This window comes from Candoia aspera, chromosome 4, assembly GCF_035149785.1.
Source record: "Candoia aspera isolate rCanAsp1 chromosome 4, rCanAsp1.hap2, whole genome shotgun sequence".
NCBI lineage: Eukaryota > Metazoa > Chordata > Lepidosauria > Squamata > Boidae > Candoia > Candoia aspera.
The window spans coordinates 33,675,824-33,735,954 of NC_086156.1; the positions used below are offsets into that span (position 1 = coordinate 33,675,824).

The 60,131-nt window shown below is 38.9% G+C and overlaps 3 protein-coding genes across 3 annotated transcripts; all 3 read right to left on the reverse strand.

Annotated features, from left to right (window-relative positions):
- Nucleotides 1–6,664: 6,664 nt before the first annotated feature.
- On the reverse strand, nucleotides 6,665–10,185 carry LOC134497838 (cytochrome c). Its single transcript, XM_063303782.1, has 3 exons — nucleotides 10,057–10,185; nucleotides 8,291–8,467; nucleotides 6,665–7,080 (listed from the first exon to the last, which is right to left on the reverse strand). Exons 2-3 carry the CDS (start codon nucleotides 8,457–8,459, stop codon nucleotides 6,932–6,934), a joined length of 318 nt encoding a protein of 105 aa, XP_063159852.1. The 5' UTR covers nucleotides 8,460–8,467; nucleotides 10,057–10,185; the 3' UTR covers nucleotides 6,665–6,931.
- A 3,575-nt stretch (nucleotides 10,186–13,760) lies between these two features.
- Nucleotides 13,761–26,915, reverse strand: SPMIP4 (sperm microtubule inner protein 4). Its single transcript, XM_063302029.1, has 8 exons — nucleotides 26,782–26,915; nucleotides 25,337–25,507; nucleotides 19,039–19,139; nucleotides 17,663–17,724; nucleotides 16,620–16,745; nucleotides 15,859–16,003; nucleotides 15,569–15,660; nucleotides 13,761–14,540 (listed from the first exon to the last, which is right to left on the reverse strand). Exons 1-8 carry the CDS (start codon nucleotides 26,913–26,915, stop codon nucleotides 13,761–13,763), a joined length of 1,611 nt encoding a protein of 536 aa, XP_063158099.1.
- Nucleotides 26,916–31,785: 4,870 nt separating this feature from the next.
- On the reverse strand, nucleotides 31,786–34,036 carry NPVF (neuropeptide VF precursor). The gene is made up of 2 exons (XM_063302030.1): nucleotides 33,893–34,036; nucleotides 31,786–32,133 (listed from the first exon to the last, which is right to left on the reverse strand). The coding sequence occupies exons 1-2, from the start codon at nucleotides 34,034–34,036 to the stop codon at nucleotides 31,786–31,788; spliced, it is 492 nt and encodes a 163-aa protein (XP_063158100.1).
- Nucleotides 34,037–60,131: the final 26,095 nt, after the last annotated feature.

The window sequence follows — 60,131 nt, forward strand, 5'->3', positions numbered from 1 at the left end:
CATCATTAAGCCATTATTTTGTGTGTCAGACTCCCAAGAGCTCAATCTTATATCTGGTTCCTTAGTGTAAGTCTCATTGAATAAAATGGGAGTTATTTCAGAGTAATGTGATTCAGAGTAATATTAAAGAAAGGATGATGTATTCTCAATAATGTATACACAGAATTGTGGGACTGATGAAAGATAGAGAAGGAGTACCTGTATTATGAAGTAGATTTTAAAAATACGTGTTTTTTTTCCTGTGGGTTCAGCATGTTAAAACCCCACATGAATAGAGTTAATCACCAACATACAGTAGGCTTAGCTGAAAACTAGCAAAAAAATGATTGCAATCGAAGTATTATTATCAGCCAAACTTTTTTTGCCTCAGTTCCTAGGATTTAGAAATATACCTGGTGGTATAGTTCCACTGAAGCTAATGGGGTGAGTTTTGAACTGTTGATGACCCTCCCAAAAAAGAGCATTACAGGATTAGACTAAAGACTTATTTACACCTTTTCAAATAATGGTCAAGCAGATGCTTTTAAGAGTCCACAAGCAGCATATGAAGGCCAGTCTTTCTCCCATTGTAGTTTCCCAATAAACCAATACTGTGGAATTAAAGCTGAATTGTAACTATTGGTAGAAATCCTCTGCATTTGTTGATTTCAAACCATCTTCTGGTGGTGACTTCCACAAGCTCTCTACAGACCCTGCCAAATACACCTTTTTGATGGATGTTTGAATCTTCCTATGCATCTGACTCTTTTGATACCCCTGGGTTCTATTAATACATCCTCATTAAGGAATAAACTGCTACCCAGGGACTAACAGAGGACATTAAACCCCATTTTGGGTGGGTGGTGGGGGGGGAGGGAAGGTTCTTAAAGACTGCCACTTTTATTTTGAAATAAAAACAACTGATTGAAATCATGAATTGAGAAACAGCAAATTATAATCTGCTCTTCTGCCTGCCCCTGCACCAGAAGCTGGAACAGAACCAGGATTTTCCAGCAAAAACCCCCAGACCTTAGTTGACCTAGAAGGGTGAAATAAACCCACATACAAGCAATCTCTTATTTTTTTTCTTTTAAAATTTATATCCTAGGTTTCCACTGTTAAAAATAATTCCCCAATGGAATATTGTCTTGATATTTTTTGTTGTACAGATATCTTACCTCAGTGAAAAATAGCTCTAAACTTTCTATCTTTGAAGGACTGAGCTTTTCAATGTCTTTGCTCCCTCTTCTGGCTTTACTGAGCAATTTCATTATTTGAACAGGAAAAACACGTAAGTGCATACTACATGTACTCAAACCACTCTAGGAGTGGGTTTTGTTCTCCTAATTTTTTTGAAATTTGCTAGAGAGTCCTATGCCTGTCTTACCAGCAGGGGTGTCTGTAGAGATGGTCAAAAATGACAAAGGGTGATCTTACTGTATGCATTTTTCAAAACCATAATCCATGATAACTGAGGGAAGGATTTTTTTAAAAAACAATTACTTTCAAAAACTTCTTTGCAGTAAGATTCAGAAATGGGAAGATTTTGATCATTGTTACTGAGAGTTTTAAGGGGCATTATTCCTATGAACTGTGGGATGCAAAAGACTTTTAATACATTAAACAATATTTATTTATTCAATCATTTCTATATTTCCCAACTTCCAAAGACTTAAGGCAGATTACACTATAAGCAAAGTAAAATAAAACCATCACTGCCCCCCTCCACCACACACACAAAGGGTAAACATTACAACAATAACCCAGGTCTGCAGTCTGCACCAAGAGCTCTTTGGAACAAGCACAAGGTGGGGGTTCCCTCTACCTTAGGAGGCAAGGTGTTGCATAGTATGCAGGCCCCTACTCCTTTCATTTTACAGGGAGTGGGAATCCTCATCAGTCCTTTTTGAGATAAATCCACAAGTTGATTCCTGTCAAGAAATATGATCCTGTAGGTACAGGACCAAAGAAGAATGTATGGCTTCATAGGTTAAAACAAGAACTGTGAATTGGGCCTGGAAACCTGCTGACACCCATGCAATGGCTGGAGGACAGGTGCTGTGCTACTAAACCTACTCCTTCCCAATAGTAGCTAAACTGCTGCATTTTGGACCAATTGTAAGCTTCTGAGTCATTTTCCAGGGGAGACCCATAGAAAACGCATTGCAGTAATCTAAGCATAGATGGTGTTAAGTCACAGTTGTAAGGGACATCCCTGTCCAAGAAGGGTTGCAACTCACCATCTGAAACTGAGCAAACCTGTCTTGGACACAGTTGAGCCTTCCTGTTGCTCTATAAGTTACTTTCCCTACTTCTAATTCATGAGATCTAATGTTCTGCAGTGGTTAGCAGGGCTATGAAAAACTAATTGATTTGGAATGGAACGTTCTGGAGAATTTCAGAATGTTCCATTTTCCTCCCAGCCTAATGTTGAACCCTCTCCATTCCATGCTATTCTGGGAGTAAGCAGAACATTTACTGAACCAGAAGCAGTCTGGTGTCCTGGGGGTCCTCCAGCCCCCAAACAGAAGTGTTTCATCAGCAGCTCCATGTCCAAGACACCTTGAGCCACTTTTGGATTAGAGCAGTGTTTCTCAACCTTGGCAACTTGAAGATGTGTGGCCTTCAACTCCCAGAATCCTCCAGCCAGCAGCCTGGCTAGGGAATTCTGGGAATTGAAGTCCACACATCTTCAAGCTGCCAAGGTTGTAAACACTGGATTAGAGGATTAACTTTCAGAAACCACCAACCACACCTGGAATAGTATGATCTGGAGGAGGCCTGACATGGTCCAGAGAGGGAACATAGTATTTTGGAATGCTTCACAAGTTCCATTCCAAATTGCTGAGTTTTGTTTACAAAACTTCAGACTAGTTCTGGCCAGTATGGCTGGGGAGTCATTTTTAAGGTCTTTGGATTAGGACCCTAATTCAGACCCTTCCTGTATTAACAAAAATAGCAGAACTGAACTGGAGACAGTTTTGGCTAGAACTGGGAATTTCACTCAATTTGTGCATTTTTTTCATGTAAACTGCTCTGAGAGTGAATTGGTTATTTCACTAAAACACAATTATATACATTGGAAAGTGATCTCCAGTTTAGGGTTACCTAGGAACACTCTCCAAACAATTAAAAAATAACAACCACTGAGCAAGGAATGGCTGGGATAGCTAAGTCAGTTTGAAGGCTAGTTGGAGGAAAATGCCAAGGTCTGTGGGTCAAGGTAGGGGGAGGCATTTTAATACCTGCCCTCTTCTTCTGAGGGACCAATGGTGTCCCAGCTGGCATTACAGGGGGTGAGGCTTAGGAAGAGTGAATGCTATGGAAGGAGCTCTTCTTCCCACCCAAGTAGAGGAGGTAATGTTGATGCTTGAGGCAGTCAGCCCCACTCCCCTCCATTAGTGGTCCACAGACCGAGGACAAGTTTAGGAGGAGGAAATTCAGCCCCATCCTGGAATGGGCATGTGGTAGTAGTGATGATTCAGAAGCAGCAGCAGCAGCAGATTGCCCACAACTATCAAAGTGGGCTTGTGGCAGGACTGAGGGCAGTATGGTCTAGGAAGTTTGTACTTGAAGATGCATGCTATGCTGTCTGCAGCTACTACAAGGCACAAGTCAATGGTGGAAGGATAATAGGCATCTTTCTATCTCAGAGATGCTTAAGCATGTTTTTTGCCAGTCTGTATGGGCCTTGAGGGCATCATCCAGTTGTACCTCAAGGTAACCAATGTTGCAGACTAGTAGCAAGGCACCCACTCTCAAGCAGAGCACCTCTATAATGGTTGAAGCAGCCATTAAATAGCAAGCATCAGGGTACAGTCTGCAGTTTGATGCAGTCTGCGGTAAAGATGATTGCTTTAGATGACCAGCCATTCAGCATGGTAGATGCTAGTTCCAGCATTTCCTCCATTTGGTTGCCCCTGACTACAACATCCCCTCACACACTACCTTCAACAGACAGGTGATGCCCTTCCTGTATCACTGATCCAGGGAGGAAAGATTGGGACTGCTGCAAAGAGCTGGTCCCAACACTCACATTTACTTCTCATCTAACTTTTGGTCCAGTCAAGATGGAATGCATGCTTCTTACCTCTTTCACTGGTGGGATGGGGTCAGAATGAGGGTGTGTTGGCCACTATAGGCCTCAGCACATCCCATGATGCAGGACCAAGGCATAGGTGGCTGTTGCTTCATGCCAAACAGCTGGGTGCGGCTCACATGACAGATGAGGTGAGTGCATGACAAAAAGCTTGGTTGAGAGTTACTTCATGACTGCAGACTATGGGCCCTGTTGGGTAGCAGATAGCTTTGTACAGTAGAAAATGTGTGTGGAGACAGAAACACTAAAGTTGGGAATATACCTTTTGTAAAAAACCATTCCTGAGGCTGTCAGTTATGTAGAAGAAAATAAAGCTAAGTTTTATTTAGGAAATAACATGGTGACAGGAAAGCCTAGGTTACTTAAGTCTGCCGACAGCTAAGAACCTGCAGCGTGCTCTCCTCCATTATTGAGAGGATGAGTCATGCAGACACCTGAATTACACCAGTTAGAGTCTAAAGAGAGTAAGAAAGCGATGACAGCCTTGAGAGTATCAGTCCAACATGTTATGTAGAGACAGGGAGAAGCTTTTAGACAAGGAAATGAGATAAAAGTGCAAAGTCCCTCTACTATCTATCTACTGCCCCTAGTGGTCAATAGTTTAATGGCTGCAGAAAGCTGGTGCATGAAAAGCTGAATTCCAACCAGCCCAACACACAACGGGCAACCCACTAGGCAGTTTGTTGGCATCAACTGCACTGTTCACAGACTGCACCTAATTGAATGGGATAGTTTTGGTTTGGAGGGGGCCAGCACCAGAATCATGCCAGTAGGCATGGAGGTTGTCATCTGTGTCTTATAGATAGTGGTAATTTTGACTGAATTGCAAAGGGAAGGGGGGTGCTAGACCAGTCTCAAGTTGAGCACCTTCTCCTGACACTTATCAGAATGTTGCCACCCTGTGGAACTTTTCTTGTCCCTGAGACAGCAACACCTAGGTGAATGTGCCAAGACCTTTAGCTATCCTTGGTTTTTATTACAAAAGTCTTTGGTTGAACTCCCAAGAGAAGCTGAGCTCTTGAGAATGAAACAATCTTGCTGGCCTGACTTCACACCGGAATCATGCAGCACTTATGCACTTGGATCCTAAGCAAGCATGTTTCTCAGTCTCTATGACCAAAGATGAAGAGGACAATTCCCCACACTGACAATTTCCTCCAGTAGAGAAAACTCCTGGTTGCAGAAGTAGCCCAGGTGAAGGAGAGACTAGGCTGTAGTTGCCTGGCAACAGCTCTTGCCCACCAACCCACTTGATCCAGGGCAGGTGATGTGGTACTATATCACTCACACCTAGATGGTGACTTGGTGGAGCTACCAGCCTTGAAGGTAACCTTCCCTTGTCAGTCTTTCCTAAACTGACAGTAAAGGAGGAATAAGGGACCTCACTTTCAAGACTTCTGTTAGCAGCCTGGCTATACCCATCCAGTGGTAAGGGATGAAGACACAAATCATCTGAATCACATTGAGCCAGTCACTCACTGGAGCAAGTCATACTCAGATGAGTCATGAGATGCACCCTGAATGAGACCCACCTGGCTCATCTGGTTGTCCTTCAGTCCCTGAGCTATCAGTGAGCACTCACAGCGGATGCAAGTCCATGTAACTCACCTGTTGGCTGTCCCTTTTGTCTCTGAATAACATGTAAAAACTCACATTAGAAGAAAACTCCAGGTGGGATTATCTAGTTCTTGCACATCTGAGTTGAAGAGGGATTTATTCACCATTCCATCCATGGCTCCCTACACTCCCTCAATCCCACTGACATAGTCCATCTACCTTTATACATGGACAGTAAGGAAGTTGCAGGCCCTAATTCCTGACCTAGCTAGGTCAAATGAGATGCACAAGTTCAAGGTCACATATATTGAAGGCACAAATACATGCAGCATGAAGGTGATAATATTCTGGCAGCAACAAACCACATAGTCAAGACAAAAGGAAAAAGAGGACTATTCTTTGTTTCCCATTCCTCATGCCATTGCCTGACTGTCTAAAAGGTAAGCTACCATTGTTTTTTGTAAAGATTCCTATAGAAAAACTGGACTTCAAGGTAGGTTGACATATGTAGTAAAATGTGTGGAGTGATATCAAAGATGTGTATTTGTGCATGAACATGCACTTCTGTTTAGGTTTACATAATTATGATTGAAATGCAAAGAGTGGTATATGCTAGTTTGATTGGTTCACTGCTTAGGGGCATATGGGTATTCTGTGGATGCTCTTGGTTTCCACAAATAATGAGATTCAGGATACTTTTTATTTATATAAGCTAAAACTATGTGAGCAATTCTGCTTTGACTTCTTGAGGTGCTTTGTTTCATGGAGGTCACCTCGCTGAGACTCAAAGATAACATGATTTACATCTCTGAACCACTTAACGCTGCTTTGAGCCTCCCCACTCCCCTCTTCCTCCATGGCCAACAGCATGCAAAGAACCTTTTAGTTACCGGACATGCCAAATCAACTTCAAGGCAATGATCTTTTTAAAGCATTATCAAAGCAAATCATTCCTTCAAAGCCATTTTTTTTTTTGCTTCCAAAACAGTAAAACTCATTTATAAAAAAAGTAATCAAAAACAAAACAAAGACATCGATAGGATTTTAATTACATGATTCAGGTAGCAATGTAGTTATCCTGACAATATTCCTTCAAGCCTGATTACACAGTTCTATAATTTATGACAAGAACAAGTACATATGTTTTGACAACCACCCATGATCAAAGTTCTCTGGTTGATGAGAAATATTTTTGAAGTGTTAGATACAATGCATGTAAAAATAGAAAGTTTAAGATCTAATCTCATCACAGAGAATGCTTCTGTTTGACAAAATAAATAAGGCAATAGACAGCCATTATTTAGAAGTGGCTTCCTTAAGGTATGCTATTAAGTCTGTCCTTTCTTTCTTACTCTTAAGGCCAGTAAAGACCATCTTAGTTCCTGGAATATACTTCTTCGGGTTTTCCAGGTATTCCATCAATGTATCTTCTCCCCAGATTATACCTATGAGAGAATATTATTACAACAACATTGTAGATCTAGATTCAAAATATTTTATACTGTATATCAGAATCTCTGTAATTCTTTTCCAAGGTGTCCACACTTTTCAACAGTATGATATATTGGTTAAGGTGCTGGACTAAAAATCAGAAGACTGTGAATGCCTTATGCCTGGAAATTGGCTGGGTGACTCTGGGCCAGTCATACTCTCTCAGCCCAACCCTCTCATAGGGCTGCTCTGAGGAAAACAGGAGGAGGAAGCATTACGTATACTGCCTTGAGATGTACAAAATTAAGGCAGGATATAAATCTAATAAAAAACAGGAATGGTATAATAAAAATTATACATAATGATTAAAATAAAGGAAAAAACAGAAAAGGAACAAAAGGATCCATATAATATTAAGCTAAAACTAGCTCAATCCTTGCCACATTATTGGGTGGGCTCTTGGCCCTGTACCCTCAAATATCTGACCTCAAAATCTGCCATAGAGGGACAGAACACCAGAGTAGTTTAAGGTTACATGCAGAGATGGGGAGGAACACAGAACTGCCTCTTTCTCATCAATTTGATTTCATGCAAAATGCACTACAGTTAGAAACAGATTTAAGAACATAAATCTTTTTGGGATCATCTTAGAAGACTGAGAGCGGATGCTAAAATATTAAACCAATCATTAGGTATTGCTACTGCAGTTCAAGTGAAGGCAGTAAGGAAGCCTAAGCATACTACTTAAGCCCTGAAGAAATATTTACTTTTCTGAACCATCTGTCAGTGCAGATATAACATGATGGTTCCCAAGCCTATCATATAATTTACATTGTGCAAAAGCAAGCCAAATCTACAAAGAAAAAATAAATTGCCCCACAGCACACAACAACTTGCTGTATGCCCAAAGTTGCAATTTAGAAGGATGAGATTATGCAACTGTCTCTAGAGAAGATTATTCAGTGGCTAAGTAAGGATGGGAAGTGGGGCACCTAAAAGGCCAGAATTAGGATCCGTTACATTCCAAAAAGTGTATTAAATCTGAAGGTGATCTCTAACATATACTAAAATGCTGTGATCCACTGGAGTGAGAATCCATTTTATTTGAACTGATTTTTTTAAATACACAATACAGTAATCCTTTGATAATACTTCCTCTCCTTCCCATTACTAGGTTCTTAGTTGCATTTGCTTTGCATGGTGAGTGTAACAATTCCATTTTACCTTTGTTTTTGTTGGCTTCTGTGTAAGAGAAACCAACGGCTTGACCAGTTTTTCGGCCAAACAGACCATGTAGATTGGGACCAGTCTTGTGTTTGCCTCCTTCTTCTACAGTGTGGCAGGTTCCGCATTTCATAGTAAAGATCTTCCTGCCCTTCTCAGCGTCTCCCATTGTAAATGCTGAAGAAAAGATATACACATGTAAGTAGTCCAAAGCCAGCTGGGTTCATAGAAAAGGCATGCAAAAATAGATAGAAATGTAAAGTAGGAAGCACTCTGAAACATTTCCATAAAAAACACGTACACGCATGCTATGTGTACAATCAAATACTAAAACTAGAAGCTAATTGCTACAACTTTCCTGATGGATGAGATGCTTCCCCTTTTAATACATTTATTATACTAAAGCATCTCATACTTCATGCTGCCAACTACATCTGGTAAGCATTTGTCCTCAAACTAAATGAAGTTAGTGTCAAAGAAATCACTATATAGTGAATTACTAGGGTTAGGGTCATTTCCCATTTGCAGCTTGGTCCTAGACCCCTGTTCTAATTACAGCCTTTAGATGTGATGACAATCAAGCAGCATACGGTCATCACGCTCAAAAGAATATAATCTGAATAGATGAAATGATCAATAACTCTAATGCTGAAATTGTGCCTCCATGATGCACTAATATGCACTTTCACTGGAAATTATTTCCAAGTAAATGCATGCACCTAGGATATCATACAGGAAGTGTGCCAAAAATATATCAATGCATACATCATTATAGAAAATATTAAGGCTGATTACTGCAAATAACCAGAATTAAGCACATTAACTCATTTGACATCACAACCAGGCCCTTACATAGCACCATCTGCCAGTAATCCTGATACTGACGACACTTCAATAAATTATTTAATGACCCTTACAATGACCTCTAAACAGCACAGAAACCATTACTTCTACTAACAGGCAGCAGCGCAGGCTAAACCTGCTTACTTCGTCCCTTCCTTGTGAAAGGATTTTATTTCCAGGTAATCAAGCTTCATACCAAGCACCCCCAAGAGAAACTTCCTCCCTAGTTCAGCTAAGTCCCAAATACGGGGCGACGGTTAAAAAGCAGCAGAGACGCTTTCTCTTCAGTGGAAGACTCCCACTGGCCTAGCTGGAATGAAGTGCACCCACTGGTGGCACGTTAAAGCGGCGCTCTTTTGAATTTTTATCAGGGTTAAAGCCACGTTGGGCCGCCGCCCTGACATCCCTCCTTCGTCCCATATAAGGTCGAAGTCTCAACAGTCAATGTGAGAGCGCCTGCTTGGCCTCTGCCGGAAGGGAGGCCTGGCTCCTCAGCAGTCCCTGCAGGGAGGGCGCTTGACGTGGACCCAGCCCCCTCCCCCCCTCCAATCGGTCACCCTCCAGACGTGTTGCACTACAACCCCCATTATTCCAGGCTGGGGTGATGGGAATTGTAGTCCAACACGTCCACGGAGTGACCGATCGGGAAAAGGGCAGCTCCTCCCGTCCAAGCTATGCTGCGAGAATCCAGGAACGTTCATTCCACAGCCACGTGGGAGCCGCAAACGGTTTCTCCCTTGCGGCTCTGCGCAGGCGTCGCCCGCAAGCCTGCCGGTCTGACCCTCGCGAGCCCTCGTTCTCTGGCCCGCCAATCCGCATCCCACTCAGAGCCGGCTCCGGCTTTTCCCACTAAGCCTCTTTTCGAGATTCGGGAGGCTCCGCTGACACGTGCAGTCTTAGGATAGAGGGGTTCTCTTTATTACCAGGCCAACTCGAGGACTACGTGCAAGAAGGTCGCTGTACCGCGCTCACGCCGCTCTTCCCTTCCAAGCTGCAGCGTCTCTACCCAAGGGCACCCTGTACGCAAGACTTTGTAGCCGGTGCCGCTACAGCCAAACTCCTCGTTCGCCTACTCTCCTTCGGCCAATCAGACGCTAAATAGAAGCAAGGCTATTGGGCAGTCTTGATGCCTATCATTATCTAGCAAAGTAGATTGAGCCTGGAGGAATGTCTGATAAGCCGGTCTCGCTTTGCGCAATGGGGAAGGACGCCGGAAGGAAGGAAGGAACGCACGCATGCGTGTTGGGGCCGTTCTAACAAGGTCAAGACCGCCTGAAGTGGCTGTGCCTTTTACGATTTTTTTTTTTTGAAGAATCATGTGAGTGAGCTCTGCTGCCAGCAGAAAGTGACGTAAATGGGGATTCCGCTCGTAAAGCGCGGAACTTGCTGTTCCTTTGGCGGTAAAGAGGCCGATAGTGCAAAGAGGGGAGCGATGATGCAATTATCGAACTGCTGAGATGGGAATGCATATTCAATTCAGAGTCAATTAAGTTCGGTTTATTGGAAGGGTAAACCTACAGCAGGTTTGTAGCACTGGATTGTGGTTAGTGTTTTTTGATCCAAATTGGTGGCAGCCCTTAGAAGACCTTGGCTGACTTCAAAAAGCTAAGCAAGGTTAAACTTGCTAGTAATGGGGTGACAGACCACCAGGGCTACAGTGGGAAGTCAGAAAAACATCCTAGAAAGCAATGATGAACATGTTGCCAAGAAAACTGTGGATGTGGTTATATACTGGGAGTCTCCAGAAGCTGAGCTTGACTCAAAGGAGACTTTTTCCTGTTACAGCTGGGACCCCACATTCCGCCATCAGAGATCACCCCTGCTGCCCAAGTCAAAAAGGCCACAAGCAAGTTCCCAATGACTTGAAGAGACGGTATATCTGCAGCAGTGAATAGGAATGGACAATCCCAGCCCCTTCTGTGTCCCCATCACAGTGGCTGCTGAACCACCACAAATTGTGTACACAGGTGGTCCTCGCTTAACGACCACTTGTTCAGCAACCATTCAAACTTACAACCATGCTGAACAAATGGCAGTTACAACCAGTCCTTGACCTTACATCAGTTGCAGTGTCCCTGCAGTCATGTGATTACAATCTAGGTGCATGGTGCCCAGCTTGTAATTATGACGACATAGAATCACATGGTCACATGATTGTCATTTGTGACCTTCTTTGCTAGCTTCCTACAAGCAAAGTCAATGGAGAAGCCAGCAGGAAGTTGCATATAGTGACCACATGATATCCTCACTTTAATGACCTGCAGTGATTTGCTTAATGATGGCTACCTGAAGTACTGGAATTTTTGTTGCTAAGTGGTGAGGTCATATGACATGCTTTATGACCACGTTGCTTAGTGACCGAAATTCCGGTCCCAATTACTGTTGTTAAGTGAGGACTACCTGTACAGCCACCAAGAGTCTTGATTGTGGCAAGACAGAAATGTGAAAATAAATATAAATAAAATATAGCAAGGCTTGTTGGGAGAAGTTGGAAAACTTTACTTTTCCATTGGATCAGATAATTACAAAGCTAGGTAGCCTCAGCTGTTTGGGAGTGGATGAGATGAAGGCTATATCATGACAATATGTCTATAAAGAATGGTTAATGAAGCATCATCCAGTTGCCATTGGTGGACATGTAGAACAGCCCTTATTTAAACATATTAATTGAAACCAACGCATCTTTGTTTCTGTTTATTACAGTTATATCCTGCCTCTTGTAGGGAAGCTCAGTACAGCAGACATAGTGCTTCCTCTTTCTTATTATTTATCCCTTTTTAAAAATATATATAATTCAAGGCAGCAAATACCTAATACTCCTGCCTCCTATTTTGCCCCACAAGAACAACCCTGTGAGGTAGGTTGGACTCAGAGCAACTGGCCCAAAGTCACCCAATGAGCTTCATGGATGAGGGCAGAGTAGAACCTGGGTCTCCCAGCTCCTAGTTCAGTACCTTAATCACTACTCCACACTCATTCTCAACTCTTTCAACACTGACGCTGTTTCCCACCCTTTTGTCTTCTTGCTTGTTAAATGGATATTTATAAGATCCTTAGTAGAATCAACTGTGTAAAATGCAGTGCATTCAATATATTTTATCCTGACCATAAAACATGCCTTGTGCTGTGCAATTCTTTCTGGAAAACTTTCATACCCAAGTAAGACAAAGCAGGCCTTTGGATCCACCCTGATATGAAACTCTGAAAGGCACTTGATCTCTGTGCTACTTGGCAGGTTTCCGTTCTAATGTGTGTCGAATACACTATTTCACAATCTTTGCAATTCCATTTTACAGCCTAAAGGATTTTTCCCTTCAAGACAGCATACAGACTCAATTGTTTCCATGCCACTAGGAAATCTATTTTCATCTGGATGGTGATCTACTTTAAAAGTATGCAGCTTGGTGTCTTTTAGAGTTTTAGATGGTATTTCTTATATGCCCAACCAGGCTGATCAGTAATCAGGATTAATTATGTTATTGTTCAAAATGCATGTGAAGGCATTAGGTTACCTATTCTGATCTGTCTCATCAGAAAAGAGAATCACAAATATCCACATCAGAATACACCGTGGATAGAAATGCTTTCTGATAAATGGGGAAGGGAGAGGAGAGACAACTTTTAGACTACCCACAAGCTTTTGTGGAATTAAAAGGATGTACCTATTTTAGATTTCATCTTAAAAAAAACCAGGTTCTCCAAAGCAATGCGTGTCAGCTGTTTGGACAATATACAACAGGGCTTCTGTATTTCAACACATGAGGGAGACTGCACTTAGGGAGTTTGTCAGATGCAGTCAAGTTCTAAATGCATAATCTGTTAGCAGCTTGTGAACAAACCCAGAGGATTCTTTCTTAGCATGAGATGGGCGGTTCCCAGTTTTCAAAACTTCTAATGCTGGAATGCTGTCAATTGGGTAGTTAGGCTCCTTTATGCTAACCATACCAGCAAATTGATATGACCAAATGCAGAAGGTGTAAGGCAGAGCCAGCAAAAGTTCCTCTCCAAAGAGAGAGCATACAGTGATTTATTTCTAGTTCTGAAGCAGCAATTTCATGTCTGTGGATATAGTGCCTCCGCATCAAATTAAGATTGACTCCTGGTGACAATACCTGTAGAGCAGGGATAGGTTACCATGCTCACAATGGCAAGCCTTGGCTAGCGTGTCATGTGATCAGGATAGGGGAGGGTTCACTTCACATGGGAACTTGAACATGTGTCTGGAAAACCCCAGATCCTCATATGTAAATACAAAAGCACATTTTATTATTATGGAACAAGGATTCTAATGCAATATTTGAAAAGTGGATAGCATGGTCAAAGACAGCAAAGTGATACTCCTATTTTACAGAATAGGAACACTGAGGGTGAAAGAGACAGTTAAGCATAATAATTTTTTACTTGTAATTTATAAAATATTGAGAATTTGCAATTTTGGCAGGCTATTCCACATCACAGAGGTCTGCCAGCGTACTCTAATCGGTCCCTACTTTAGAGGTTGTTGAAATAATTCCGCAAGGAATAAATTATTAAACAAAGAGTAAAATATAAAAAAATAAAAAGACCAATTCAGTGGGATACTGTGGCTGAGATGTTTATAAGTTCTGTCATTTGAGAAGGTGAGTTATTATAAAAAAAAAGCATGAATGCCCCGGAATTTATGCTTCCTGCCTTCCCTGTCATGATCCCTCAAGTCTCTCAGTGCCCGCCTTGTAAGATCATTCAAGTACTTGATGGCATCTCCCTTTGTAAAGGAATCCTGGATATCAAGTAATTTTGTCTGAGGCCTAGCCATCCCACAATTAGGAATCCATGATGGAGTGCAGCTTGTTACAATCTCTTTGGGAATAGCAGCACACTGGAGATCTGGTTTGCTAGCACACCTTTCAAACTTTAGGTGTGTCGAGGTTGGTTTACTAAGGATGATAGGATTGTGCCACACTATATATCTCTTTAAACGGGAGGGTGGCAAATCTTCATAGTAAATGGATTCTGCAGCCTTTAGAAGAGGCTGTGGCTCAGGTGGTACTGCAAGTTGCCTTTGGTACAATTGGTCTGTTTTATAGGTATCTGTAATTTTCCGAAATCTGTTCCAGGGCACTTTCTTATCTTCACTGTTTTCTTCCTGGTAAGCTGTTTCAGGCTGAATCCAATTGTAGAGCAAGCATTTGTTCCTTTGACTTGCTTTGTTTTGCGTATCCTGCTGATCAGGACTCAGTGATGCTTTCCCACCCTTTTGCACTCCCTCTGAATACCTGGAATGGTCTCTCCAATGAAGTGGCGGCTCGTAGTTCTCTGTAGAATCCTGATGTTCAGGATGTGCGATCTGTGGTCTGCCTTGAAGGAAACGGGCAACGCGTCCTTCTAAGGGCCTTATTTGAGACATTGTTGAATGAAAGGATTCTTTCTGAAGAACAGATGGAATAGAACTGATTCTCAAGATTTATATTTACAATGATGCATGTCAAAATACTATTTTCTAGGACCAAATAGACCTATATATTTATTTCATATCAGCACCCATCTCAATCCAGTGATTCTTAGTGGCTGATAATACACAAAACATAAAATAACACAATATAAAATAAAACAATAATGCAGTGCAACTGAGGTTCCTAATAACCTGTCTCACAGATCATCACAATAAGGCTCAACTAACATCCTGGCACCAGCGCCTGAGGGAAAAACCAGGTCTTCAAGGCCTTCTGGAAGGTTAATAGGGTCAGGGCCATCCAACTCGCGTGATGCTGTTCCACAGTGCAGATGCTGCAACAAAGGAAGCAGGCCTCCTGAGTGCCAATAGATGACATTGTTTAACAAAAGGCACCCAGAGCATGCCCATTCTTCCAGATCTGGTGGAACGGGTAGAAACATCAAAAGCAGGTGTTCTGGCAATGCACGGCATTATTGGTGGCAACCATCATCTTGAATTGCACTAGGAAACCTATTGGGAGCTAGTTCCTTTGGTGGCAAAGCAGTAGTGTTACATGGGCATACCATGGTGTGCCTAAACCGACAGACATTGCTTCATGGTGGACCAGTTGGAGTTACTGAATGCTCTTCAAGCCCTGTATAGAGCACACTGCAGTAGTCCAACCAAGAAGTAACTAAAGAATGAGTTATCTTGAGCAGTGCCTCCTGATTCAGGAACAGGCACAACTGGCAGACAAGACAGATTTGTGCAAAGGCCCTCCTGACCACCATTCCAAGCACTGACTAAGCCCTCTGTGCAACAGAGCTTCAGAAACAACCCCAAGTTTCCTCTGAAATCCATCCAGTCCATTAGGTGCTTGGGGTGGACCGATCAAGTAAGTCCTTCTGCCCTGCAGTGGGAGTGGTCACAGAGAATTCCAAAGCTAACATGATTTTGCCATGACAAGAGCCTGATGGTAATATCTGCAAAATTCAGATCATGTCACCACTTTCCATACTTACAAGCTCCACATCTTTGCCCAGTTCTCCAGTTGCTCTGCCAATTAACTTGGCATTATAGTCATCCAGCTGCAATGGGTTCATAGGCCCTCTGCCTTAAAAAAAGGAACTAAAATGTTATTTTCATTATTTTTAAACAAGTAATATTTAATATCTCTTTTTGCCTAAATTTTCTTTTTCATCCTCTGTATGTTTTTTAGGAAGATACAGAACATCACATGATTATCTGAAAGTGTTTGTGGTTTATCTGCTTAGCTTCAACTATAACACTTTAGTTTGCTTAAAATGTTTACCTGTGTAGTCTCGCTTGTAAGTAGACAGCCAAAGAGCCTTCTTTACATTTTCTAGCATATTGGCAGCTCGAGATGAAATATCAAGTGCTGGAGGTTGGAAAGTTGATTTAGGAGCTTCATTTCGCTGACCATTTCCTTCAGTGAACTGAGATTTGGCATAAAAATATAAATGAAACATGTTGACAAATGACTTTATTTGAAGCCATATTAGGAATGCATACTGTTCCTTCATTGGTTTGGAAAGTAGCAGTTTTTAAAATTAAATTTAAAACATTAAAAAACTAACAGGATGTTGTGTATATTTTCCATCTCACATGTACCTCTCTTCCTTTTTATTCTAGAATAAGTTCAATACAAATTGGGTTGGTGTTCAATGGAAAGTGTTTTCATTTTTTTTTTTTGCCCCTGCTGTTGTCCTAAATAAATTGGACTTCTGAGTCCTCCAGTGTGTTAACTTTTTAGAGAATGTTAGTTCTACACATACAGAAACTGATTTGGATTGAGACCAAAGAGCTTATCAAAGGTTAAAACACCCTAGCTTTCTTTCTAGTTCCTGATCCAGTTCAGATCTTTTAAGAAAAAGAAAAGAAAAAAGAGATTTTAATAGCTATATGAAAAGTCTGTTTACTGTAGACTGAAATACCCATTAGATCAAGGGTACACAGCCTGGTGTCCACCATGTATTTTAGACCAAAACTCTTTTAATTCCTTGTCACTGGAACATGCTGGCTGGGACTGATGGGAATTGGAGTCCTTGATACCTTGAGTGTGCCAAGTTGAATACTAGAAGTGTATGCAGTGGAAGAAGTCTGGTTTAATGCTGAGCTTTGCGTGGCAAGGGCAATATGTTCTGCCCCACTGTCAGGCTGCTTCCTGTCAAGGCTGGCCTGAAACCAGTTAAATGGGTACAAAAATTTCTGATAAGTAATTTCTATAGAAAAGCTAAGAAGTCCTTACAAAAGAATTCCAAGGACTGCTATACATCAAAAGTGAGCCCTATTTATATTGAAATCAAAGTTCATGTTTTTGCACTTCTTTCTCCCAACTGAGCTATACAACAGCCTGGACCGACTTCACTTTTGGGTAGGAGGCCTGGTTTCCATCTGTATCTTATTTTGACAGTCCACAACATATTTGATATTAGATGGTTTTCCTCTGACTGAGAACTAACTCTCACACATACAAAACAATACAGCCAGACGGATCTGCCTTGACTGGAAGTCTTGTCCCAAAGGAAGTGCCTTCTGTGCATGGAATTATTTATGATGATGATGAGGATGATGATGAATGCATGACTGTTTACTACTAAATACCACAGTACCTCCTGCATTGATTTCTGGGGTGTTTTTCTTAGAGCTTCTTCCAAGCCAAGTGCCCCTTGAAGCTCCTATTGAATATCTCTGGAGTGGCTTAAGGCTTGATCACTGCAACTGATAATATCCCAATTGTTGTAGAGATTAGTAGCTGGTGGTTGATTTTTCTGTGTGTGTGTGTGTTTGTGTGTGTTTGAGTCAGTCTTGACTCCCGGTGACTACATGGACAAGTCCATTTAGTTTTTTTGGCAATATTTCAGAGATGGTTTGCCATTAACCTCTTTCTATGGCTGAAAAAGAGAAAGTCTGCCCCCAAGTCACCCAGCTGGCTTCCATGCCTCCCAGAGATAGCAGCTTTTTGAGAGTTCAGACAGGGGTCTTCCTCTGGCTTATTAGATGTCAGACACTGAACCTGAGATCTGAAACATGCATGCCATGTGTTCTGCCACCACGTTAATGCTATTTTTTGACTACTAGTAGTAATTACTTACATGACGTGCCATAGCTTCTATATTGATAGATTCATAGGCATCTTCCTTTCTCTCAGGGCCAACTGTAATGTCATATGAAAACATTCCATTGTACCATGAAATTCGTGGAATTCACCGTAGAATCCCTATGAGTTCTGTCCACATTAGCACAGAATTAACATTGCTTGTGGTATTCTTTCATTACATTGTGTGGTTTTTAAAAGTGCAATGAAAATAAAAACAAAGGTAGTTCCATTTCTCTGATCCTGATTCTGTAGGAATATTAAAATCACTCCTTTTGCTACAGACACAAGGAGGTAAAGTTACTGGAGATGTTTTTGCTTAGTGATGTAGAAATACTCTTGTGAGTAGGCAAGGCAAGGCAATGACTACTATTAGGATATTTAATAATGAAAGATCGCCCCTGCTTTCATCATCCTACATTTACTAAGAATATGGTAATAGAGACAGATTAGTTTATCTATTCTTCTTTCAGGGAGAGGATGACTTCCTTTCAATAAAATAAGACATTTTACTATAAGCTAAATACAGGAAATGGTTCATGGTATTTTTCATGTGGTCCATGCCCAGTCAGTGAGCTTTGCACACAATTTGTTTTAGACTTTCCAGCATTACTAACATTTACTAACTGCTGGCTATAACCGTTACCAAGCTTGTCTATAATCCAAATGGTGTTTTTTATACCACATTTTTAATCTACAATCAAAACATTTTAGGGGAGGGAAAAAAACTAACTACAGCAAAATCAATGAACACTAAGTGTATATACCAGTGTTTCCCAGCCTTGGCAATTTTAAAATGTGTGGACTTCAACTCCCAGAGCTCCCCAGCCAGCATGTTGGCTAGGGAATTCTGGGAATTGAAATCCACACTTCTTAAAATTGCTAAGGTTGAGAGACACGGGTATATACAGTACTGTAGGTCACTTAAAAGCATCTTTATAAGAAGAAATCCCAAAAGGCTAGGTTTTAAAAAGTGTTTTGCCTGAGACATCATACACAGCTCTCCAAGCATTGCTTTCAGCAAATCATGTTCACATTGCATGGATAAGATGCAAAGATAACTGAAGTCAGTGTGCCTTGAAAAATAATGTATGTTGTTGTTGTTGTCTAACTAGGGCTGTGCAAAGCATTCAAAAAAATGGCTTGAACAAAGTACCCCTCCAAAAAGTACCAGAGGAACTCTGCTGTCTGGAACGTTTGCACAGCTGCTTTGAAAACAATCCCTGGTTCTCTGCACATGCGCACGAACAGAGAGCGCTTCTGCTGGAATTTCCACTGAAGCACTTTGCTTGATTGCCATTTAATATTTAATTCTGAATATTTAAATACTGAATATTTAAAACACCGCCCTATAAAAAGAGAAGCACTCTTTACCTTGGATATTCATGTTGCCATGGACATAAGGATGAAAAGGACGATATCGGCCCTCAATGAGTAGACTCCCTGGTGTCTTATATTTTAGATAACTTGCACATCTAAACAGCAGAGCAGATTTTGTAAGGATTTGGCAAGCAAATACGACAAGTAGTGCTACCTAACAGTGTATCTCATTGGTTTCCTTAATTTTAAGTCCTGCATGTACTGATTTCTCTTTATCAAAAATAATAATATAGATCCTATAAACCATGTGATCAACCTTGCTATTGACTATAGGTGGCAAAGGATTTGCACCTTTTCACAATGTGTTCTTGAGTCCTTCATAGGTCAATATATTTTCACAATATAGTTCCTGTATTGTCCTACAGTATGACTATATGGAGGGCCTTGCTACTGGCTTCTGCACACAAGCAAAACAAGAGCTCATATCTGGAAGTGCAGAGAATGCTGAACTCCTTGCTACTGCCTTTCCCTTGCTTACCCACTCTTTAGTAACCTCATTACTCATCATACCAAAGACACATGAGTTAAGAATCAAGACTGGACATGCAGGAAACTTGGAATCTATTAATTGTGCTGTGGATTATGAACTCAAACCTGAACTCACATTGGAATATTTGAATAAGTCTCCTATTTTTTTTACATACCTGTACCTGTCCTATGCCTACATTTCACTATATTCCTTATATTATTATTAAGAATTTAACTCCAACTACAAATAAATATATTGTCTTTTAAAAAAAATTAGATCTCGCACGTTCTGATCACACAAATTCAGTTTTTACCACCACCACAGATTTCATATGCATTTAAAGCAGAGATGGGGAGCATGTCAACCTCCAGATGTTGCTGATCTACAACTCTTTCACACTGGCCATGCTGACTGTGGTTGCTGGAAGCTGGAGTTCAATGACATTTGTTGGTTATAGATTCCCATTGCACACATAATGGAACTAGATTCCAGTGCAGCTCATATGTAAAGCAGCTGTGGAGAATGAAACCAGTTCAGAAAGCCAAGTATAAGCTTACTTGTTCGAATTTTCTGGCAACTCAGGTAGTCTGTAAGTAGAATAAAAAAGTATTCAAAACATATTCTTTATTTATTTATCAAATTTATATAGCCGCTCATCTCATGTGACTCTAGGCGGTATACAATAAAACAAATAATTAAAACAAATCTTAAGTAACCGTTAATAACAATTAACATAAAACATAAATAAGATCACGGGAGAACGCACCAAAATTTCACACACAATACAACCATCTCACGGGCCCCCTACTACCATGGGATCCCCAAGCCTGCTGAAAAACCCATGTTTTAAGAGATTTCCAGAAGAACAATTCTTTATCAGGCTTTATAATCAGATGCTTTGCAGATATTTTGAAATACAACTTTCATCAGCCTTGGCACAATTAATGAACAATTATAACTGTACCACTCTGATCACTCCAGTTGTATCACTACATCTGGCTGAATGATTAGCAGGTGTATATATACACTATATTTAACAACTATAGCTGCTTGAGTGAACAAAGGAGGAGGCTACCAAGCTAAGTGAATAAAAGACAACAAAAACAAAAGAACCTAACACCTTCCTACAGGGAAGCACTCTTAAGACACCCAATGAAAGTGAGCATACTCACTGATTGTAGAATACAAAGGAAAACAAGGAAGGAAAAAAAAAAGAGCAGATATCCTAGAAGAAGCAAACGGCAACATTTTATGTTAGAACCTACCTGCATTTCTTTATCACTTAGGATTGTACAATCAAAAACGTATTTCAGAGATCTACCTGTATATTTGCAAATAATTATAAATACCCATCTATCTCCCATTTCCATGTGGAATACTACTCGTATAGTATAATTATTACATTTTTCCTTGCCTCTATTAAAGGTCAGCTGGATCTGGATTTATATCTGTTTAGTACAGTAACTAATATATTCCATTATCAAATGATTTGGTACCCAGACACGTAAGTATGCATATATACATACATAGCGACTGATTTGGTGAGAGAGAGAGAGAGATGCAATATACATAGAGCTAGTTTGGTGTAGTGGTTAAGGCACCAGGCTAGAAACTGGGAGACCCTGAGTTTGGGCCAGTCACTCTCTCTCAGCCCTGGGAAGGAGGCAATGGCAAACCACTTCTGAAATCTTGCCAAGAAAACTGCAGGGACTTATCTAGGCAGTTGCCAGGAGTCGACTCAAAGATACCAAAACAACCACCACCATAAAACAAAAAGCCAATCATATACCCTATACATAAACATACATACACATACTTAGCTCAAATCAGTGCACTGGAAAATGAAGGCTACTTAGTTGAAGGTTGTAGACTGAAATCTATCATGCTTGTCCAGTACAGGTTGGTAGATTGATGTTTTATTGACCTCCCAGTCTAAAATTGAGAGAGGGGGACTGGCACAAAGTCATTTCAAAGTCAGAGGAAGGATTAGAACCTGGGTGTGTCCTCACCTACTCCAACACCTTAGCAACTATACTACATGGATAAGATTTTGCTTATATCAGGGCCCAAATAACCCATCTAATCCTATGGCAGTTCAAAGTTTAGTCAATGTCTCATATGCAAGCATTAACAATTCCCAAAAATGTATGCTCAGAGAAGTGGGCACTTGGAGAAGTGGGGAAATAATGGACACTAATGAAATCTTTTTTTGACCTTTTGCTTTCATGCCAGCTGAGCACCTCCACATCCTGAACAGAAAGGGAATCTTGCATTCCTTTTGTGAGAGGAGTGTTGTACTAAGAATAATGTGCTTGGTGTGCTTAGTAAGTAGTATGAGCCTAGCCATTGTAGTTTATGAACTACAGTCCATAACTTAGCATGATGATCATCCAGTTGTAATTTATGGTATAAGCAGATCATGGCATAGCAGAATTGTCTGTAGGCCAAACAATATATTTATTTATATTTCATTAATCAAATAACAATTTGTTTGCACAAAGTGCTGGCATTTTGTAACTATTGTTCTGTTACAAAAATAATTGCACGCTTAGTTATAATAGCAAATTTGAATAATAAATAAATAATAAATAATTCTGTAAAGGCAGTCTGGAATTGAAAAAAATACTGATTTGCCACCATAAGCATGTAAAAATTAAGTCTATTGTCTGATCAAGAAACAGAATCAGTTATTAAAAGTTCCAAGGTGGAAAAAATCAACATTTTCTATGTTAGAGGATAAATACTTGTTGCCACCTATTGACAGTATTTATAACTACAACATTTATTGACATCCTGATTTGGACCAGTGGTATTTTCAGCTTCAGAAACACCTGAATTATTATAAGGGGAAAAGGCCACAATTAGTCTTTGTAAATACTTGCTATAGATAAAACAATTTGATATACATAATTGAAGACTGAATGGAACAAGGATCTGAAGATCCCCATTCTCCCTAAACAATGGGAAAGTCTTAACATCTGTATCAAAAAAAATTCAATAGATTTATGGTTTAGTCAACAAAAAACAATACCTTAAACTTATTGGACCCCACTGCATGTATAATCATCATATTGTTGGAGATGTAGTAAGAATAGTACTTCATTTGTAAATGTTTTTGTGATGTCCTAAAGTTATGTTTGGGGAATAAGTAATTACATACATTAATTTGACTTTGAAATAGGGTTTAATACTGCCAAATATTGGTATTTTCAATTAAGTACCTATTACATGGAAATGACAGTTAGAAAAATGGAAATGGGATATTTTTACTGTTAAAAGACTATTCCTTCAACATTGGAAAAATAATTATATGGCCCCAATTATTCAGTGGACTGGAGACCTGATATTATTTGCCATTTATCAATCTATACTGATAGGCATAGATTATGGATGGACAATTCAATGAAATATGGTCATCCTTTATTATTATTATTAATAGATTTTTATCCTGCTTTTTAAAAAAAAATTGGTCAACGCAAGGTGGTAAACATACCTCCTGTCTCCTATGTTCCCCACAACAACAACCCTGTGAGGTGGGTTGGACTGAAAGTGTGTGACTGGTCCAAAGTCACTCAGCCAGCTTTCATGCCTAAGGGAGGCCTAGAACTCACAGTATTCTGGTTTCTAGGCAAGCACCTTAATCATTACACCAAACCGGCTTAATTAAGACTGTTATGTAACACTGTATGTATGAAACACCCTAATATATAATTTTTATTCTTGTTAATTATTTTTTCTATGTTTTCTTCTTTCTGTTTAATTAAATAAAAACAACCCCTCACCAATGTGATTTTTACAGAAAATTAGGGTTTGAGTTCTCCACTAGGTGGCAGAAAAGAGTTTCTCTTTGTTGGCCTCTAGTTGCAATTCACATTTTTGCAAGCCAGTTTTTGTACTTTAATGGACTTTTTTTGTGTGGAGGGGTGCCTTTGAGTCAGTCTTGGCTCCTAGTGACTGCCTGGACAAGTCCTTGCATTTGTCTTGGCAAGATTTTGGAAGTGGTTTGTCATTTCCTCCTTCCTAGGGCTGAGAGAGAGTGACTGGCCCAAGGTCACCCAGCTGGCTTTGTGCCTAAGGTGGGACTAGAACTCACGGTCTCCCGGTTTCTAGCCTGATTCCTTAACCACTGCTCCAAACTGGTTCTCTTTAATAGACTATTCCCCCTTCAAATTGCAGGCAATGGAATATATTCATGGTAATCATAACCAGATTAATAAAAATATGGTAGGGAGAGCATGTACATTTTGCAATGAGTAGCATACAAAATCTAACATTGGAGAGGCAAATGATGGTCTTGTATATATTAATATTGTAAATAAATGTAACTATCACAACAGAAGTATTTCTGTCAGGCTCCACAATCAAATGATTGATGAATTGTCTGATCATGTTCATCTGCCATTATGAGTCAATGCGTGTCAAGAACCAGTTGGGAGGGGGAAACATCAAGGAGTGTGAAACTATTCTGTTTGGACTAAAGGGGAAAGTAAAGGTTGTACATCAGAGACATCTGTGCTTGGCATGCAAACCATTGGAATTAAGGGAGAAGAGATGTAGGTGGGAGTGGGGTGTCTGCTAACTTTTAATTAGGAAATTTTTAATCACAGCCTTTCCCTTGATCTGTACACATTCTCAATAAATCTGAAATCTGCATTTTCAATAGTGCATGAGTCAGGTCATTATTGGGATACAAGGTGTCAGTTCTCACAATTTCATGTTACTTTGAGGACTTTTCATCTGAGCAAGTAAAAAGTTTTTTTGATGCTATCAGTGGTTAAATTCTAGAACACAGTTTTAGTTTTGCAGTACTCAACATACAAGCAACTGAGATTTAAAATAGGCATGTAGAATCTTTGTGAGGCCAGATTTTCAAAAAGTTGCTTGACACCTGCAGTAAGAAGTCCTTTCTTTTCATAACAAACCATTCTATCTGAAAGACCATCCCTTTAATGAACTAATGAAGATGGCAGGGAGTGGGGAACCAGTGCCTATCCTAATTTTTTCTCTTAAATTTCCTCATTCTGGAAGGATGAACGGGTGGTGGTGGTGGTGGTTAAAACTCACCTGCAAGCTGGCATGTAGGTTTGAAAGAAAGAAGTGTAAGAGAAGCCAAAGCAGGTAGAGAAACTCTTTTTCCCCTAGGTGTGGCAGGAGATGATGCTAAAGTGAAAGGTGCCCAGACAGGATAGGAAACAGTGGAAATCACAGCAGAGAGAGTTAGGAACTGGATGATCCACAGCCAGGAAAGAGTGACCAGGAAGAAAGCTGAAGCAGGTGAAGCCAAAGAAGGAATCTGTGAAAAGAGCAGGTAGTGGAAAGGAAAACACAGCCTTGGCATGTAGACAGTGGCAGAGCAAACTCTGAATGCTAGGTAATTGGGCAAGTGTTTGCTAAGAAGGTGTGAAGTTGTTAGCTTTCCTGAGCCTGTGTTGTAAAGTAAATATGAGAGGAGGAAGACACAGCAGCTAAGCATTTTGTATAATAAAGTAAAGGAGTAGAAGTTTAAGTCATTTAGCTAAATGGAGTCATAATTAACTATAAGGTATACTACCTGTAAGGTTAGTATGCCTTATAGTTTTTGTTTTATTCACATACACACATTCTTATTTGCTAGAATTCTTGTAAATACATTATACACTAAGTTTGTATAGCAATAAATAGCACTGTATTCACTTGCTAGCTGGGTGTGTGTCTGGTTTCATTCTTACCTGGACTCACCCTCCAACACTATTTTTTTTAACTGGTGAAAACTCCCTGGGAAATTGGCTTGGGGATTAAAATGCAATGCTAGTCAATCAAAAGCAAAGAATGGAGGTCTCCTACCTTAGTGGAACATTTTTGGGGTCCTCATCATAGCAGGGTCCATGAGTAAATGTGTAAGGTGGCTCATAGATTCTGTGAGATTCGGGCAGCATAGGTTCACTCCCTCCAGGTTCTTGGCCTGCTTTAAAGACTGGTTTGCACAGCTGAAATGTTTTCCTTAGTTCTTCATATCTGAAATGAGATCAAACATTATGATAGAACAGCTGCAACTATAGCATTTTAAGATGGGGTGACAGCTTACGATTCTCCAGTTGTTGCTGAATTACAGCTCCCTATTTCTCTCACTAATGGTTACAAGTCTTGTAACAGCTAGGATCTGAAGAATGTGTTCACACATCACACTAAGCCATGGCTTACTTACTTATTGAATAAACCACAATTGGTAGGGTTTACACAACATTCTAAACCACATTCTGAACCATAGACAAAGAAACCACATTATGATTTACTGTACTGTGTGAACCCAATTGAAGTTTAGCAATATCTGAAATTCTCTCATTGTCCATACTCTGTAGGTAAACGGTAGGCTTCAGTCTAATTTCATAACTCCACTGCAAATGACCACATCAGGCTTCTAGAAAGAGCGTTATTTAACACTTGTCAGTATTTCTAATCTCTTTCATTCCAACAATTCAGATGGAAAAATCATAGCAAACCAATATGTCTAACCAACTCTAGAACAACAGGTTATTGGGGCCACTAGAAACTTATTTCTTTTTCAAGTTTAAGCATTCCAGATGTGTATTAAGTTTCTTTTTACATTTCTTATGCTGAGACTATTTAAACAGTGTTGGTACTGGCATGCTAGTCACTGGTTTCTGCAGGGGCTGGAGGGAGGTAAACATAGACAAGATCTTGGTCAAGACAGCATGATCAGAACCCTGTCTCTTTGTATACATAGTGACATTGATGCACATATAAAAAGAGCTGGGTTTTGATTTCACTGCCACAACCACCATCTTGCCTTTTGACAGCTCCCTGACTGTCTGGCTTTGGTGGACTTTGTTCTGAACAAAATATAAACATTATTGCCATGCAGTGAGTAGGATGAAGGCAAGAGAAGTGTTTAAAAAGTCTTGTATGCCATTGGCTTCCCAGTTGGTGAGCTGGCACCTTTCCCTCTTTGTCCTATAGAATTAATTTTAAAAGGTATACTCCATTTGATGTTGGTGATGGTGAAGGATGTACAGAACATGATCTTCCGTTTAGTCCAAGTTAACATTTCAAATGACATTTTCACAAATAATTAATACAATCCATACAAATAAATAAATATTATTCCAAATACAGGGAATTAAACAATGCTTATCCCAAAGAAGCAAGAACACACCAAGCCCTGATCTTAGCATTGGTGCAGATATATCCCATTGTATAAATATTTGAAAATCTAGATTGAACCTACGATTCAATGATACAGGTGAAAGCAGTTAGTAGTGAATTTTTACCTTTCTGGGAACATAGGTGGGCCTGGAGGGATATGCAGTGGAGTAAAGTGATCAGTAGATTCCAAGGTTTTTATTACTACGGCTGTTCCATCTTGTGTATCATTGTAATAGGACATTCTTGGGTGGACCTCCATCTTTAACTGCTATGGAGAGGACCTGAAAACAGACAATTTCAATGGTCTAGTTCTGAAATCAAACAAATATTTACATTTGAATACATTTTCAGATTGCATTGGCAAACTAAATAAGTTTGAACAAATAAAGTTGATAAGAGGGAAGGGAAGATAAAAAAGAGGGAAGGGAAGATTTCTAAAATAGAGAAGCACTGATTTTGCATTTTTCAATAGTGCAGGATTTCTAATTCAAAACAAGAATTTGATCTGTCAGAAGTCACATAAATAAGCAATCACAAAAAATGGACTTGTCGTAGTGATGATCTTTTTTTACTATTGTGCATTGAATTGAATGGAATATGCATGTTACAGAGAGAATTTAAATCATTCTGTATATAGTGGTCATATCATGAACAATAAAACATATTTTGATTTCCCTTAGTTCATAGGAGAAAAGCACAACACCCTCACACATGCAAACAGTGTTTGTCCAGATGATGATACAGCATTTGCAACTGTTAAATGATGTATCTTGCAATTACTAGCTATTTCAGCCTTCTCAAACTTGGTGCCCTCCAAATGTACTGAACCTCAGTCCCCGTGATTCTCAGCTACCATAGAAAAGATACATGCTTTCTAGGAATTATGGGAGCAGTTTCAATACAATTAGAAGGTGTTCAGCTGGGGAAAGGTCTTTGAACTTTAAGGACAGAGAAATCTATGGCCTTCCAACTGGGGCTAAACTAAATTCCCATTGGCTGTTTTGGCTGCTGGGGACTATGACTCAGTTTATGTTCTCTTTTCTGTTGTAGCCTTATATCCACCTACCTTTCCATTTAAGTGCTGTGCAGGGTACTGTATTACTTTCTTGGCCAGTCCTCCAAGTTGTATCTGACATCACAATGACTTGGTCATGACTCCTTGTGAAATAGAAGAGATTGTCCTCACTCTTGTTTCCAGTTTAAAAAAGAAATGACTGGATTTGCATGAGTTTTAATCCAATGATGCTGAAGAGTGAAACATACTTGCTATACAGTAGGGGAAGAAAATATCAATGACTGATTTACTCAGACAGGAATGAAAGTTAAGTTAGCTAAGAGAAGAAAAAGCCTTTTGCAGCCAAACTATAATCTTGCTGGAAATGATAAAGCAGAAGGATTGGGATGTTTCAGTGGAACTATATTTTGGTTCCATTCCCACATAAAAGAAAATAATCTGTTTTATCTAGCATTTTAAACATTACTTTTAAGCTTCAGTAGACAGCTTCTGCACTCTCGTGGTGGTAGGATAATTCTGTAAAAACTCAGATTCAGCTCTAGTTTCAGATTCACTCATAACTTTGAAATCATTCTTTTCTCAATATTAGAGAAGGAATAAAGAAATACACTTGGAAACAATTTCTACTTTGTCATATTAACAAGAGGTGAAAGTATGGTTTATTCTGTTAACCTAAAGATAGGTTAAGAAGAACCATTTCATAGATAGTGTTTCTTTGAGGCCATAAAATAATGAGGCCAATATGTTGACTGTTTATGGCCCAGCTGATTTGTCTGTTTGCTTAATTTATGATGGGAGACTGAATAGAAAGGGTTGTTACCATGCAAGTCAGCAGTGAGCATCCTGGAGCTCACAGGCTACGTGTGATCCCCAGTACCCCCAAACTTCACCATTAAAATTCAGTATTAAAATGTCCACATTTCAGAGGCACAATTTCAGATTATTTGAGGGGGGGGTTAGAGGGGGGGTTAAGGGTGGGGATGGGTCCCCAAAACTGCTCCATTCCTAGTGTAGCTTCCAAAAGACAAAAGAGTCAAAATCTTTGGCTCTGCTCTGTCGGGGACATTGTAGCATCATGAGAAAGTCATCTGTGATTATCCAGAAGGTTAGGAGTTGGAATGCTGCTCTGACCCCTTAGACATGGGTTGTCCATGGTTTAAATTAAAATATTCCATATACCATATTGGAGAAGGCTGCCTAGAGGACATTTGTGGATGATGAGTTTTTTCTGTATATGGAGGGGAGAAAATGGCCTAGCCCATTGTGCATTAAACCACAATGTTGATTGCTTGGCCTGGGTGGTTGTGATAGATGAGCCCAGCTATTGTGGGTTACAAATGATGGTTTATGAATTAATGTTATATAGGAGCCATACTATTATAGCTTGTCAAGCCAGGGTTAAAACAAATGTGGCCTTAATGAGAGGTATTCAATCCTTGGGAGAGACTGAAATCTGAATACATGAGGGCTAAATGTGAAGTACTGTGTTGGACAGCTGGATTGCCATCCTTAACAACCCTGTGCCAGAGGTGCTCATCTTCACTTCAGACTTTTAATATTAGAATCTGAAAAGGACATAAAATGTTGTCTTCTCCCATGCCTGGGTAGAAGCACCTTTGGAAGTACTTCTCATTCCTTGCTTGAATGAGGAAGGATCTGCTTCCTTTTCACCTGGGTGCAGAAATCCTTTAACAGCAGAGATCCAGCTGAATCTATGCTTTAGTCTCCCCCACTCCTTTGGGTGGGGTTGGACAGCAGAGGCATCTCATGCAATGCTTGTGTTCCCCTTGTTCCCTTTCCCCCTTCCACAATGACTCTAGGCGAGAAGAAGCTTGCCAAGATGTCACAGGTCACATGCATCTTGTGGACTAGCTGCTGCTGCTGCCACCGAACAGCTGGATCTTGAAAACTGTGCAGTGTCTATACCACAAAAGCAAGACCAGAAGTGAGATGTAAACATGCTGCAACAAGGTCTTGGCCTGCCACAAAAAGATTCTTAAACTTTCAGTTCTCTCACAGGGAAGAACAAGTGGTAGAGTGATGCTAATCATAATACCTTCATTATTTTTTCATTGAAGTTGATAAGAGCAGGTTCTGTTTCTGGTACTTAATGTATCTTCTGCAATTGTGTATCTGCTAATCAACAGCAAAGTTGTGTGTGTGAACTCATCTTGCTGGACATTTCCTACTAAACTTCCTGCTTTGTCAACCCCAGGTAGCATTTCTGGGTTACTTATTCAAAATATTTTAGGAGGAGAGCCATTTTAGGCTATAGTGGCAATAAATCAGGAGTCTGGTAGCATAAATTTATTAAATATTTGTTAGTCAGAAAAAGTGCTGAAAAGACTCCTGATTTTTATTCAAAATAACAGTTGTATCATCTCAGGCTCTTCAAAACATTAATAGCAATTATTGCCAGAGGGAAGGACTGCAATATGTGGGAAGGACAGATGCAGCATCTTCCCCTTCCTTTAAGTATTGTAAGCCTCAAATGAAAAAAAAAGAAGCCTTTTCCTTCTGAGATGTAGCGCAATGGGCAGGCTACGTGTTTGCATGATTTTCACTGGGACTGTGGCTGATCTAAAAAGGATTAACATACAGCCCCCACCCCCTGTACTGGATCCTGAATTATACATAGAAAACAGTCATGAGATATTTTTGCAACTGTGTAAGCTCCCCTAACAATTGCCAGGGTGGTGTTGGCTCAGTCTAATCTCAGTCTACTGTACATTTTAAAACAACACTTGTTTTAATGAAGATTTCAGTCACAAACACCATTTTGGGTGAAGAAGCAAAACAGGGGTTGAACCTTGAACCCTTCCTGAATATCATGCTTATTATTTCATTCCTAATCCTGCCCTTCAGGTAATAAATACACTACCAATTGCCTTCTTTGTCCATCCCGTCTGGATTGTCACATTTTTACATATATTAGACAATTACTCTTTTCTTGACTTATGCTGAAAAAGCAAAAAGAAAACACCCCCCCGCCCAATCATATCATCCTATCCCCATTTCAAACGGGGAATAAAGGGCCAAATATATGTATTTGGGAGGTGAACAGGGAGAGCCACCTGTGAGTGAGCGGGGATCAAAAAAGTCAAGATGGCAGTGTGAGGATTGTGAGGATTGAAGTCCTGTCTTTGTGATACCACACATAAGAAAGAGGAGGGCTTCAATCCAGCAGTTGCAAGTGCCATCTTGACTTTTTTGATCCCTCCCAACGCCCCTACTTTTAGCATCTACGGTATATACAAGGTAGACACCAAGTAGTTATATTTGTGTTTATTTTGCTTATACAGATAATATTTTTCAAAATGTTGTTTACAACTGACTGGTTATCAGTTGTATGGAATTCAGAAGAATTTGTATTGGCAGCATAGCTATGGGAATAAACTATTACTGAAGTTATCATGACAACTTATTTATGCTTAGCTAAGGACAAATGCAATAGAATCACAATTAGATAGCAGATGTTTCTCTTTTTCCATTTTTTTCTTTCTACCACACTGGCATTTCAGAATGGTAGCTGGTCCTGCATATTTCAGTGGCTTGTCTCTTCATTACCAAAATCCATTTTCAAAAGTTTGCTCAAATGGCCAAGTCTGAAAAAAAGAAAGAAAGAAAGAAAGAAAGAATTTAACTGATTATTAATGTAAACGCTTTATTTCAGTCATTGACTAGCCTTGACTGTTTAATTCACTATGTAAATTCATTGAATTGTGTTCTAAATACAATCTTAAAAAAAACCCTCAAAAGTTTTTATCCAATTGTACAGTTTGAACATTTAACCTCAATTAATATTTTAATTAATGATGCATTCCCCATCCTCTGCTAATTCCCTCTTCCTCAATGGCTCTCAGAGCCCCTCCAAAAGTAGCCACTGAATTGTACTTTTTAATGTGACAGAAAGGGAAAAATGATTAACGTGGGGGAGTGATCATATGAATTGATATGCAAAGCTACCTTTACATTTAGCTGGCAAATTTAGAAATAAATCTGTTATGCCAACTCAACTAAGAGTAAAGTCATTCTTGTTGTTGATCATTGGAATAACATTTAAAACCTCCAGGTACTGACTGAGATGAATTACATCAAGCATGCTTTAAACTAGTCACCTATTTTTGATCTGGTCACAATCTTGGGTGCCTTGAAGGGATCTTCCAAATTTTTGTGGTAGGTTGGCCAGCAAATGGAAGAAACTTTGAACTGAAGGAACTTTCTCAAAACTGTGTGAGAAATGTTTAAAAGCCCTTCCAAACCTGAGGGGCAGGTTGGCTGCAGGTTTGATGTTTCTTCTTTCCAGAAAGTTCCGGCCAAATCTCAGTGGCAAATTAGCCTTTGAACTTGGCACTACCTTCCCAGCCGGTCCACTCATCTTAACTATGTTCTTCAGCTCCCAGTCTTTCAGTTCTTCAAGATTCACACTTCTCTGTTTTTCTTCTATAAGGTCTTCACTAGACTGGAAGGAAAAAAAATGATTTAATGTTACTAAAAAAAATATAGCAAAGATGACAGAAACCAGACTAGAACAAGTAGCATGTGGGGTTGCACCTAACTCCTTGAAGGGTTGCAAATGATCCTTGACACCAATGCCCTTCTGGAACAAGAAATGGGATTTGTGCTGTTAGAAGAATTTCCAGTTTCAGTACACTGGGGGTAATGCTGTATATAAAAGGGTAACTAAGAAAATATAAATTGTAGCATGAGCATTCCAGTAGCGTGTGATTTTGATCAGACTAGACTTTGGGTGAAGTCTTATCCAATTAGTTGCACAAAGAAAAGATTTGCTCTACATTTTGGGAGAAAGGGTAAGGAAGATAACTTTGTAGAGTTTGAAGCGAACCTATCCAATTTGTACTTTCCCAATCAATATGTAAAATGAAATGTAGTTAAGCACTGCTCTTCTGAACAACAAAAACATAGTTACAAAAATGTGTGTAGAAGGGAAGAGCAGACAGTAGGAGAAATGTGCACATGAAAGCATTGTGAGTTATTATTACATTTTGGGGGGTGGGGGGTAAATTTAACAAATAGTTCTAATAGTGGGGAAAAACCCCTGGGAGAAACAAAAATCAACTCTACTTAGAAATGACTGTTCTTGCTTTCCAAAAGTAGAATGTAATGAAAAGTTCCATTTTATGAAGAAAGAAAGCCAACTTCAAACTGACAGTCAGATCAACAGGCTTTACTTCATGAAGCTACAAACACTAATTTGAATTTAATATACCTTGATCCTTATACAATCTGTACAATGTTCTCAATGGAACCGGTTCCTTCTGCCTTTGGTGCAGGGGGGAGATTCCTCTTAAAAAATTTGATGTGGATTTAATGCTTTTGGTTATTTTTTACAAAAAAGAAGAGTATTTGACTGAAATCCTCATGGGTGGGGAGTAAAGTTCTAGTGCTTCTCTCACAAATGATTTGGCCCCAGGATATATGTGAATGTCCTCTTCTTTCTTTGGTTAGTTCTCTCTGCAACAGAGGGAGGGTCCCAGGCTTCCAATACTTCCATTAAGTCATAAAGGAACTCTTCCTACAGCCTATAAATTGTAGGGTAGTGTAAAGCTTTCACCCAAGCAACCCTTCTCCCCTGCTTCATGAAGTCCCTTTGCTTCTAAGGATGAAACCACCACATTGCTTCACTTTGCTGTGATCTGGAACCCCTCTCAGCCTTTTCTCACAGAGCTCATGCTATGAGAGAAGGTTCTTCAATGAGCTCTGCAGAGAAGGCTGGGAGGAACCTTCTCCCGTTGGGTGAAGGCATCTGCCTTACACTAAAGGTTGTCCAAGCTAGGCAGCTGCAGCACACACAGTCCTGAAGCACCCCAGCCTGGAAGCACTTTGGCCAGCACTGTGGGAGAAGGCTGAGAGTGATCTGATGCCACTCAAATTGCTTTGTGGAAGTGGCATCTTCTCTTCAGCAAAAGAAGAATCTTAATTGCTTCCATGGCCACGTTTCACTGAAGTGAATCTTGTCACTTGTCACAGGCCAGAACAATTTCAAAAGCAGTTAGAAAGGCTGCAGAGTAGATTAAGACAACCAAAAACAGCAGCCGGTGCCTCTACAGAAGAATAACAAGGCTAAAAGAGGCAGAAAACCAAAGTCCCTATTGCAAGAGAGAAAAAAATTCAGCAAAATGGAGGACAGATTTCACACATTCATCATAATATTGATAATTCAATCTTCACAGAAAACATAATGCCAGTAAAGATCTTACCTCAGAATAGTTTTTCTCACTGGTTTCTTCTCTACTCTGCAAGCTGGTCATTAATAATTCATTGTGGCAGATGGTTTTTGAAGCTAAAAGCAGACATGTAGCTAAAGTAACTACGATCGCCCTGTTCACTGGCATAACTTTCATTTCTCATAAATTGTACTTACATAAGAGATCAAAATCTCAACACACAGGAAGTAGCACCATTTTATACCAAGAGACAACAACAGAATCTTTTACCATGACGTCCATATCAAATACCTTAATTTTAATACCAAATAGAAAGGCACTTTTAATTATATATGGCAATAATGCAAAGAATTTGTTTTGGTAACTTGATTAAACAAAAGAGCTTCCTGTCAAAAATGCAGATGACTTTCCAAATATTTTCTTGCCTGTTAATTAGGGTTACTAATATTGACTAATTATGTTTAATTACATTTTAAACAAAAGCATCTTATATTGTTTGCATCAGGCTCATCATTAGTACCTTGAAACAAAATGTCAATGTCTAGACCATGGTCGCTAAACCCTGAAGCCCCACACTGCCCAAAATGTCAATGTATTTTCAGCATAAATATGTAATTACAGAAATTGGTTAACTGTCAAGGAGTCAGGCTTAATTCCAGATGACCACAGGGACAAATGCTTGCCATCATAGCTCCTCTGACATTTCTGAAATTTCCCTGATTCTGTTCATCATCAGTTGACATCTCATCTCCTACAGTACTTCTACTTCCCAGAGTCAATAGATGAGAATATAATAATAGAAGAGAACATAATAATTTTCTAGTGTCCATCCTTCATTGACATCACTTGCCCAAAGTGTGTGAGTTTTAGAGGAATGATTGATATGTTCTTCTTGCTGTCTATAGTATTCTTAATACAGGTAGTTCTCAGCTTACAGCCATTCATTTAGTGACCATTTGAAATTACGACAGTGCTGAAAAAAGTGACTTATGGCTGGTCCTTGCATTTACAACCATTGCAGCGTCCCCATGGTCATGTGATCAAAATTTGGGTGCTTCGCAACCAGCATGTATTTGTCATGGTTGCAGTGTCCCAGGGTCACATGATCACCATTTGTGACCTTCCCAGCCAGCTTCCAACAAGCAAAATCAATGGCAGAAGTTGGATTCACTTAACGACCATGTGATTCGCTTAACAACCATGGCAAAAGGTTGTAAAATCAGGCATGGTCACGTGATGCCTCACTTAATGACCACATCATTAAGTGACTGAAGTTCTGGTCCCAACTGTGGTCATAAATTGAGGACCACCTGTAACCATATTCAAATCTATAATCTGAAAATGACTAAATTTTTCCTATTCTTTCTCAGACTCAAGCTTCCACAGCCATATATTACCACAATTGTTTAACTATTCTGATCTTTGTTGTTACTGAAATGTCCTTAATTTATTAATGATTTCTTCTATGTCTTCTTTAGTATCAGCTAATAAAATAATATTGCCTGCAGAACTTGAATTTTAGTATTTTGACTGCCAGTTTTAGTTTCAGCTTTATTAGAGGCAACATATAATGCTATGTTAATGCAAAGTATAATATATATTAAACCTCCTTTAACTATAGTGGCTGCATGCCATGAGTGGCAATCTCTGTTCAATAATGTCAGCCCTGCCACAGCACAACATCCAATGCAAGTTCAGTTGGAATGATCAGGGTCATAAAGGAATCAGAGAAGCTGCAGTACAGTCTTGGCTTACTGCATACAGATGCTTTCATATACTGGACAGTATGGAAATAGGATCAGGAGTAATGAAAAGAGCACCTTCATCTCCTAAGTGAATCAGTCGGTGGGCTGTAGATCATTTGATGCCAGTAGAAAAAGAAGTTTTAATATTTTCTGTTGCATTTCCTATAATAATATAATGATAAATCCTTATTTATTATTAACAACACATCATGCAAAAATGCAATGTGTTCTATGACTCATGTCACCAATAAGTATCAAAGGATTTCCATACAGATGAATAATTCATGGCATATTCATTTTGCCCCAGCATATAATGACCTATTTTATGGCTCATTTTGAAATAGCATGATTTAAAAATGCATACACTTTTTAGTTGAGAAATTGCCCAGTGATTTTTTTAAAACATTCTGTGAATTATACAGCCTTCTGGCTGAACTCTGAGATAGTTTCTTAGTCTAAAAAAACGCTGCTATATATAAAATGGCCTTTTCCGATTTGGTCTTCCCCAGCTGGGCGTGCTCCAGATATACTGGATCTACAACTCCCAGAATTTCCAGTGCGCATAATAGGAAACCCTGGGAATTGAATTCCCAACACTGCTAATAGACATTAGGTTTGGAAGTCTGCGATTAAGATTATGTTAACAATTCATGCAGGGTGTAATCTGTTGGTTTCTCCCCAGTAAACATCAACCTTATAAGTGCTGAGTGTCACTGGGAAAAGGGGATTTTGCTACAGAAAAGGTGGAGAAGCATGAAAATGACTCACATTATTGGGGCTCAAACAGATCTCATCCTCTTAGGACCTGTGGTGCTGATAATCTTTTGAGGGTTGTTGTTGTTATTTCCTACCTTTTTTATATTCGGTCAACTCAAGGCAGTGAATATACCTAATACTCCTGCTTCTATTTTCCCCACAACAACAACCCTGTGAGGTGAGTTGGACTGAGAGAGAGTGACTGGCCCAAGGTCACCCAGCCGACTTTCATGCCTAAAGTGGGATTAGAACTCACAGACTCTGGGTTTCTAGCCTAGCACCTTAACCACTAGACCAAACTGGCTCTCAAAGGGGACTTTATGGCTGGGTTCATCCAGTATGAGTCTGTGGCTCAGTGCTGTACAAACCCAGCCAGTATAGTTAGCTTATGGTTCAGTGAGGATTATGTGAACCCAGCTACCAATTGGGTTAATTCAGCAAAACATGATTAAGTGTTAGCAGCCAAACATCTCACTCCTACCTTCCCAATATGCACCTACACTGGGCATATTGGGAAGGTAGGAGTGGGATGTTGGACTGCTCCTTACCACTACTGAGTTTCAAGTTATTTCAGGGGCATGGAATTTAACAGAACAGGGTTAGCAACAGAAATTCCGGTTCCAATTACCGTCATTAAGTGAAGACTACCTATATACACATGGACCACTTTTCCCAGATTTTAGAGCAGTGTTTCTCTACCTCTGCAAGTTTAAGATATGTAGACTTCAACTCCCAGAATTCCCCAGCTAGCATGCTGGCTGGGAATTCTGGGAGTTGAAGTCCACACATCTTAAACTTGAAGAGGTTGAAAAACACTATTTAATAATGTTCTAGAGGATAGGAACTGATTGAAGCCGATCCATCACAGTTAGAATATATAAAAGGGAAGATCAGAGGAGGTCTTAAGGGTATTTTTTATACTTTTTAGTTTTGATTTGATCCCCAGGCTTTGGCTATGGGAGAAAACCACTTTCACTGTTGATAAACAACAACTTTTGTTGATTAGGAAATCGTACAAAAATAATTAAGTGCAGATCTACTAACAGTCCTCTTTCCGTTCTCTTGTATACCAAAGATGCAGCTGTCTGTTCTGTTACACAAGTGGATGAAAAATGGAGCTTCTTAGCCCTTGTCTCCTATTGTAGAAAGAAAAGACTAGTCATCAACTCTGATAAAGCTAAAATTATCCTTTTCTCCAAAAGGCATGTCATTTGTTGTTATTCTTGGAAAATCAATGAGTCCAGTTTTGATCAGGTATTCAGTTACTGGAGTGTTTCCTTTTCAAGCCTGAGTGATCTGGAAAGAACAAGGACCATCACTATCCAAGCTCACAAATCAGCAAATATTTTCTGTGTTATGCAATCATAATAGCAGTATATGTCCCACCTGTGTCAGCCAGTTGTTGTTGTTGTTATATCATACCCTCATTTTCTTCAACTCAAGGGAGTGCATAAAATATTTCCATCTTCTGTTTTCTCCACAAAAACAACCCTGTGAGGTGGGCTGGACTGGGCTGAGAGAGAGTGACTGGTGCAAAGTTAGCCACTCACATTTCATACCTAAGGGAGAACTAAAACTCACAGCCTCTAATTTAGCACTTTCACCACTACCCCAGAGTGGCTCTCCAATGTACATGGCACATAGATCTGTAAATTATTTTGCTCTGATACCTTTTGAAAGTGTTCGGTCCAAATTTCTAAGAGTCTTATTACAGGTTTCCTGTGGAAACTGTAATTTGACTGAATCTCCGTTATGGCATTCATGTCGCTTTGCTGTCTGAAATATTAGCTTAAACTAGCTTTTTTCGTGACAGCTGCTGGCTTCTGTGATTGTATAGGATAGTTATTTGTCATTGTGAAAGACAAGTATCAATCCAGATTTAAAACATTATGGGTTATCAGTGCAATGTATGATCTCAGTTTACCACCAAAGAGCCTTCATAGAACTAAAGCAGTGGGCTCCTGGAAATGGCGTTCAGAAACTTTTAAGTACTTCTTCAACTTTGCATAGGATGAGTCTGCTTGGAGGACCTCTCTCCTATGACTATTTTCTACCCAATATCCTATGCTTAACTCATAGGAGAGCCCTCCACTCGATTCAAAGTTTTATCATCTTTGTTGCTGGAGGGAAGAATGAGAGCCAGTTAAGGTGCTGGACTAGAAACCAAGAGACTGAATTCTAGTCCTCCTCTAGGTATGAAAGCTGGCTGGATGACTTTGGTCTGGTCTCTCTTTCAGCCCAACTCATCTCACAGGGTTGGTATGCTGGGGAAAATAGAAGAAAGGAACAATATGTACTCTGCTTTGAGTTGTACAAAATAAAAATGAGATATAAATCTAATAATAATTGAACAATAGCTGCCCAGAGTAATTGGGAGTTGGTTGGCATACAAATAATAAATAAATGATAAACAAATAAACAAATAAATATTCCCAAGAAAGAGAAAGCCCTTATAATGCCTTTCTTAATTAACAGACAGGATGAATCTGGTAAGAATATTCTCTTCCTTCACTTAGCTGACAAGGTTATTCAAGATCAAAAGAGTTGCCCACTTCTGCTCCATTCCCATTCTCACTGAACATTTAGCATTACAGTTATCCTGATAAACTTATTTACTAATTGCGTATCCTTTAATAAATTTCTCAGTCTGTCATCTTTGATTAAGTGAAAATATAGTATCTTGCCTTTCCTTTGGTGTGTACATCAACAAGCTAAATTAAATAAATTTGTTGCCCCAGAGTTAAATTTGTAATACTGGGCTGTAATGTTATGATTTTAAATTGTTGTAGTGGTATGGTTTTAATATCTTATGTTTTTAATATGCTGTTGTCATTTTATGGTTATAACTCTATTTCATATCTCACTTTGGGATTCTAGTTATAATAACATCTGGTAATCAATTTGATAAATATATAAATAAAAGAAGGGATTTTTAAAAGAAGAGTCTTAAGACCAGCAAATAAATCTAGTGACAGTAATCAGATAAAAGAAATTGTGTTGTCTCAGAATTTGTCTAACTAAAATCTATAGGAACTGTTTAACTTATATTAGGATAGAATCAAAGACTAACATAGGTTTTCTAAACAAGCTAAAGACTGTTTATTTTGTTGGTATCTTTGGCTGGTAGTAAAATTATTGGGAAAAATATAAATGTTTTGTCTTCTGATGTCTTAGTTATTTCAATATTAATTTGCATTGCATTTTTGAGGTTTCTGGAAAAAACGTTTTTGTCTAAAGTATCCAAAATTATTCTTGAGTGAGTGGATTTGGATGGATAGCCTGGGCAATATAAGAGCAGGTCTGTGATCTAATTTTATAGTCGTTCCCTTTTAGATTATTGCACTTATTAATTTTCCCTATTAATTTTGTCCTGACCTTTAAGACTCACTGGATTTTTTAGATGCTCGTCTTCTTTTGAATTACATACTAATGGTTTGAAACTTGATAGGAGGAAAATGTAAATCTATTCTTCTCTTGAATTACATACTAGTGCTTTGAAGCTTGTTACAATGACAATATAAATCTATGCTGCATGTTTTTTATTGCAAACAAATTAATACAAAGGTTATAAGACATACATTCTTGGTCATTCATACACAGAACTCTTTCTCTTCTTCAGCAGGCATTTCACTGCCAGAGGTCTTCTGACTGGAGAACTGTTTAAAACTTTGGACTATATGTATTAATTTATATGTTTCATTTCCATTTTTTCCCAATTACTGTATAAACTGACTTAATTGTGGAACATAACATGAAACATCTGATTTTCATTAATATATGAAAGTATTTGTGAAGTTTTTTTTTTCTTTTTTCGTATTTCCTCTTTCTTTTTACATATAAAATAGCAAACAAATAAATAGTAGAGACAGAACTTAAACATTACAATGCTCTATATGATCTTTCTTTCTGTCACTATTATACGATAACTTTGGCTAAGTTTGGGGAAATTGATTTATGCAAAGAATAATGTATTCAGCGAATTGTGTCCTTTGTAAGAATCTATAAATCTTTAATTTTTCCTCTAATGAAGTAAATATTGCAAATCTATATCTAACAGTATACTTTATTAAGTCTTTTTTCCCCTGAAGGTGGGCATAGCAGAAGCAATACAGAAGTCAGAAAACCGTCAGGGGGTTGGCAATATTATAGCAAGAGACCGAAGACAATTATATCTTCTTAGTAAGAAGAAACTAATAATTTTAAGTTAGACAGGTTCTTCAATTATGCATTTGATTTTTGGCAATAAAACAAGCATGTCTGGGTTATAAATACACTCATAGGTTTTTACTAAATCTTTTGAAAAGAACAATGCTGTAGTTACAAATGTACTGAAGCATGTACTGTTTCCAACTCATTATTTTTCTATTAATAATTACAAAAACTTAATTATTAAAAGGGCTTGAATTGGCTGCAAATCAACAGCCTTCATAGCAGCTTATAAGATCAAGAGGGAATAAATCTGAATTCAGAGATAATAATAATGAAGGACATGAAATAAAAGAAAACTTCCATTAATTTATATTTATAAAGACTTTCTAGAATGTTAAAAGGGTATTAATGTTAAATATTAACCAAAAACCTTTCAGTGTAAACGCCCATAACTTTTAAAAATGTTCTCTATTTAAATCTTTCATTTAGATTAGCATAGATTTTAATTTTTTGTTTCCTCTTATTTTTTGTGTATTTCTATTATATGTCTATATAATTTCAACTATATAGTTTATAGAGCAGTTACTGCCACACTCAGCATTTGCTACTATTCAGAAACCTCTCCAGATCTGTAAAATCTTTTGTTATCACTCTGAGAGTAAAGCCATATTTTTTCTAGTTCTGCACTAGTTTATTTGAAGCTTGGGCTAAGCTGGTCTTTTCTTCTGGAATTGTGCAGCTCCGTAAGAACTGACACATAGTCTGTTCATCCATGGTGGAATCAATGTATTAGTACAAAGACCTTGGTGACTTTTCACGAATAGCAACTGTTCAATATTTATTTAATATTTTGCATATAACTATACAGATACACATGGTGTGAACTAAGGACATCTATGAAGTCATTTAGTGGCCTGCTAGAACCACTGAAATGGAGCAGAGCTTAACACAGCTGAGAAGCTGTACACAGAAAAAGAATATTATCTTAAAAATAGCTTTAATTAGCACACCAGAGAAACACAGGTTATTGATCTTACACATTCAGCCCTCCCAAGCATAAAGAATCACATGCCTAGACAGAGTAGGTTGAGAAGTAAAAAGAGTGTTACTGACTTATTGTTGTTACATCCATTTTCAGTGGAAAATGAAGTTCCTTGTATCTTCTTTCTAAATTTAATTCACCCTAAACTCTCAGCCCTACAGCTGCCAAGAGCTGCATGGAAGAAAGGGGCAGAATCCTTCATCAAGGCCCAAGCACACGGCCCTGATGAACAGAGAGCAGAGCAGCATGCTTGCTTTTCTGTGGAAGAAGGAGGGAGAGAGAGAGAGAGGAAGTGGGAATGGCAACAAACAGCTTCCTCAGAGTTGCATTGTGGGACAAACACAATTTACATGCTAATGCACATGCTAATGAGGCATGCTGGATTTGCCAAGACCTCCAACAATTTATGGGGAAGAGGGCACTAGTAATTTATTTCATGTTAAATGGAGAGGAGACTTTTGTTTTCAAAGTTCAGTCATAGCTCTGAGTAGAGCCCTGATTGAATAAGTTTTTTTTAAATCATTCAGTGTTTTGAGGTTAAGAAAAATGAAGACTAATGTGAGACTCATTTTCAAGCTCCTTTTGAAGGATGGAGAATAGAAATGGTGGCTCTCTGTTTACATATAGGTACATGACCATATGCCCTTTATTTCAGAAAGCTGTCCTTTCAATTAATTAATTAATTAATTTATTTATTTTCTTGGTTTTGCTCTTGAATTTTATTTTGTAAAACAAAGCTATAAACATAAAGAATTAGTTTTTTTAAAAAAAAATCCTTATGAACCTCTTTCTGATTTGCCCCTTTTTCAGGTTTGTCTATTATTTTCTCCAAGTAAATATGGTCACTGTTCATACAGGAGTAATTTCCCAACTACTTGGGCCATACACACACACACACACACAGACTCACACACATACAGACCCAATGTCAAAACACTGAGTTTAATATTTTCTTCCACCATTTGGAAATAGATCTATCTATCTATCTATCTATCTATCTATCTATAAAACACTTCATTCTCCACACAAAAGGAAAAGAAAAATAAGGGAGAAATCCAGACATTTGCCCCTTACCATGTTGGCTTGTGCAGTGCTGAAGAGAAAGCACAAACCAACAACATTTCTGTCAACTTCAGTGGATTTTTTCTAGGCAATCAAACTATTGTTCCTTTATAGGGTCTGAATTTTAGGACCAGGAAAAGGGGTAGGTTGGTTCCCTCACATGGGAGAATGGAGTCTCTGTGTCTGAAAAATAAAAGAACAAATCCCATCCACCCTCCGCGCATGTATGTATGTATGTGTGTGTGTGTGTGTGTGTGTGTATATATATATATATATATATATATATATACACACACATACATACACACACACACACACACACACAGAATCTAGTTTTGATGTTGAGAAGGAAAAAAAATCAACTTTTTCCTCCAGCTATTGTTTTCCTTAACTCCTGACTGCTGCTTCCAGAGATGGCCTTAAATCCTTCCCCACATCCCCCCAAAAAGCAGAGACTAAAAGTCCCATTAAGTCATAATTTAGCTCTGAAGTAGGAAACCATGGAGAACTAGAAAAAATAGGGAAATGTAAAGACCTTCAAACAGAAATTGAGTGAATGTGGAAAAAGAAAGAAGTAGCAGCACCTTGAATTGCATCCAGAAAGAAACTGGAAGCCAATACAGTCCACTCAACAACAGTGTAACATGAGCAAACATGGAGTGCCCAAAAGTGCATGTGCTGTTGCATTCCAGACCAGTAGTATCTTCCAGGTGATTTTCAAGGGTAGAGTTCATTGCAGTAATCCAACTGAGAAGTGACAAAGGTGTGAGTAACTGTGAGCAAGACCTCATGGTCCACAAATGGGCACAATTGACACAAAGGATGAATTTGTGCAAAGGTCCTCCTAGCCATGGCTTCTACCTGCTCCTTGAACAGGAGCTGTGAGACCAGGAACATGCCCAAATTGTGCACCAACTCTGTCCAGGGGAGTACTAACCTGTCCAGAGTCAAAGATGACAACTCATCAGACCCCAGTAGACTAGGGTTGAATTGCTGCTGGTTCCTCCCCAGTTCTAGGGCCCTACAGATTCCAGGCAATGGGCAAGCATCTGAACAATATCACCTGCCCAGCCTGGGCTGGAGATGTATAACTGAGTATCAACCACATATTGATGATACCACACCCCGTGCTATTGAATGACCTCACCCAGAGCTTCATGTTGATGTTAAATAGAAGAGACAAGAGAACCATGTCATGTACTCCATATAAGAGGGGCTTAGGGCTAGACCTCTCTTCCAAGTAACAGTGACTGGAATAGCCACAGAGAAAGGAGGAGAACCACTGCACAACAGTGCTCCCCAACCCCAACCCCAACCCCAACCCCAACCCCAACCCCCAGAGCTGATCCAGAAGGATATCATGGTTGATGGTATCAAAAACTGCTGAAAGATCCAGGAGGGCAAAGATAAAGAACAAAATATCAAACAAAATATAGAACAAAAATAACTCCCATGATAAGGCCTCCAGAAGTCATCCACAAGTGTAACCAATGCCATCTCAGTACCTAGCCTAAACCCTGACTGAAAAAGCTTTAGACAATCCTCTTCATTCAGAGCCTTCTACAACTAGGTACCTACCACCCTCCCTAAAAAGGGAAGGTTGGAGGAAGTTGTCTAATACTATCAGATCCAAGGATGGCTTCTTGAGAAGGGGGCACATCACTGTCTCCTTCAAGGCAGGTAAAACCAGCCCATTCTGCAAAGACGCATAAACCACCACTTGGACCCAACCACATGGCACCTCCTGAAAGGCCTTAACTAACCAGGAAGAGTAAGGGTCCAGAATGCAGGTGTCCACTTCCTCAGCATTGACTTGCTCAAACTTAAGCAGGTAATGAAGAATTCCATAGGATCTGCCCAGTCAGTCTAATTCAGAGCAAAGCTGAACACCTTTGTCTGACAGATGCCTAACATTGTCCTTACATCAGCCTTGCAGGGGCTTCCCCAGAAGGCACCTGGGCACCCAAAAAAGGGCTGCTGTGTATGGATGCAATGTAAACACAATTTGCCACTCTTATCACCAAAAGGTAAGTCTTTATAAAGGCTCTTACCCATGCCCAGTCTGCTTTGTTCTTTGTCTTTTTCTAGTGGTGCTCTAGGTGTTTCTTGCATAGCTTCATCTCCAGAGCTGCTCTGAAACGACAGGGTTTACAAAATCCATGATCATAGGTGTGACCTTATCCAAGGCTCCAGTCATGCACTCATTCCAAGCCATGACTAAGGCGTCAGCTGAACCATGCACCAGAGCCTCAGGAATAACCCAAGCTCCCTCTGAAACCCCACTGAAACTATCAACCACCTGGGGCAAGCCAATCAATTAGGCCTTACCTCCTTGCAGTGGGGGACAGCTACAGAGAACTCTAGGGCTAAGAGGGAGTGATCTGTCCATGACAAGGGATTGATGTTAACATCCCACCACTGCCCCAAGGTAAAAACCAGATCTAATGTGTGACACCCCCCTCCCCCGCTGTGAGATGGTCCCTAATAAGTTGGATCAAGTTCATGGTGGCCATGGTGGCCATGAACACCTGAGGTACCTCTGACTCCAGGCTAAAGAAGGCAGGTGGAAGTCCCTTAGAACCTTCAACCTGGGGAACTCTACCACTATGTAATGGCTTATTTTGCCAGTTTTGCCTTTGCATCATTAGCTGCTCATTCTTTCACTGTTTTCAATTCACCTCCGCTTATTATGTCATTTAGTATATATTTTTGGTTACCCTTAGGGTATTCAGCCAACACTCCTTTTTCTTCTTCCAGCTCTTTGCTGCACTTGTAGCATTCCATGTCTGCCTTCCCTAAGGGCTGCTGCTGCTGTTATTATTATTATTATTTTTATTGGCAGCAGCAAACCCACAGTGTTGTTATAATGGTAGCTGAGGCAACATTTAGGAAAAGCTCTGCATAAATTCTAATTGTTCATGTTCTAATTACTATTAATATGAAGATGGGAAGTAACTTGATATGTATATGCTAGCATAGATGAGATTTTGATGTTCAACAGCTAAGGTAGAAGTTTATAGCACTTCATTTATTTATTTGTTTGTTTGTTTATTTATCAGATTTTTATCACTGCCCATCTCCCCCACATGGGGGACCCTGGGCGGTTCACAATAAAAACTATTTAAAATTCGATAAAATCATAAATACTACCAATAATCAATAAATATTAAATGCAATGAAATCCAAGCCATGGTGGATCTAATTCAACCCATAAGGGGATAAAACTGGTCCTGGCAGAACTAGGGAACCAACCAGCCCCAAGCATGTCTCTTCCCCTCCCCACTTCAGGCAAGGTGACAAAACCAGGTCTTCAGCTGTTTTCTGAAGTCCAGGAGGGACTTATTATGATAAGTCATAATAACACATTATGACAATCAAGTGGCTAACTGGGACAGCTCATGTCTTGCACATAAAAAATAGGTGCATGTGCATCATGCCATTTCAGTTTTGCACATAAAAACTGGGCGGAGCTTTGATCACACCATCACAGCCACTTTTACCACACTGTGTGGCAAGCTTGAACATATACATACATGGCTGTTTTGCCAGATGATACTTTTACTGAAAAAAACCTGTAATGTTAGGGTCTTCTCCCATTGGTTTGTTTGAGGAGAGAGGAGGGGAAATACACTGGACATTTTTCTTGACATGTGCATATACACTCTGTCACACAAACAGCTGCTTTGTTTGGGCAAAGGGACCATCAATTCCAGTGGGACTGTTGACTGCCATCTGCCATTTAACTGTTTATTTAGCAGACAGGAAACTTTGCCTCTAGATCCAAATTACTTTCATTGAGTTGGGGCTCACAGCCTGTCTGCTTCATGATGAAGTCACAAATTTCACACACAATTGGCAATTATACTTTGAATGTTGGGAAAATCAGATAAAGCTCCTTTTTCCCCGGAAGAAAGGTTGACTCAAAATTGGAGGGTGGAGTTGACAGGTGGCCCCAAACTATATATCCAGCTCTCATGGTTTCATCAGCACAAGTTTTGCTGGAAGCCCTTCTGCTCATGCTTGTTCATTCATTTGATGTTTTCCTTTCTTCTTCAAATTAATGTAAAGGACTTCAAGGATATTGTAGTTTCTAGGGGATTTCTGGGAGAAAAATGGCAGCCCCTAACTGTCCAGAGCAGCACTTCTGTCAAGAGAGCAGGATTTCCTTCTCAATTCTCTACTCAGAACTTTTCTTACCTGCTGCCTCCCCTCCCCCTGCTTTCCTGCCATGTGCAAGTGGAGAGATGTCTTGAATTAACACCTCCATGCAGCTTTCAACCTTCCAAGCTTTCTAAATGTGAGGGTCATGAAGGAAGTAGGATTCATAAAACCATGCTTCAGTCTTTCTGTAGTTCTCTGCCATGAGCAGATGCATTCTACCTGGATCAGATTTCAGTTCTTTACACAAACACATAGCTTTTTTTATAGTTTAATTTCTTCTTCCCTGAAGAAAGATCTCTAGCCACAATTAAAAGACTGCATGTCTACCTTGCCTGATTAAGCCTCCTCTTCTATGATTGTCGTAGCCTGATGTTTTTCAACCATCTCTTACAACAGTAGTTTGAAAATATTGAACTTTGCACTTAAGCCCTGTATAACTTGTTTCTTGCCTCCACATTCAGCAAGCTATCCATGCTATTTTGGGGGGCTGTCAGGCTAATTGAATGGATTGAAAGTCTGGACCTCTTTGCTCCAAAGTTCTGTCATAGTGGCTCCATTGTTCCCTGCAGGGATTGTTAAGCTAGCATCTGTGGGAGCCAAGATCTGCACCCCAAAATTAAATAAAAACAGATTTGCAAACATCTACATGCCTGTGGGATTGCAGAGATTGCTTATGAGGTCATAAATATTTTGGCATCCTCTCCCTCTCTCTCACTCACTGTGTGAGATCTCAGGGATGAGTATGATGAAATATTTAATTTTTTAAAAAAATAGTTTTTGGCAACCACAGTGTTATATAAGTTTGTGTTATGGTGTCTACTGGATGAAAAGATGTTGTGGGATACTAAAACTTGCAATTTTTTCTTCTTTCCATTATAATAGGGATTCTAGCAATGTTTGATGGGCTTAGGCCCCAAACAGGAATCTATGATGTTTAACACAAGAAGCTTCTATTCCACAACTCCTTATGTGCAAAGCCACTTTAAGTTAATCATCCACTAGCTTTGTAGCAAAAGAAAAAAAAAAAATTACCACCCAAAGCTGACATGACATATGCAGATATCTCTGAATCCCATGCTGTTCATGGAGAGAAAAGTATCCCAAATAGATGCTAGATGTTTAAAAACCATCCTATTACACAAACCCTTTCCCCCCATCCTGAACTTGAGCAGTGGCTTGCTTGCTTCTGTATCAGCCACTCTCATCTCTGTGCTGGAATGAATGGAGACAACAGTTTCACTCAGGAATTTGAATTAGTTAAGAAACATGGCATCCTTTTGTGAAACTAAGTCAGTTTATTTCTAGGCCAGTCTGATGAGAGCCATGCAGAGCTTTTCCATCTCTAGCAATGGATTGTGATGGCAGCATGAATATAATCCAGCAAATCTAACAAGTACTTTAAAGATGTTTAATAAAATATAGTCAGTTTCAGATTTTTTTCACTTTCCAAAAGCAATTAATAATGAAGATGGTCCATTTCCTTTCCATGGAAACATCATTTTTAATCACCTTTGTTTTGTTTTCTAAAAACAGCTATACAATCTTGCTGTACAGTTTAAAAAGGAAGGATATTTTCGGCAATTTTTCAGTTTGACCACATGAGGGCACAAGATGTTTGCGTAAGATCAGTTTTATTAGCTCAGAAGAACCACCCAGGATTGTTGCCCTTTACTGTGAATTGGGGGCTTGGTTACCACCTAGTGCTTCCTAATTTGCCTACAAATAATGCATGACTGAAAACTATTGCAAAATGAGCTTTACGTGAAATAAATCTAAATTCAGTTACAAAACATCACTTTGCTTGGGACAGAAGATATAGAAAATCCTGCTTAATCTATCTGGTTTCTAAATATCAGAATTTTCTTGTAATACATTACAGTATCCCAAAGGATCTTAAATGTTAAAAATACATTCCTGAGTGTTTTTAACCTATGCAGTTTTGGCTACATTTCAGGTTAGACCAATATAAATTTGACATATTAATACATTATTTAATTGAACCACTATTACAAATATTATTCCAATGTGGAAAAAATGCCTTTATGCATGGCATGTATATTGCATTGACTGTAGTTAACTGCTAATTTTGATTGAGTTAGAATAATTTTAGCCATACTTTGATGATGCTTATAGGATGCTGTACCTTGCATTTTATTTCCTAATTAAAAGGCAGGCAGGCAGGCAGGCAGGCAGGCAGGCAGGCAGGCAGGCAGGAATAGATAGATAGATAGATAGATAGATAGATAGATAGATAGATAGATAGATATCCTTTAAAAGCACTTCCAATGGAATTTGAATTGCAATATCCCTTTGTGATTTGTGTTAAGAAAAATACTTGTTCAGGAATCCCTTCTGAGAGAACAAATATGAAACCTATTTATCTGCTTAAGTGGATGTGGGTATGACTGGATAGTTTGCTTTGCTTCCTCTCTAAATTTGTCTATTTATTTTACTGGCTGACTTTTAACAATTTGACTGTTATTTTTTACAAGTATTTCAGCCTGTGCAATAAAATACAGAACTGTCCTTTTTAAGAATAGCTGTAGAAAAGCATTCATATTTAGCTATCTCTGATTAAGAGATAAACTTTACAGTACATGTGGTACTAAAAACCACATTAGGGAAAGCAACTGTGGGTAGCTTTCAGTTTGTTCTTTAAGCAGCCTTTCTTTGTGACAGGAGAGCTGTGGGGATCAGAAATGAGAGGGTTAAACAATCTCTCTCCCAATTAAGCAGTTTCTCCCATGGCTGTTTTGCATAAAAGAATAGTTGGGGAAAGAATAATGGCATGATAAAAAAAAAAGGAATCCTGGCAGGAATACAAAAAAGTAGAATTCAGATTACATTAAATGCTGTTTTATTCTGAATAATTTGAACATTAACCCTGAGCCTGCTTCACTTAAAATTCTGAACATGAGTTTAAAAGAGAAAAAAGAAGATGTTTGAATCTACTGTAGTTTGTTATTTTGCTGTGGCAGGTAACATCACCATCATCCTTGATAGTTGCATTGTGAATGTAACCATTTGGTTTTAGGATTCCTAGAGAAGAGAACATCTTGGATTGTGTTCTACAAAGGGTTTCTACAATTTTACTTCAATAGATTTCATTTAAATCAAATTTGTAGTATCCTATAATCTTAAGCCTTATTTCAGCTTTCTAGTTATTTGTTACCCGTCAGATATGTTATGCTTCAACTCCCAATCAACATGATCAAGACCAAGCTGATTAGGGATTATGGGAGTTGATGCCCAACAAATCTGCAGTGTACAAGTTTGGGGAAAGCTGATCTAAATGGCTTTGATTTAATTTTCCATTGATGCTGAAGTGCCAGGGAAGTTGACTGTGAGTTCATCCCTACTACAGATCAAGACAATCAAGTAAGATGTCTATGATAGACAAATGTTCAACAACTTTAAAGAAAGCTTGGCTTCACTGTAATTACTACGCCCAGTATTCTCATTTATTTGCTGAGATTGATCTAGAATATAGCATCCTGCCATACTGACTGTTCCTAATGTGCAGTAAGTCCTTTGTGTGATCCTCACCCAGAGCAGTAGCTGGAATATAGACTCACAGATTTTTCTTACAACAAAAATGTACTCTCTCCTGTAACTGTCTGGTCCTGCTGCACGCTATATCTTCCCATTAACTAGAAGGGTGGGATACACTGCAAAAAGCAACAGATGCTCCAGTATAGCTCTTAACGCAGCCCTTTCTACTCATCTATTTCAGTTTTGGTATGACTTTGTGTTTCTCCTATCCTTTGTTGCCTCTTTCCTGGTAGTGTTGAAATTTCTTGGGGCTCCACATTTTTACTACAAACTCTTCCTTTCATGGCAAAAAAACTAGTGCCTTCACTTAACAGAAACAGCTGAATGATAGCTAAAGGAGCGTTAGCACTAATTTGTAATATTGTCTGCGTAACTCTGAGTTTGGTTTAGAGGTTGTATTTTACATTGCTTTCAACTGTCTTTATATCCTTTTATGTATTTAAATTGTTAAATTACTTGAATGTTGTTTTATGATGAGTCTCCTAGAGAACTCTAATATAGTAGGTGTGCAACATTATAGCTAGCTAGATAACAAGAAGCATAACCTGTCTGCTTCCCCAAAATAATGCAAAAAGTGTTCAGGCACTCCATGCAGTGATGTTGTTTTGGCCATAGGCATTGAATAGAAGCCACAGTGACTTCAAGCATATCATTATATCCTCATTACATCATTGCTCAAATGACATGAATGATGTTAATTTGCATCATTCATGTCATGATGCAAATGATATACCTTATGTCACTCACACCATTTGTATGATGACATCATGACATCACTTCCCACCTTGCTGTCTTCCTTGGATGCCAACTGTGCTGAAAGCCCAGAAAGTATAGGTAATGCACAAATATTACCTTCATTGAAGCATTTGTAATGGATTGCTTCTCTAGTCTCTGTAGTGGTCAGAAGTATAGCTCAAGACTTAGAATTGTTGTTCCAAGCCCAGATTCAGCTTGGGCAAACTCTCCTCCTTTAGTGATATCAGAACAGATCAGGTAATTTATGCAGGATGACTCCACCCAACCAGTTATATCAACCCTGATCACCACTCCTCACAATAATTATTAAAAGTATTGTTTTTGTTAATATTTCTGCAAGCTAGTGAGTGGGACCTGATTTGGCCGTGTTTCTTTCATATATTTCTTAGCAATATACAATTTGCCTGTAAACCATCATCTCATTTACAGTGTCTGAAAATTATGGTGCAATGAACACAGCTGAGAGCCTGTTTGTGCTTTGTTAATACACTGAATGCCCTTGAATTCCAAGATTTATATAATGTTTTATGGAATGCTATTAAACCAGCTTGTTGCTCTTGATGATAACTGTGTTGTAACATTTACAATGTTCTATAGCAGTAGTGAAATCATTATTCCTGGTTATGTTTTTAAGATGCTGCATATTGGAATAGCAATGGCAATATTAAATATAGCTTATTTTTTGCCACTGAAAATTGCTTAGCAAAAGTAATTTAACTTTGTATAAGAACTGGTGAATACAAAGAAAAGAGCCCTTCACATATATTAGCATATCGTCACCTGTAGCCCAAGCTTATGCATATTTACTTAACAGTAAGTCCCACTGAATTCTGTTGAGAATTAATCTGAAGTCAATAGGTAGGAGATGGTCTCCTCCATATGAGTAAACCAGTTTTCCATGGAGATACTCTTTCATTTCTTGAATCAAAGCTCACTGAAAACCAAAAGCTGTTTTCCCAAAGACATCTGGAGCTTTCTTTCAAAGCTGACACAAGCTTTCGTCTAGACAAGAAAGGTGATCTTAAGATTTGGATCAAAGTCTATTTTGCAGTTAATTGGTGTTAGTGAGGTAGATTTGACAGACTGACACATGGCTTTGGAATGTCCAATTCTATTAAGGCCTGTCAGTTCTGACCCAGTCAATATAAATACATCAACATTTGTTGTTTTGACTTTTCCCTTGGAGAAGAGAACCATAAGAGCTGCACATATTTTCCATAACCTATTCAATTAATGTCATGAAATAATAATAATAATAATAAAAACCTTTAGCTATGAAAGAAAAAGTAGATTATGCTGAGGCAGTTATTTATGTAGTGTCAGAGGGAGAGAATCAAGATGTTTTTCTTCTTCTTTTTTTAAAAGGAAGTCTACAAGAAAACAGGGAGGGACATGACCAAAGAGAAGGCTTTCTCAAATAATACAATTTTTCAGGAGTTAAAATAAAATCTGATCACAAGCATCCCACATTTCATTTACTTTCTCCATGACATGCAAATGTGTATCTGAGTTCAACATCTTGAATTTCGATTCTTTGGAATTCTCACATTAAGAAATACTTTGCATTTACTCTTTACCTGGTGGGTAACATGAAATTATAAAGAGATTTCCTGTAATTCTCAGTGGCAAAGAAGGCTATCACAACAGGGAAGAAGCAGGAAGATTTAAGACTTTAAATAAACAGCTCTGACTGTGGTCTCTTTGGGATGTTACTGCTGAAGTTCCAACCCCATAACTGTAATCACCAAGGATCTAAATACTGTAAAAGAAAATCCTCTTTATTTCTAAAATTTATTCTTCCTGATTTACAGGCGGTGGGAGAGTAGAGTACATTTCGGTGATCAGAATAGTATTCTAATAGTACTCTGTTTATATTTACAACTTGCAGGGTTTTTTTTCTCAATCTTAGAGGTGCCAGGATTGAATATTTCGATGAACTTGATGGCCTTGAGTATTGTACATGAACCCAGCTGCATTGTTTAATATCATTTCTGTTGTACTGTTTTTCTTTTAATCTCACTTCATCTGAGACAAAGGGGTTTAATGAGATATCCTATACAACAAATATATGTATGATTACTTGAAAGTAAATTTAACTGATTTCAGTGGAGCTTTTTCTAGGCATATCATATCTGGTTTGCCAAGAAGGGGTGCAGCTTCGCTAGGTCAACTCATGAGAAATCTGAGAGTCCCTGAAGGACTGCTTACTTATCAGATTTGCACATAGAAGGACAAACAGAAAACTATAAGTGTTTAAATTAGAATAAGTTGAAGTGGAATGAGTTACTGTTACTCTTTAGGAAGCCCATGAAGAAAAAGTAAATCGCTACCTGCTTGCATTTTTAGACAGCCAAATATCACTAATACTAATTAATTTCCAAAGCCAATGGAAAATGTATGCTTGTGGCAATGCCCTAGCTCTTGCCCTCACAAGGTACCACGGAAGCCAAAACAACATTTTTCAATATATATAAATACCTAGTGAGGATGGGAGGTGGAGAGATTTGTGAATTTATAGCAAGTTCTCCCCCCTCCAACACTTTTGTAGCACACAACTTTTCATCCATGAAAATGTCATGGGTTGATGGATGGCAATATGAAACCAAATAGTTGAATAATAGCTAGAGAATGTATTTCTATGGTTACAGCAGGTTTATATACTTAGGATATTTTTTTTTCCTGATGTAAATGTTGAAATATTCCACAGTGTAGCTGTTTGTGAAACTGTTTAGTGTCATCTACTTGGGACCCTTCCATTGAGGGGAATGATTCTGTTTTTCCTTATATCTCCAGTGTTATTCTTTCCCACTTTCCATTAAGGTTTCAACAAAGTTCCTTTTGAAATGCAAGTGACAAATATACTTAACATCCTGGAAAACAGCAAAGTGTAATGCCAAACTGCTTTTCTCATTCCAGAAGGCAGCAGTTGATGAGTTGATTGTCAGATTACATGCATAAACTCCAGCTTTCTCCATTGCAACAGCTTTTTAAGAAGCCTGAGCCCTGGGACCTGATTCAAAGAGACTTCTGATTGAACAACCAGACATTATGCATTAAACTTGAATGGCATTTGAATATATTTCAGCTCAATATTTTAGCTTTGGCATAGCCAAGATTTACTCCTAAGTCTCTTTCAAGAAAATTGAAGCTGTTTTACATAGTTTTTCACATATTTTCAGAGAAACGCAACCGGAAAAAAATGGGACTTTTGCCTATACAATCTTCATGACTTTTTTGATTATTCAAAATTTAAATTATAACCTCAAGCTAGCTTTTTATTTTAAATCTAGCAATATTCTGTGATGAAAAAACTAAAAAAACAGTTCAGAATGAAACAGAACATTTATCAACTATATAGATATAATACTTCTATGCACTATGCCTTATTGATATAGGAAGTTTATAGGAAGAACTAGAATTTTTTTGGTGTTCAAATATTTCTAAAATTCTCCTTCTCTAAGCTACTACACATATTCCATTGCACTTCAATATATACAACACATAACTGCAAAAGTATGTTTTGACTTGTGTAGCATGAAAATACATGTTTGAATCAGAGCTGTTCATATTTCCATTTAAAGGGAGAGGCCAGGATCCAAATAACTGGAAACATAAGGAGCATTCTTTATCTATGGTGAAAATGTAGTTTTATATTAACAGGGAACAGCTTATTGGAAGACAAAACCATGTCATTTTCTCATCATCATGGTTTGTCCTGGACCTCTGTGTTAGGGGATACATTATAAGTTTACAAAGAAAATTTTAGTACTGTATGTAAATAAATTGATTTTATCAACTATTGCTTTCCTTTTCTTCATTTTTCCTTCTTCCAAATAAATTCTGTTTTTGTAGCTAGAGTTGTAATGGAATTGGTTTTTTAAAAATGTCATATTTATTCAAATCAAAAGATTTTTGTTAAGTTTTGCTTTTCTGAGCAAGTCGTATCCATTTTATGTTTCCCATGAGCAGGGTAAAGATATGTGGGAGAGGGGATTCTTGGCAGATGGGCTCAGAAGCTCTTGAAAACAGCTGAACAGAGCCAGTGAAGCATAGCCACATTGTAAATGTATAAGTAATTCTTCGAAGGTAACCATTATAAAGAAAAGTCCTCTAATAGGAAAACCATCTCTTCTTCCATATCCATAACAGCAAATTTTGAATAAAACAATTCAACCAGGTAAAAAACATTACTGGCTGCTCTGGCTTCTCTGAATTATTCCTTACCATGACTTCCCCTTTGGATGGACTCCTCATCAGAATCTCTCTGAACCCCCTTGACATATTTGGATTGTTTCCAAAACAGAAGGCTCCTCTCCTGAACTACAGAAGGATCCCCAGGTCACAGCGAGGAACTTGTGAATGTAGGCTCAGCATCAAGTCAGTCTTTCAGGTCATCTTGAACATAAGGGTACTTGACAGTAACAGCCTTGTCTCAAGGAGGGATTGTTGATGTACAGTATGTTTAAGGACCTACACTGCAGCAGTTACGTGGCTCTCAAGAGCACTGGCATCACAGATATTTTGCTATGTAATTTGAAACCTTGTGTTGCTCAATTTCTGGCTTTGATTGACCTTGTACCACATTCTTGTATCTCAGTCTTGGGGCTGAGATGTTGGCTTCTGATACTCAGTTTGCTCTTTTGATTCTGCTTCTAAGTCCCTTTTGCCTGTGGAATTAATTGTGTATAATGGTTAGGCTATGTAATGATATGTGAGAATGATCTTGGGAGACAAAAGGAACAGTCGCAGACTAGACAATGATCAGAGAAGAGGCAGCTTAGTCTGCAGAAGCAATGGGGCATGGCAAATGTCTCAGATGGGACCCTCCCTAGTTTCTTGGACTGTAAAGCTGAGGGGGGAGAGATGTACTTTCAGACTTGCAAGATTCTGTTAATGTAGTCTTACAGTAAAGTTAGAGCTAGTACTTCTGGGTATGCTTCTTGTCTGGACTACCTTCCAAGGCTAACAGGTTTGTCATGTATAGGAAAAAAAATAGGGAAAAAAAGACTAGCCACCTGTTCAGAACTGCTCCCACAATATTATACTATCCCACTGGTTACAGTAAGTATACACTTCTCTCTCTGTCTCTCTCTCTCAGGTGTACCAAAAGTCAGGCCCCATAGACAAATTGCAATATGTTTTATTATTTTTTTCCCCAGAGAAATTGTTACTGTACTTAGGAATGTTCAAAGGTCATGTGTCAAATGAATAAGGAAGTGTTTAGAAGAAAATGGCAACCAACTGAGCATTTGATGTAATTTATGTAATAAATAGTCTACAGGGCCTGACTTTTGGTGTATGTATGTGTGTGTATGTATGTATGTATGTATGTGTGTGTGTGTATACACACACACACACACACACATACATACACACACACACACATACACAATATGTAAGTTTTAGAACTGCATGATCATTTCCATAAGAAATGGCTGGGAAACAATTAGAATAAAAAATGTTAGGAATTAAAACAGACACAGACTCATAAGAAACATGAAGTTACACATGACCAAATACAGGAAGTGTATTTATATTTTTTCTTTCAAGTAAAGTTCGTGGACATTCTACAGTATATATGATTTATGCCTGTATTTTTTTCTTCAATTTGTGTCCAAAACACAATCTGGATCCTCAGGAACTCAAAAACGTAAACTTCGTCACAAAACTATTCTTAAATCAATTAAAAAAAATACTGTACCACAAAGTGAAAGAACTCCCCAGAATCTCCACAAATCCCATTTTCAGGCTATACACCATTTTTTTATACTGTATATGATGTTTTTTAAGTATATTTCTAAGCTTTGACTTAATAAATCATGTTAATTTTAATGAATGTTTGCTGTGCCTACACAGTTGTTAAGTCACTCAATTTTCAGCAAACCCCCTCAATATTCTGCTCAAGGCCATTCTGATTTTAGCTATACAGTCTGGGTGTATTTTGTTCATTTGTCCTCAATTTACATAACCTGAGTAATTTTTAAGCCTGACTGCTGAGCAAATATCTTCTTTATTCCTCAGTTCCTGGCATAAATGTTTACCTGAGCAGATTCGTATAGTGTCCTAATCCTTGTGGATGACTCATCCTCAGAAGATGAAGAGCATCAGAGTAGACCTGGCAAGCTGACAAAGTAACTGACCCAAGCCCCAGCACATCAAGTAGGGACAAGTAGGCAGGAGTTCTGCATCCCAGAACTCTGACCCGGAGTCCTTAGAATGATCTCCAGGCCTTCAGAATGGCTAGCATTATGAGGTAGAGAGTTGAAAGCTGAGATGTGCAGAACTACGAGGTTCTAAGAAAAACCTTCCAAAGAATGCACTCAGGATAAGCATATAATATATGGGGTACAAAAATCCAGATGACCACTAAATGGCAGCAAGGCATTAGAATGCTCTGTACCTCTTTGCTGGCATCTTGAGGTCACCTCAGTTTTTTGGGCCCAGATATGGACTTATTCAGTAATCAGTGTTGCTCCTAAGTCACCATGTCTCTTGAACGAGTTATGCACATGCTAGCCTGAAGCTTTTTCTATAGACCTCTCCATTCTGAAGTAACTGAATACTGGAAATCATGTTCTTACCTTATCTGTTTCTATGACCTTGAATCTTACTCTGGGCCCTTGGCTTGAATTTTTGGATTCTGACATGGTTTGTTATTTGATTTTTCTTGTGACTTCTGGACTGGAACTCTGATTATTTGGTTTGGCTGGAGCTTGGACATCCTGCAGCTGATGTTTTATTTCATACTCTTGAACTACAAATTAATTGCCTGGGAGAGGATTTAACACCTCCAAGTATATTCTCTCAGTTCTGTTGAATCCACTGGTTGAGACAGATCACATAACTTGATCAAGCAAGGCTTTTCTGTAGAAATTAATATCATGTTTTTATCTAGCTGTACAATTATATGATGCAATTATGACCCACCCACCCCTAATTGCATATTAGGTTCTTAGATATGTAGATATTAGTTAGGATCCTCTATATCTGTAAATATAAGAAACTTAATGTACTAGGCTACCAATGTATGTCAGCCAAATACTGTGAATCATGACAATGGTTGTTTGAAACAAGCTGACTCTAAACCATGGCTTATTAAACTTTTATTTTGATAAATTAGCATTAAGGTTAACTGCTGTATCAGGATTAGATGATGTGTTAAACTGTCTAATTTAAAATGGAATCTGTCATGAGTACTGATGGCGAGCAGGAGGGGGCCTCTATCCAGGGGGGAAAATGCACGCGTAGTACTGAGGAGTTAAGCAGCCATTCAAAGAGACACAGATCAGACCCACCTTGACTTTGGGGTTTATCTGTCTGGGTTTTTTCCCACGCTTCTTCAGTTTGTTAGGATTTTCTGTCTTATGTAGCAGTAATAAACACTAGAGACCTATTCCTCGTCTCAGCGTGATTCCTGACTGTTAGGACAGAATCAGAGACTTTTAGTTACTTCTGCCTTGTGGCACACAAGGAGAGACATGGAAGGGAGTACATGTCACTCATGACGAAGCAACCAAAAGTTTCCATTGAGCTGGACAATTCCCTAGAAGAATCTCTAAGTAATCAAAATTATCCAGTCTGGACTAAGAAAATGGAGCCATCTGTGGAATGAAGCCATTAATAACACATCTCTCCCAGGATGTACCAACCTGAATATTAAAACTCCAAGCAGGTGGCACATTATTCAGCCAAATGAGAGTGAGCACATAGCGTTTGCTTGAATCAGAATGAAAAAATTAAAAATCTGAAGTACACGGCTGCATGATGGCATCTGAACTACTAAAGTGAGTGACTGCATACATGAAGAGATCCAACCAGTACAGGAGAAAGGGCTCCTATTTGTCCTCAGAAAGTCAGACACCCAATTCTTTATTTGAGATTTTAATGGATTCATCCTGGCATTAGCTATGGCTACATTTAGTTGTGCATTCCCATCAGATGAGCAAAATGATGGCCTGGAAGAAAACTGTCACTTTCAACACTCCAGCTGTGCTTTGCCACCATCAAAGCCTTCTGTTTCCAAATTCTGTAATTTATTATTTCTCTCTTCTTGCCACCCCCATGAAAATATTGCTAATCTGTTATGGAGAGAATAATGCAACAAGAAAAGAAATTAAACATACATTGGATTTGCTAGAACTTAAGAATTGTTGATGGTCTGCTATAAATAGTGAGGTGCTCCCCCTGCCTACAGATATTATAAGCTGTATTAGCAACAAATGACTCTTTCTTTGGGGAAAACGGTATGGCCAAGTAGGTATGCAGAATGTGATAAAGAATACAGTATAAAAATAATAAATAACCTGGCATTAAATCTTGTGATTTATTTAAGCTCAGAGAAAAGGCTCTAGAGGACCAATTGTGGTATTTGTATAAGGAAGTGGAAGCGGCTTGGTGCTGTTTTTTGTTAAGACAGGTCTATGTTTATGTCTGTATCAACACGGCACAATGCAGGGCATAGATCTTTTTCTTGCAGTCAGACAAGGCCCTGTAACCTCTTTGCTGTCAAAAAGAAACATGTTTTCATTAAAGGAACGCTGCCTTTCGGTTCCTGCATTGTATATGCAGAGAAAGCAAAAGAAGTATGTGTTGGGGTTTTCCTTTGTTTCTTTCTAAAAACATTCCGTGGTACCGTATTTGTATGGCTAGGGGTGGGGGAGGCACACAATGGCAAAAGCTGGTTGGCACCTGAAAAATGGTCTGATTGGTAAGTCTGAGGAGAAGAAGCCAGTGTTGTGGACTCCCAAAAATGTGGCTCTGCTAAACCTAACAGCTCCTTCCACGACATCAGTCCATTTAGTGATCTGAAAAGCACAACCTACAGAGAAAGAAAGGGACCTAGGAGGAATCTCACCCTTTTATCCTTCAGCAATGTTTTGGAGAAAAGAAAAGCACAAGGGAAGCAAGCCAAAGTGAAAAGTTGCATTTTTAACCCTGGGACTGAATTTTCACATGGGGGTGTTCAAACAGAATGTTTCTCCACTGCAAAGCCAAACTGGGGGCTGAGAAGGGAAAGGGGGTTTGTCGTTTCAAAACATTCAGGCTGGTC

Bases quoted from the DNA above. Each gene is read 5' to 3' on its own strand.
- LOC134497838 (XM_063303782.1), bottom strand. From the start codon at position 8,459: ATGGGAGACGCTGAGAAGGGCAGGAAGATCTTTACTATGAAATGCGGA. The intron at 7,081-8,290 runs GTAAAATGGAAT...ATTCTCTCATAG, and splicing joins AGAAGCCAACAAAAACAAAG to GTATAATCTGGGGAGAAGAT.
- SPMIP4 (XM_063302029.1), bottom strand. From the start codon at position 26,915: ATGGAGGTCCACCCAAGAATGTCCTATTACAATGATACACAAGATGGA. The intron at 17,725-19,038 runs GTAAAGAGTGCT...ATGACATTACAG, and splicing joins TGGCAACATGAATATCCAAG to TTGGCCCTGAGAGAAAGGAA. The intron at 14,541-15,568 runs GTAAGTATGGAA...TCTGTTCTTCAG, and splicing joins TGGGCAAAGATGTGGAGCTT to AAAGAATCCTTTCATTCAAC.
- NPVF (XM_063302030.1), bottom strand. From the start codon at position 34,036: ATGAAAGTTATGCCAGTGAACAGGGCGATCGTAGTTACTTTAGCTACA. The intron at 32,134-33,892 runs GTAAGATCTTTA...TTTTCCTTCCAG, and splicing joins GTGAGAAAAACTATTCTGAG to TCTAGTGAAGACCTTATAGA.